Source organism: Pristis pectinata, chromosome 8 (assembly GCF_009764475.1).
Source record: "Pristis pectinata isolate sPriPec2 chromosome 8, sPriPec2.1.pri, whole genome shotgun sequence".
Classification (NCBI taxonomy): Eukaryota; Metazoa; Chordata; class Chondrichthyes; order Rhinopristiformes; family Pristidae; genus Pristis; species Pristis pectinata.
The window spans coordinates 33,761,794-33,833,882 of NC_067412.1; the positions used below are offsets into that span (position 1 = coordinate 33,761,794).

Here is a 72,089-nt window from a genome sequence, read left to right on the forward strand (position 1 = left end):
AAGATGTATCCTAATCATTTCATTATTTATTATTCTGGTATGTCTATCTCAAAATCAAATTCAGTGGCAGTATTCACAATTGAACACAGCAGTGTAAACACTAGCTGGTGTTTCATACAATCCATATTGTTACAATTATGTTATTATATTATCTTTTACTGGCATATACAAGAAATCCTGTGTTTACCCACATTCTCCTGTTCAATCCATTTGTCTCCTTTCAATTTACCTCATGGCAAGAGCACTATTATTTTACCTAGTGTTTAATTTGCAGAGAAGCAAGTTCCTTTGATTTATTTAGGCAAGTCTTGGCCTTTGAGGTTGCTCTTTGATTTTAGCAATCTTCAACACAGGTCAGGTTACTTTAGTTTCCTTTCAATTTGGGTTTCCTTCTCTGATCTCCATAAGACCATCATTTGTTCCCAATTATTCAACTTTTTCTTCTTTTAATTATGTTGCTCTTCACTTTATATTCAGTTCTGATGAAGGGTCTCAGCCCGAAACTTTGACTGTTTATTTCCCTCCATAGATGCTGCCTGACCTGCTGAGTTCCTCCAGCACTTTTTGTGTGTTGCTCCAGATTCCAGCATCTGCAAAATCTCTTGTGCCTTACATCCTTCCTACCCTTCCTTCTTTATGCTGCAATGGACAGCATACAGAATGAGATTTTCCTAACAGCAAAGTGGTACCACACTTCAATTACATCCCACACTCCCCCTTTAGAACAGTTCACAACAGTTTGCAGATCCTCTTCAATTTTAAAGAAACATCTGTATTCAGTCACACCAACTGTCCAGAACAAAACTCAGCATATCTCACTCTGGTGCTGGATCCTCACCCTCCCCATTCCACATCTTACTTTCTTTAATGGGAACTGCAAATCAGATTCTTTATTTACCATACACACGGACTTGAATTTGAAACCTTTCCCCAATCTGTAAACTCAGATATCCAGAGTCACTAAAATCTACAAGCAGCAGGCACATGATAGCAATCAAGTAAGAATTAGAGCAAGAGATGGTTATACTGAATCCTGGGCATTTTTTCCAGCACATAGTTGACCAAAGCTTCAGGAAAATCCCAAGATTTTCAATTTCTAAAACATATTTGTATTTATATTGACAAAACATTCAGTAAAATAAAGAAGGGCTGAAAAAATTAGTCAGTGCAAGCAGGACTAATGGGCATAAAAGATTGAAAATTCAAAATCCAAATAGAATGGAATGAAATAACTTGACATCAGTTGAACAATCTCTTTATTATGAGGATAAACAAAATTAAATTTAAAAAGGTAAACTTCCCTACATACCCACCCCCCCCCCCCCCAAAAATGTGGAAAGAGCAAACGTCTTGTGTTAATCAAAACAAGGAATGCAAATATAGAATGAAAACATTTTACGTTCTTAACACCAGTATTAAATTTTCCAACCAGATATTGTTAGAATGTGAGATAAATTCTTAAAGGGTCCTCTACATTTCAAAAAAACTACCTCAACATTTGCAGAGTGACATTTCTCACACCAGATTCTGAAACCCAAGCATCAAATCATAGTGGAATTCAGTTCATCATCCAAAAGATTTCCAACAGTTTGAATTTAAAGGGAAGTCACAGCCACTGAAAATTTTATTTCTGCATTTGGTACGAGTGATTTAAACAGTCTTAAACACTCTTAAATGGTGACCTAAATTATAACTTAGTATTTACAACTGCTTCAATGAACACTAGTAAAGAAAGGGAAGGTTGCCAGCTTTGTTCAGTGGATCCAGATTATCTGATACAACCTAGCCAGGACTGGAAAAATTAAATCAAGACGACAATAAGAGAGAATTCATCCACTTTAGATATCAGAAGCAAGCCTTTGAAACTAAAGGAACACAGCATTTGGTACCCTGAAATAAAGTATAATGGACTTTGAATTTTGGTGATAACGAGCATTATACTATTCTAGTATAATGAAACGGTCAACAATTACAGACACCACTTCAAACTAGTTGTACAACTTTGTAATATTGAGGACAGAATGGAGATTTAACCATTACCCTTTATTGAAGAGAGCATATTTTCACCATATATTTTAAAAATATACAGAACTATTGTGCTGTTTCATGCAGTTTATAAAAAGCAAGTGGAATGTTCAGTCTTATTTTTATTGATGAGTGTAAATGACAAAAAAAAACTTCTATTTAAACCTCAGTAAATGTAAAAGAATGAACTGAAGTAGATTTTATTGATGGACAAATTCAAACCCCAATTAACAAGAGCAACATCTCAATTCACTTCTAATGGACATCCAAATGTTATCAATTCTATAACTTGTAAAATAGTACACATACTTAGAAAGTTAGTAGCTCAAGTAAGATTTTCTTATACCAAAATCTGCAATGAGTTAAATGAATATTTACGAATTTTGCCAAATCCATCAGTAAAATCTCGGGGAAGGGGATGAATTAAGTTGCTACTTTGTATTAGAATCAGTTAACAAAAATTCTATGGTTGCTGCCTTTGCTCTGAAACAAGCAAACGGAAACCACTTTTAATTAAGGTCTGAACTGAGCAGTAGGAGAAATATAAGTGTGTTGCTTTAAATGAAACCTTCCAGTTTTATATTTTCAAAATAAATCCATTTTAAAATCATGGCATTATCAGGAACGACATACAAAGTTATCTGCCATTTTATTTCTAACACCAGTTGGTAAGTGCAATGGATTATGTGCAGTTAGTAGACCAGAGTTATACTACAACTCGATTTTGCTAGGATCTTTGCAGAGCCATGCTCTCAACCAGCTAGGTAGCTATATATAAAAAAAACTGTAGCTTCTCTCATAATAAAAGGATTCCAAATAAATTCATGAAGTGTCAATGAACTAAAGGGCACTTCAAAAGTATGGCTTTGAAACAAGCTAGAGGACATAAAAATTACAGCTGGTGTGAAGCCCAACTTTCATGGTCTCACAACTTCACTGCACCGAGCGTTTAATTTACATCACTCTTGTAATAATATTTGTAACAAGCAACATTACAGTGATGCAAAATGGCGGTGCAGCATTAAACTCTGATGATAACCACTGATCACAATCAAAATAACATCGATGTGATAGTGTCAAATCAGTTCTTTTACAGGGAGGAGATTTTCTTTAAAGAATTTTTGCATCTAAGAGAAATAGAATTTTCGTAACAATATAGATCTCAAAACAAGTTCACTAATTTCAGCTGGAGTTTCGGTTGGTACATTAATCTGTACAATCATACAAATATATTGCACCTCCAACAAAAATGTTTGAAAAAATTAAGTTTGACAGAAAATTACTTTTCTTAGAGGGAAAATATCCACAGGAATGAAATTTCACAGGCTTTTTGCCCCCTCATCAACTGAATAGCCACCGAAACACTGGAAAAATTAATGGCATTTGATTTTGTGGGTCTTGTAATGAAGTTGCAGCATACAAGCAGAACTCCATCAGTAGTTAACCAGTTATAAAGTTCTTGACTCTCATTAGGCTGACATGAACTTATTTCATTGTAGAGACCAAACTGCTAACTAACTAAACAGGTACTTACTAGAAAGCTTCACGTTGTTGTGTTTCATGCTGGTTCCAAAGATGGTCTGTATTTTTTAAAAAAAAACCTACTTGCTTATTTTTTTTATATAAATAAACTGCATCAGAGGAAAACTTGGAACACCAATGGAAAAAAAATGCATACCTACATCTACGAAATTTTCTCTGCCAAAATGAAGCGCTAAATGGCAGGAATATATAAACAAGGGAAATTCAAAAGGGTTTTGAGAATATTTTCAGTTTTACATTAACTTTTTTGGTTCAGTCAATACTTCAGATTTCACCAGCCTCCCTTTCTTCAGGACTTGTTGCATTTAATTCTGACTTCCCATTTGTACTCTCATGTTTCCTTTCTGACGAACTCTTCTCCTTTCGATCCTTATCTCTTGATTTTTCCCTAGGAGATCGATCCCGTGAAGACCTTGAAAAACAACACTTTTATTTAACACAAACCTCTAGTATTTCAGCTGCCAAATCGGCCCACAGGGCAAACTCTCCAAAAGATGCAGTATGGAGCTACACAGATTGACTCCAATTTCAACCCTGATGCAAACCAGCAGAGAAGATACAATTGTTGGTGAATCTGGAAGAGGAGGTCAAAAGAGTTGCCAAGAGGTTCCTTTTGACCACTGAGGAACCCTTGCCGGAAGTGCACAGGTTTAATGATCTGGTTTGGCTTCCCCATCCATTTTAGCATGATGAACAGTTTGCTAAGGTCGAGGTTTACAATTCAGAACAGTGACCGCAAAAGATATTATGAAATGGATAGAATGAACAAAGTTAGGAGATAAAGCTTGAATGTGAAGTATGGTTGGGAAGAAAGACAGTAGCGAATGTTTCATTTTGTTTTGAAATTAAAGATTTCATTTATATGTGTTTTAACTCAGTACTAGGTATTACTGTAATAAGGCTACTTTTAAAGTGGGGATAATTATCCATCATGGACAAGGTTTGACTTTGTCTTTTTCTTGTTCAGTTCAAGTATTTTTGTTGCTTTTATTAGTGTTCATCCAAATAAAGTATTTCCAATTATTAACACACAACTTCCCTCAAGAGTTGCAAAAAATTTCAGTCTCTCTAATGTTCAACCAAATGAAGACTGGCAATAGTAACAACTGTGGACTAAAGTTTTACCTTAATTATTTCTTTGACAAGATCTTCATCATCATTATGTAATTGTAAGCACCTTTTGTTTCCTCCCCCCACTTTTACTCTTCTCACTCTTTTCACCACTCTCATGCCACTGACCAGTGTATACCACAAATAAGATTGGCCTGTGATGTACAAGAGCATTTTGAAAATCATGTGCGGCAGCAAAATGAATGAAATTGTAAGTTCTGCATTGTTGACATCCATTGTGAGTGCAGAGTTTTATTGATGGAAAAGTACATTAAAAAAATTCCAGGTGTTCTTTGGAGGGCGTTTTTCATTTTTAAATTAGTTAATGCCAAAAAAAAAATTCAAGCCCTAATTATGTATAACATCAATGAGCGGCGAGTCATACATGTACTGCACCAGCACGGTTGTCAATTTAACGTCATCTGGCAAGCTGAAAGCAGTCACCTTACTTCCATTGAAGTTTTTACATTTCCACTGGGTATGAAAAATAAAATCAAAACCTTTGAAACCCAAAGAAAAAAATCTGTCACAAGACTTAGATCTTGTGATCATTGGTAACAGTTTGGTGGGGTGGGGAGTCAGGTCAGTTCTTCTATACTTGATATGGCATTGGAAATACAGATCCTATTAGCAATGCAATTATTGAAGAGACCCCACAGAACAACATTAAAATCTGATCAATTCATAAGTCTGTTCAGGAATAATTATAGCTTTAAAAATCACTTCTCATCCTCCCTCCTTCTCTTTCCCTTGAATTCCTCTCCACACCTTTCCCTATTCACATCCTGCTACCGCTGTACATGCTCCACATTCCTCTCTCCCATCCCTTAGTTGGGCTTTCAGTGCTATACTCATTTCTCCCACATCATTTCTTCTGTCACTTTCTTCTGCACCATTTCCCTTTCTTACTGTGCTCAGTTTTCTTCCCCCATATTCACTATCCTTCCCTTGTTCTCTCCATGTATTCTCTTGCTTCTCTCCTTCAGCCATTTGCCAACCTCTCTGCTTTCTGTCACTACCTTCTGTGTATCGTTCATCAAAATCTTTAATTCTTCCATTTACCTCTTTCCAGGGCACAATGTAAAATCCACCAAAATGGTACATGGAACTTAACATGTTCTAAACACCTTCCTGGAATTAAAACGCAACTTGTAGGATCACTCATAAATTAATCCCTTACAAAGGAAGATGCTCTCAATAAAATGTAAACAGGGAAGCTCATCATTGACTACAATGCAACTCATACAGAAGATTTTGATAACTAAAATCCTAAAGTAAAAAGTTAGGTTAAAATGATTTTAAAATACTTGCCAGTTTTAGATATTTCTTGATTTGTCTAGCCCCTCCTCTTCCCGCACCCCCCCAAAAAACCTACTGCTTACCTAATTGAGATGTTTTCACAGTTTATTGCGCAGGTAATTGGAGAATGCAATTCTGAAAGGGTTAATTCTGAGAAAATAGAGACTCATAAGAAATGTATAACTACTCACAAATAGGTTTCTCAAACACAGCAAAAATAATTTGTGCTTGTTTGTGGTGGTAACTAGTTTAACTTTATCCATATTTCTCAGTTACATTTCTTGAGTAAGAAGGTTAAAAAACACACTCATACGTAATGACAACACATCAAACCCATCACTATAATCTATTCCCTCTCAGGGGAAAGGAAGTTAATTTGAAAGACTGTTTTACAATTCTAAGAGTATGGATAGCTGGGTGGAACAGTTGAACCTTGGCAAGAGCTCCAAATCTCCAACTATTAAATACAACAAATCATACATTAATAATTGGTTAGACTTCAATTACGGCGATCAGGTAAATAATTCTGCCAACATTTTACAGACATAACCTGTGTTCAGGATCACTGTATACAGATTCCTCTTAAAATCCATACCAACAATAGAAATTAATACAAATAAAATTTGTAACTAACTGCGCAGGTCATGTTCAGTCATAAAAAGGTTTATAACCGCTGCAGTCTTAACACAGAATTAATGTCATAATGATTTGGAATGATATTCCAGAAATTTAAAACTTCAATAACTTCACGAGTCTTACTTATGCTTTGAACTCCGGTCCCTGCTTTTGTCCCTTGAGCTGCGACAATGCCCTCTGCTGCGGCTATGTGAACGGGACCTGTGCCTGCGGCGCCTTTCTCGTTCTCTGGATCTGGATCTTGATCTAGATTTACGTCGCTCATGAACAGGAGAACTAGAGCGTTTCCGCCTGTGATCGCGTGACCTTGATCTGTAAATATTTCAATCAATGGTTAACAGTGGTAGGATGGAGGGCCACAATACACATTTCTAGCAACACAAAATAACAAGATAACTGTAATCAGGTTGACCCCTTGTGCACTGCAGTTGCTTTTACCTGTAAGTGTTTGATCATTTGCCAGCCACAGAAATTTAGTAGTGACACAAGAGGCTGCAGATGCCATAATCTGGAACAACATACAAGATGCTGGAAGAACTCAGTGGGTCAGCATCTATTGACATTTCAGCTCAGGACCCTTCACCTGGACTAATGAAGGGCCTCGACCTGAAATATCAACTGTCTATTTCCCTCCATAGATGCTCCCTGACCAGGAGTTCTTCCAGCATCTTGCATGTTGCTGCAAGAAATTTAGTACGTCAGTTTACTGTTGGAAAGGCAGAGCAATCCAAATTTCAGTAAATACTGAAGTAGAATAGTAGTAAATCTGCTTGTTCACATTTATTTCCACATGTCCTGAGATTTTGGCTACAGATGCAAATTTTTTTTTGTGTGTGTATATATATATATATTATATATATATATTGCAAACACAAGCAAATACTGTGTGTAATAAATACCAAATACCAACATTAAGAAAACATGCAAATAGCAACCAGACTATTTCAACAATGCTTCCGACACTGATTAATTGATGTTTAATTTGAAAAACATGCCAGAATGTACCTCCTTGAAATCTCTACTATAAACACTTAAAAGTTTAAGGGGTCAGAAATGAGATCTTTTTATTAGAATTCTACTGGTGGAAGCCTGTTCAGGATACTGAAGGGACTACAAAATCCATAAGAGTGAATATTAAGTGGTGAAGTGAGAAGGTGGTGGCAGCAAACAATAATAGCCTTTTTAAAGATTCTCTAAGCTTTTTCTGACTGCATTTACAACTACAGTAGTTCAGGATCATTTAATGATAAAGAATAGGAAGCTGTTACTTGTGCAATTATCTCTGTGCTGATTCTTTGAAAGACGTAAATGTAGTTCCACAACCTAACACATTCTCCCACTTCCATATTTACTCCCCCCCCATTTTCCTTATGAAAGTTGCTGTCAATTCTGCTCCCTCCAATCTGTCAGGTGGTATATTCCAGAAAATAGAAACTTTTTCTTTAAGTATTCTCTCCTCATTTCCCTTTGGCCACTGACACTTCCTTTCCTTTATTAACAAAGCCCTATAACAATTTTGTATCCTTGACAAATTTCCTTAAACTTTTCTAAGAAAATAACCCTAGTTTCTCTCAGCTTTCAAGTAAATCAATGTTCATCTTAATTTAGAATGTAACTAGCAGATTTTTCTCAGTGAGCCAGAAAATGTAGAAGCATTGGTACACAGCAAATAGCATTACCAGGGACACCTACAATAACAGCACTGGTGGCAACCCTGGGATCTCTGGAACACTGCAGAGTAAAGTTCAAGGAATAATTTGTTGGAACCTGGTACAGGTATCCTGGGATCTATATGCACAAGGGAGAAAGATCTCGGGGCCTGGAACTCCAAATACTGTTTAGAAATTGGAGATTGTATCCAAGATCTTGCAAGACTGAGGAAAAGGCTTTGCAGATTTGGGGATAGAGAAAGAAATTGGCAGTACTGAGAGTTCAATGTTTTTTTAAAAGATGGTTCGCAAATACCAATGTCCATGTGTCAAAGGGACAAGGGTCAAGAAGCATCATGCTGAAAACACTGCCAACCTACCTGGGACCATCAAGTTACCACCCAGTGTTCCCGAATGTCAAGTCTTCACCCACCACTCCATCTGCCTTCAGATGCTTGGTGATATTCCTACCACCACTACCTGTTTTTTTTTAAAAAAGCTAAAAGATGCAACAAAGAGTTGGGGAAAGGAACCCAATTTTCCCCATACACACTTCAAAAAATGTAATAACTCGTGCTTTCAAATTATCGATGGAACTTCAAGATAGATCCAAAGCAATACACTTTGCGTAGTACAGAGTAAAGGATTACCTTGGTTTGTTATTAGTACATTACAAACACATTGCTTGTCTGATATAACCTTGCTGGGACTTAAATCTCCAGTCTTCTCCTAATAACCTTTTAGAAAAAGCATCTCAAATTTTAATGTGAGATTTCTACTCCTGTTGATACATGTAGGGAAATGCTGCAAAATGCACTTAATATCTCCAATCTAAAAATATCTAGTCAGAGGCAGAATTAAAGCAGCTCAAGTATTAAATCAAAGATTAAATAGATATATTAAAGTACAATTTACTGAATGAATATGCCAGTAACAATATTTTTTTTTCAAAACACCAAATGAGATAAATCTTATTTGTTGAAAAGGCAGACAGAAATTTTTGAAAGTGCATTTTGAGTTAAGTGTTTTATAAAATGACATTATGAGAAAACCAGTCCATTAAAAAAAAATCAACCTTTTTCTATAAGCAATCCTGATATCAAAACAGTATCTTTCTTTGCAAGTATACTACATGCAAAACAAAATGTTTGGGGAAAGTCAAAGTGAAGACTGAATATTTGATGAATTTTAAAGCAAAAATTACTTTTCACATGAATTTTTAAAAAAATCAAATTAATGTTATCTTACCATACAATAAACCTACCTCTTATGATCCCTGCTTCGTGATCTGGACCTGCAAAACAGTATTTATTTAATAGATTTGTTATAGAAACACAATAGATAATATAGAACAAGATTTTGTATTTTAGTTGCTTAGAAAATATATTTAAAACCAATTAATAATCAAAATGCACAAATTTGAAACCAGTGCCTTAATTAGAGAACTAAAACTTAGTGGTATTTATTGGTATATATTTAGTGGTACATGTGCAAATGATCTTACTTTCTTTTCATCCTCTCTTCTTTCTCCCTTTCTTCTCTCCTCTTTAATCGTTCTTGATTCCTTCTTTCTTGTTTCTCTGCAACAATTTTCTACAATTCCAAATGGAGGAATAAATGAAACTGCAGGACCATTCATCTTGACTACCAGCTGCTAACTACACAAATTTTAAAAAATAAGTCTTGACAATTTGTAAAAAAAAAATGACCCTTAAGTTTTATCTACAAAAAGTAGCAAATTAAAATGATTTCCAATATTGTGACCAAATATAAATGAAGGAAAATATCTGCTTCGTAGAAACCTTGTACCCCCAACATATACTTCTACATTTTAACTCTTTTACAATATAATTTAAAAAATACCTTCAGATGATCTAACTTCTCCCGTATTTGTATGAATCCCAAGTGCAGTTTGCCCCCAAAATGATCAGCAAGTCGGCGATCATTGTCATGAAGGCCCAGGTATGCAGAACAAATTTCACAGACACGCAGTTTCTGTTGCTGGAAGCTAGAAGCAGGCATTGAATTCCTATATTCATCCTATGAAAAAAACAAAACAAGAAAGAAAGAACCATTTTTAATATTAAAACACTGAAGTTAGCAATTAAAAATTATAAACTTACCAGTGATTAGCTAAGTCATATGGCATTAATACTTACATCTACCCAATTTAATAATAAACTATTTTTTTTCCAGTCAGAATAGCATCTTTCTGCATGATTTCTCCATGTCCATTTCTCCAAAAAAAAGCCTTTATCTTATGTTGAACTTTAAATATATTTCCTCAGATTTCTAAGCATCAGTGTCAAGTTTTCCCTAATTATTTTTTAGTTAAATGTGGCTCATGCTCAGTGTGATATCAATGAGAAATTTCAATATTAAATCTCTGAGCAGGAAATAATGCAATATTTTATCAAAAGGTACTGGTAAGTCATAAATTTCAAGTTGGACATTAAAAATCCTAACAGTTTTCCAAGAAACACACAGTGGTTTCCTGGTATCCATTGTTTAACTATATTGCTCCAATGCTTTTTTAAAAAAGTGATTTTTTTGGTCCTACATCTCAACGTTTGTGAGATTCTGCTTGTCCATGTCCCAGTAATTGACTGTGTGCATAAAAAGACACTACTTTAAGTACCAGCAAAAATGGTAGAAAATTTAATCAATGTGCAGGTACGTGATGGTTGGATTTCAAGCCACCAATACTGGCCATCAAGAAATGCAAATGTGAAAACTCAGATATCCCAAATCAGCTACAGCGTCATAATGTAAAACCAGTGTATTAACAAGTACATTGTTTTAAAAGAAAAAGGCAATATAGCATTTACCTCTGCTTCCCTCTTTTTTGTTCGCACTCTTTCTACTTCCTGCATGACCTTCTGAGATTCTTCAACATTTCCTTCAGCTCCAAGTTGTTCAGCTTTAGCTAAAAGCTTTCCTATTTCTTCATTCAGCTCATGCACTTTTTCTGCCTGTATAAGGAATACATCCATATTTGTTATTGCATTGATGATAAAGAAAGGGTATCATCTGCAGCAGAGCTTAATGCTGCATATTTGTACATACAATTTTCACGGAGTAGCTGGAAATAGAAAAAGCACGACCCTATGTTTATAATTAAAGGCACATTTGGAGCAGACTCAAGAAAACATGCTAAATGTTAACGTTTACAATTAAAAAGATGGTGGCTTTGGCCTAATTCACTCAAATTCCAAAAGTAAAAAATTATCTGCTCTGGTGCAATTTCTTTTATTTTTCCCAAAATCTATGCAAGCCAAGCAACATTGATTTTAAACAAGCTAATTCAGGAGTTTAAATTTGTTCAATACACAGCTAAAAACTTTAGTAAACATTTTAAGGTTTTATATTTTACCTAATTACAAAACGGCATTGTACAAATCTGTGTTTACTGAAACATTCTTCAATATAATGATAGTCATATCACAGATAATGTAAAAAGAAACAAAGTTAGGCTCTATGACTCATTTAATTGAGTAAGAGTCTCACAATTTAGGTATAAAACAATTGTAATTGAAATGCAGGCAAAATTATGGAAAAGCCAAATTTACTTTCATTAATTGTTGTAATCTGCAATTGTCAACAGGCGTATTCAATTTGTCTTCAGAGAGAATACCTTGAACTGCAGGAAATATTTCATATACTTTATTAAAAAAAATTAAATTCACGCCCTTTAACCACGTTTCTGCTGAATTTTATCTTAATAATTCGTTTTTTTGTACATTGCAGTTTATTGCTACAATCCAAGGGACAGGATTGGTTTAATTCACAGAGCACTGACTAATCCAAAACAGTCTATGGTTGAAGAATGGGTAGTTTGGGTAGGTGGCAAACTCTGGGTGTGGCTGACAGGGAAGTCAGATACCTTGAGTAGGTGAAATGAGCCAAGAAGCAGCTGAAAGGAAGGTGCAGCCAAATGTAGAATTTGCCCTCTTGTGGTTGAGGCCTGAATTGCAGAATCTGCTACTTAGTTAAGACCTTACTTGTCTAATCTTAAATATACTCTAAAACTGAGCCTCCAACATTACAATACCTGATAGAGGGAAGGGTTGGCTGAGAACAATCATCGATGGTGTGTGGGGTGATCAGTAAAGATGTAATGTTAAAGATGTCTACCTGGATGGAGTAAGATGGACTCTCCAGCAGTGACCTGTGTAGAGCCCTTTAAATAATGCCAAACCCCCTTGTTCAGACTTACTTCAGTATTCTCAATTACGTCATATTTGAGTAGAACTTTGAGCATGGTGTCAAAAGACAATCCACCCTTTCAACTCCTCCACAATTTTTTTTTTAAATATATGCTTCAATGCAATCACTGCACCCTCTTCTAAACACCAAGGATTATGGTCCATTTTACTGCCAAGAACAAATCTAGTAAACATTAGCTGTGCTACCTTTCATTAACATAATTAAAGATCATTATTTTGAAAGATATTAAGCACAAATTACTTTGTCAAATAGAAAATTGCTGAAGAATATATAAGTAGAAAGGACTGCAACCGTTTAACTAAAAGCACACGAAAAGCATTCTCAACAATACTATAAAATTCCCCAAGTACACATGATCTATGATCATCTTTAACCAAAAGTTAGGCAGGGAAAAAAGAAGTTACATTTTGCATTAAAGTTACTATTTTGGAGAACTAGCAAGCAGGCTGCATTAATGTTTTCTCAGAGACTTGAAAAACTTCATTTTCATGAAAGATTGTAAGGACTTTCATCCTCTTCACCATGGTAGGGAATATGAATGCTTGGAAGCAAAACACTCAAAACAAACTGAGGTAAATATACAATAAATCAGAATTTAATGGATGAAAATTATGAACCACTCTCGAAGTCAAGATTCACATGAATGGAAAACCAAAAGACCGGTGCTCTGGGGAGCCAAGCCAGATAGTTTAAAAAAACTTTACAAAGTTGAAGTTAGGCTCTAAGCAGCCAATAACAATTTGGAAATTTCATGGGACAGAAGGGCTGATCAGTTGGTTTTTGGCCAGAGCAGACTTTGAAATTTGCTACAGTCAGTATTGGAGCCACACTTATGCATTGCCCTTGTCTGTTTCAGACAGATCTATTGATCACATAACTAAATCAGGATGTCTAAATGTGACTAGTAGGCAGCAACTCTTAAAAAAAGAAAAGCAAGCTGACTGCTTCATCTTGCAATATTGAGAAGTCTATTGACAGGAGAAAACTTTCTCCCTTGGCAGTAATCATTCCCAGAGTAAGTCAATCTGGCTGAACATAAAATAGTGTCCTTAATCTGGAAAAAAGCAATGACTGTCCATGCAGCAATTTTCTAGCTGAATAAGTCAGAGTCATAGAGAGATACAGCACAGAAAAAGGCCCTTCAGCTCACCAAGTCCACGCCAACCATCAACCACCCACCAGTGGATTCAGTCTTGTCCAATGAGTACTGGATTAACTCTGCTTCAATTCCTTCCGCAACAAAAAAAGTGAATTTTAAATCGCATTCATTTGGCTGGATTCAGCCCCCCCCCCCCCCCCCAGTGATTGACATAATTAACAAATTTATAATTCAGATGAACAGAACACACGAATGTTCATTCGAGTTGAAGTAAATGGCAAATATACCTTAGCAGCTACTTCAGCACTTATTTCTTCTTGTGTTTCTGCCAAGCGCTTCTTGGCAATATCTGTTCTTCTATCACAATCAACGATAAAACTTTCAAGATGTTCCATAGCCTGGAAAATGATGACGACCATTTTTCACAAGATCATAGTAAAAATATTTAAATTTTAGCCAACCCCATCATACTTTTGAATTCCCCAAGTATTTCCTTGCTTGGAATGCTTTCTTCATTCCTCACTTTAACGCTTGCTGTACATACCGAAGCAAATCGCCCAAGAGTGCGCCACCTGAACGTCACAAACTTATCCAAAACAACTATGCTGCCGCTAAGCTTTTCAAGCCCCAAATTCTATATTCCTAGTCTCTTCAAACTCCAATTCTTTTGCTGTTCCTAGCATAGACTTTAAAATTCTCATCCTTAAATGTAAAATTTTCAACTTCTTAAATGGTCTCTAGTCATCATTCCCCAAATATAATTGCCACTCATCTTATTAACAGGATATTCCAGCATTGCTAGCTACTTACCCGTTTAATTCTCTCCATTTGGCATTCTGCCCCTCCCATTTCAAAAATTTCAATATCAATTAAATAAGGATCTTTAACATATGAAAAGTAACTAATCTTTAAAATGGTACAATCTTACTTCTAAGATTTTCAGTTACAAAGGTGGCCTTGTATATATATCATGTAAAATTGAGAACAGGCAAAGCACCACTACAGAACATTTGTTAAAGAGCTCCCTCCAATGATTCATCAGTAATTGCATCTATAGGAAAGCCTCAACATCGACGATCTTAATTCAGTTCCGTGTTAGCTGTACCAGGGATGTGTATATCTGGTAACTATTCAAATATTTGCAACCCGAGGACTTTCAGATCCAGTGCAAAACATCAAGTACATATGTACCAAATGAAGTCCAATGCTTAAAAAAATATTCACATACATAAACAGATCCAAGGTTTGTGAAGAAATAATCAAAGACCTGACTATTTTCATAAATTATTAGAAACACTGGGTCAAACTTTTAAGAGTTCCCAGTTGTTGATAGTGCAGTATAATTGGCTTCAATACACCAGGAAATGCAAAAGAAATATGAAACAAAAAAAGTTTAGTTTTCTTTTGGCAGAAACAAATCACCACTTTGGAACGCTCGTCTTCATTAGAAATAATGGTCATAGTCTAAAGTTAGTTCCCCATAAAACACAATCTGAATGTGATTGCTGAAAAGATCTGCCATACAAAACTACACAACAGATCTTGATTACTGGAAGAATGCAACCTTAATCTTCTTTCGAACAAGTCCCTAAGCAATCCAGAAGTCATAGAATATTGTATATTATTAATTCTGGTCACATGCTCCTATAGTTATCTCCAGTTTAAGTATTCTATAGATCCAGAGATCAATTTAATTGGTTTTCCTCATAAGTCGAAGATATTATATTTAGCGTTAAGTAACATATTATAAATGATTTACAACAATTAGTAAACAATTTGATTTCAGCCTACATGTATTTGCATAGAAACTGTAAAGCAATGTCCTTGATTATGAATAATTATTTTTCTGTTAACATTATTTCTAAAATGCAGGATACAGAGCAAGGTAGGGTGGAGCTGAAGATGACAGATCAAGGGTTCAGGGATGCAGGGAGCTATACATTACTCAGAACAAGAGTGGTTGAGGTACACATGTATCCAAACTGCAATAGTGATGGGAGTGAATGACTGAAGTGGTAAATGTAATGTCAGCCAAGTGGACAGCCAGTTTCTATCATCCAGGGACCCAAATATTCCTTCCAGGTGAAGCAACAATTCACTTGTACTTCTTCCAATTTAAGATACTCTATTCAGTGCTCACCACGTGGTCTGCTCGGCACTGGAGAAATCAAATACAGATTAGGTGATCACTGCCGAGCACCAGCTTGTAATCCGCAGGAGTGACCTTGAGCTTCCAATCGCCTGCCACTTTAATTCATCTCACTCTCACCTTTCTCTCCGTGACCTGCACTGTTTTAACAAGACCCAAGGAACAACACCTCATCTTTGGTCTGGGCCTGTTGCAGCCTTCTGGATACAATATCAATATCTCCAACTTTAGATAACTCACTCTTACTGCCTGTATCAGAACTGGCCATTTCTGGCAGTCATCATTTTGCCTGTTTTTCTATTCATGTAGTCTGACCTGCTGAACATGTCTCACAGCCTCGCTCTTAACAACACATTACACAGAAAAAGAAGCAGAATGTACTTGTAACTGTTACTCTAATTGCACCCATCGACCCCTTTGATCTCACCCATCAAACACATTTCCTTTGTTCCACACATTACTCCACCACCTTCCCTGCTACTGAAAATTAATTTCTTTTTCTCTCTTTTCCAGTTCTGACAAAGGGTCCTAGACTTCAAACCTTTACTATTTCTCTTGTTACAGATGCTCCCTGACCTGCTGAGTGCTTCCAGCATTTTCAGTTTTCAGTTCAAATTTCCAAAATGTGCATTTTATTTTCAATATTTTAAGTCAGGGTAGCATGCAATGTTTACGGAGATGGCAGTAATCCCACAAGACTGCTGCCTTTGTCTTTCTAGACGATAGAATCCACTATTTGAGGTGCTGTTGGAGTAACAGTGACAAGTTGTTGCCATGTATCTTGTAGTACATGCTGTGCCACATTGCAACAGTGTGATGGGAATGAATGACAGGTAACAAGTATAATGCCAGTCAAGTTTTAAATGCTGTTGAACTCAAAAATATTCCAAATCGTGTAACGTAGGCAGTGGAAAGACAATTGAGTCAGGAAATAAGTTACTCATTGCAGTTTATCCAGTATATCAACTTTTTGTTACCACAACATTTAAGTATCTAATTTAATTAATTTTCCAGACAATGATAATAACTAGGGTGTCACTAGTAATTATTTAACCATGTTAACATCAGGGAATTTCAAAGGCATTTAGACACATTCTCAGAGATGGATGGATAACCAGCTGATTTTTGTCCAAGTCATGCCACCCATGAGCACAGACTGCTACTTGATGCAAGGAGTTGCAAGTTTCTGTTCCATTCAGGTGCCGATGATTGCTAACCGTTCATCATTTGACCTTTCAGGTCATCAGGCCAAAACATTAACTCCACTTCTCTTCCTCCACAGATGCTGCCTCACAGGCTGAGAAGTTCTAGCATTTTCTTCTCTTATTTCAGATATACAGTTTTTGCTTTTGCTTGTATTATCAGAATTTGCTGCTGGGTGGTCAGTCTTAATCTAATTGCCCAATTAATAGTGATTTGATGAAACTTAATTACTAGCCAGATTATTTAAAGCAGTTGATATTTATTAGTCATATGTACATTGAAGCACAGTGAAATACGTCTTTTTGAGTTGCTAAGAATGTGCTGGGGGCAGCCCGCAAGCATCGCCACTTTTCTGGTGCCAACATAGCATGCCCACAGCTCCTAACCTGTACGCCTTTGAAAAGTGGGAGGAAATCAAAGCACCCGGAGGAAACCCACGCAGACACAGGGAGAATGTACGAATTCACGTAATAGGCCAGATTGCGTAAAGGCAGTGGATTTAATATCTAATGGAGTATAAATAAGCCAATTAAGTTTCCCCACAAAAATGCACCTTTAGTGATATCAGCATTATAAAGCCCGGATTAAACATATAAACTTCAGCTGGTTGTGCTGTTAGCAGCAAGTTCTATGCTGATTAGAAAATGATATAAACTTGCTAAATATTTAAGTTTGATATATCTTATATTAGCAGTGAAAACAAAAGTCCAGTAATAGATGAAGAGGGAAGAGCTCTTTCCCCATTATCCATGATCAGAAAAGCATAATCAGTTAATTCACGCTCAAACTTTTGGGTAACTTACATCGAGTTCAAAGAATAAATCTCTTTCTTTTGCAGCGATTTCATAATCAGCTCTCAAAGCGAGGTCATGAATCTTTGTGCATTCTCCCAGGTCCATACGCTAGTAAACAGAACATTTTGAGTGTAACCACAGTAATCAAAATTCAAAGCAATGTATTTTAAGTGCAAAGTGCCGTATTCTCCTACAGCAATGCATGTGCTACAGTTCTGTTATGCGAACTAACCATCAGAATTCCCCAATTAATTTTAGGCTTATTACCTCTTTCAAACAGTAAAATTAAAAGTTCAAAAACAGTTTACCATACTTATAAGATCCAAAATGCTAATTGCATGTTATAAATTATTAAATTCTAAATAAAAAATGAACTTCAATACATTAGTATCCTGAACCCTAGAGCACATTTTGTAAATCTATTCTAGGGAACTCAAAAAATTAAGGCTGATAGTCCAATTGTTTATAAAAACATATCGCAAAAATTTTAGCCTGGTGTATTAAGTAAAGATTATCCTGCCTAAAGAATGCCATATTATGTGACAACAACTTTCATCATAAAATTTCTTTAATATACTAAACAAACTTGGATGCTTCACTGGGTATTCAATCTGATAAACAGCCAAAAATGTTAAAGGAGAGAGAACTAATTTTAGGGAGAATTCCAGAATTTAGGGCCAAGTCTTATGAAGATATAGCCTTAATGATAGGGTGAGGAATTTGGAGAGGCATTAAACTGAACAGAGTTCTCAGAGGATTGTTAAATTAGAGAGGGAGAGATAAGTCATTCAATCCTTCAGGCTTGCTTCATCACCAAGTTTAGGTGATTGATGATCTCTATATTACTTGCTGACTAACTGCTTTAAATTATTATTTCTACTTAACTAAGAAAACTCATTCTCTCAATCAATTTCCCACAGGCTCAACAACTTTTCAGGGGAAAAGTTTATTATTTCCAGACAGCACAAGGCCATAAATAGACCAACAGAAGGATAACAATCTTAAAACGGTGATGGTCGACAAGGAGCCAATTTAGGGCAGGGTGCATAGCAGCAAGTTAGCTAGATTGGTGCAAGGATAAAAGCAACAACATGAACAGGGAAGAGGGTGTTGATATTACTGAAATCTGCCTACTTTTAATTCAAAGAGGAAATAAAAATCTTTGTATTAATATGGGGCTGGAAATTCCATTCAGAGTCAACATGATAGGATAATAGTAAACTATGGGAAAAAAACTACTACAAATTTGAGATAAAGTAAATATAAATTGCTTTACCTATTAAAAATTGCAATTTGGTCTGACTGCAATGCTCTTATTTGGAAGATGAACAGTTATACATGAACAGAATAGCTTAAATAAAGTTAATTGGAGCTTTAATGTAAACTTTTCAGCTTAATTAAACCAAAAAAACTGGCTTACCAAGAAACTCAATAGTGAAGTCTATCACAGACAGCTAATTTATTTTTGCTTAAAAGAAATGGTTATGTTACTTTTTATTTGTAATAGAAATTAAATTCCATGAAGTTTACACTGTTTTGTCCAATAAACCACAGGTACATTTGTAAAACAAGACCCCACACAAAAATGGAAATATACTGCACTCTTAACTGGTTCAAGAGTGTGATAACAATATGGCCTCAAATTGTTTCACTTTAATGTATAGTCAGGGCTACAGACTGAAATCTCAAGATACACTATTACTTTTACATTGATGCTTTTGCATTGATGTGAAAAAGGTCATATATTGGAACTGAAAAATGTTTTACTTGCCCTGCTTACATAGAAGTTGGGTGATTAGAGAGGAATATACTGCAATCAGAGAAATTTGAAGCACAGACCATCCATTCTAAAAGCTGAGAGGAGAAAGAAACCATAAACCAGATTTTGTATGAAAATAGTGTTAATTTTTCTTCTTTACTTCCCAAACTAGTAAAACAAGATTAACAAAACTACATACCGTTCCTGAAAGGATATCATGAGGACAGCAACCAAGAAGATGACTCTTGCAAACTCTATCATCTGAGAATTTCACACGTTGTCGTGTTGCATCTCCTGAAACAAGGCAGTTTAAAGCTGATGAGCTCAAAATTGCTGAAAGAAACTCTACATAAGTGGACATCACCAGGCTGTTTTAGAGCCAAGTTACTGTACTATGCCTTCTTGCATGTAATAATGGGACTAATTCCTCATCTTTACTGCAGAATATGAATGTTCTTTGGATAGAACACACAAAATTCATTGCAACAACCTTGGGAAAATACTCTTCTTAAATCTTGGACCCCTGGAATGTGGTACTTTAATCATATTAAACAGAAAATCCAAAGGCATGCCTTTTTTTTATATAAACATTGCAAATGTCAAAAAGATTACCCAAAGTAGGTTTAAGTACTTTAAGTGAATGATGGGCAGAGTCCACTTTTACTGACACCACATGACAGCGTCCAATACTTTCAGAGACAAAAAACTCAGGTTAGGATTTGAATACACAATGAGCGTCCAAAAGATACCACACAGCATTCTCAACCTTTGCGCCTCATCTGCAAAGAATTTTACTTGCTGTAAAAAAAAAGTTTTTCTGAGCCACACCATGTAGCAAGGTGTTTAAAAGAAAGGTAAAATGTAACTGATGTGATAATTTAATGATATTTTGTGTATATGATAAATGTGTAATATTTAAATAATTTCTCTAGATCTGCAAGCATCCAAATAACATGTAGTGTTCCCACTGTATGCAGTTTATATTTAGTCTAAACTACGTTGTTTATATTAATTACTTTTGAAAAGCAAACACTTTTTTTTGATATTCATAACAGCTTTAAAAATTATTCATGACTCACGGCTCGATGAACATGAGGCTTTTCTGCAACTCCCTTGCAGATTGATGTAGGCAGGCAAAGATACATTGAACCTTTATAAATAAAACAAGGGGCCACAATTGTTCAGTTTGTATGAATAGAGATATGGGAAGCAAATTTCAAATGTAACTAAATAAAACATAACTGAGTTTCCTGTAAGAAATTGAAGTGCAAGCCATTAATTTGCACTAAACTGTTAAAAGTCAAAATCCTACAAAAGGAACATCCAGGTAATACCTAGTGTCTTTCAGTTTAGTATGGGAAACAAATGACAAAAATCAAACATTTGACAATCAGTGAAAGAACAAACTACTTCTAATAACTGCAGTCATTTAACAAGTTAAAAATGGGAAGTGTCATTGTTTGGTTTAATTTCCTTTAAGATTACAGATTTCTCTTGCCCTCTCAATAAAAAAACCTACAAGACCATTTAAAAAAAGTTCTATTTCACCAAACTATTTTGAAAGATACTCCATTAAAAAAAGATACAGAGCCTTAAGGATTCTCTTCAATATAAATTAAGGAATGAAAATTCTTTTTAGAAGTTCTAAACAAAATTAACTGTCCAAATAAAATCAGATATTATGTACATTAATAAAAGTTTTGTATCAAACAATGCATATGTAATGCATGCATGAAAGTAGTGAAAATAAATCAACAGTACCCATGTGTCCCATCACGGCGGAAAAAGTTACTGCTAAAATAATCAAAGAGGACAGAAAGATCATCATAGAAACTTTCTAAAGTAGTTTCCCAATACATATTTGCAGTGCTCACTTTTGACATTAAGGACACTGATATGCCAAGGTCTTAATGTGCATGAATTTATAAAATACAGTTACATTGTGCTTCAGAGTTTCAACAAAATGCAAACTTCGAAAGAAGAGCTGCTATTGTTTTTAAAAATAATGTTATGGGAGTTTTGTCCTAGGCGTATTATTAGAGGGCAACTTCTTCCTATGGGTACAATTGTATGCAAACATGCTGTGGGGTGCCAAAATTGAAGATGGTATTTCTTCAAGTTTCAGAGGTCTTTTTATGTTTGCTTTACTGGAGTAACAGGTACAAGTGTAGCAGAAAGAGAGGAAAGGTTTACCTTACTTCACTCAGGAGGATTTATTTTGCTGGATACCAAACTTATTTGGGATTCCTGGCATCATAGCTACAACTCAGGAAAAAAGATCTTTTAAAGTTTTTAAACAAATTTTGCTTTCAATTTAATTGTAAATACCTAATACATACACTGTGGTATTGAACCAATAGCATTTATTATGAACAGTTTTCAGAAAATTTTTTTACCCCTTCAAAATATTTCAGTGTTGTCTAGAGATTTACATTATTGTACAGCACTTTTTGTTTACACACACATTTTATAGATTAAATATTAAAATAGGAAACACTCTGCAGACCTGTTCAACAGATTCTAAACCCATAAATATTCAATACAAGTTGATGGCAAGGCATTTCCATCTTATTTACAAACTGGATTGTTTGTGTTCAAAACATGAGATTTTTGCATCTGATATTGTAAGAATATAGGAAATCATAACGAGAAGTGGGCCTTTTGGCCCCTTCTACTTGCGCTGCCATTCAATCAGATAATGGTTGATCTTTTACCTCAGTGCACTTTTCCTGAACTAACACTATATCCTTCGATTCTCCAAATATTCAAACAGCTATTGATCTTTGTCTTGAATATGCTGAGCCTACATAGCCTCCAGGGTAGAAAATACCAAAGGTTCACTACCAGCCAAATGAAGAAATTTCTGACCTCAGTCCTGAATGATCTTTTATGTTGAAACTGACCCTTCGTGGACATCATGGCCAGGAGAAACACGATCTCTGTATCTATCATCAAACCCTATAAACGTTTTTTTTCTATATCGTCCCGCATTCTTCTAAACTAAAGAGCACTAACCCAGGCTGCTTAAAAAAGTTTCTATTTTTCCCTAGTAAAATTTTCTTTTTTTCTATCTGCCATTGCCTTGCCCATTCAGTTGGCCTGTCCACATCCTCCCCACAGCCCACACTGCTATCCAATTTCATCTCATCATTAAGCTTGGATACATGATACTTGTTCCTCTCATCCAAATCCTGTATTGTCAACAAATGGGCCATTAACACAAATCCCTGAAACAATCCACTAGTCATAGCCTGACAATCCATTGATGACATGTTTATTTCTATTCATTAACCAATTCATAATTCTTACTAGAACATTATTCCCAATCTCATGTACTTGTTTAACAACTCTTTGTGTGACACCCAATTGAAGGCTTTTTGAATGTCCAAGTAATAACTCATCTATTGACTCCTCCTGATCCATTCTGATACTAACAATCTCAAAAGTTTTCTGAAGCATCAATATTTTGGCAAATATACCATTTATCAATTATTATTGTATATTGCACAACAGAGTCCTAAATGCTTGCCATAGATAAGAGACATGAATTCTCTTGAACATGAAAAGGTTAGCACAGCAACAAAATTCCGATTTAATAAAGCAAAAAAATAGAAATGCTGGAAATCTGAAATAAAAACAGAAAAAATGTTCAGCATAAAACAGAAAATACTCAGGTCAAGCAGTAATTGGTGGAAAGAGAGAGAAATAAAGATAATATTTAAGATTTTAGTGAAAAGGTCTCTGTTTTTCTCTCTCCAGACACAACTTGACTTGAACATTTTAATATTTTCTGCTTTTATTTCAAAATTCAGATCTTCATTAGGTTGAATATTTATTTGCATTTCTCTTTGAAAGATTCTTAGTTAGCTGTTTACAATAACAATTTCACCCCCTGGGCCTTTTCGCAATCAATTTTTCAAATGATATTAAAATAGCAAAAAAAGCTACAGATGCTGGAAATCCAAAATAAGTACAGAACATCCTGGTAATACTTCAGTAAATCAATCAGCATCAGTGTTAAGAGAAACAGAGATATCAATCCAGGTGGATGATCTTTCACCAGAACCAGGAAAAGTTAGAATAAGTGTTTTCTGAAACATTAACTCCGGTTTCTCTCTTCTCAGATGCTGCCTGGTCTACTGGATATTTACAGCATTCTTTTTATATTTCTAAAATAGGTGTTGAGCGAGTTAACCCTGCCTCCTCATTTCCGCCTCTTTTTAAACACTTTCTTCGGAACCAGTTACTCTGAACCCTATGTGTACTTAGTAATTAATTCTAACCATCTGGTGAGCCTGAACTTGATGGCTAAAATCGTACACAGCCACGATTTCAACACCAAACTAAAGAGAGGGTGTACCATTTGTGGCCTACGAGGCGCACACCATTCCATGTGGCCTCCGTCCGCACACTTGTACAGGTCAGCTACAAGTTAGCCCAGACCAGACGGCCTTCCGTTTCGAGTGAAGAACACCTTGGGTACTGTTGCATATTTTCCTCTTCATTAGCGACGAACTTGACCGGCTTTATTTATTTTTATAGCGAATTAATTGATTTTCGAGAGAAAACTGAATCCGAAAAAAAACAGGGAACGACAGGATAGAAAATAAAAATCACACGTAGATGTTCATACTTACCATCCCTGGATGTGCCCATTAACTGGTCCAGCATCGCTCTCATTTGAGCTTGAGCAGACATTTTATTGTTTCAAGATTAGTTTGCAAATTGTAAAACAATATATTACGTGCATAAATGTCGGAAGAACTGCGCCGTGAGTCCGAGGCCTAGTCGGCACTCTCCCTCGGTAACGTACCAACCTTCCGGCACTCGCACAACGACCAGAACGTGAGGGCTGTCGGGAGTTGTAGTACGAGTCGGGGACTTGTTTCGCAGCGTGTGCAGGATTGGACTACAATACCCTGAGAGCATCGTGAACCAAGCACGCATGCGCAGTGCTCGACCTCTGGGTGGTGAGGTGGATGTGACGATAGGTGGAGGCGTTGGGTGGAGGATTGGCGTTGGTGGCTGCTGGTGGAGTTTTCCTTGGTTTGTAGTTGTAGTAAGGAATTGTTGGACTAATATTTAAATATTATGTACTGGAACGGTTGTTGTTCGTGCTATTACTTTAAAAAAAACTTCCTTTTTGTGTAATCTGTTTGGATTGATAGAAAAACGGTTTAATTTTGCTGCCATTTTATAACTGTTTATCTCTGAGGCTGTCATGGAATGAATTCTGTGGACCTCGTGATAGGACGTTTCCCAATTAAAGACGTGCATTGAAATCAGTTGAGCATGATTCATATTATGAAACTGGTTTCAAGTAGCAATACATTCACGATTTTCGGAATCTACGTGAAGTAGAAGATATGCTTCATAAAGATGAACCTCGTTGAGACCTTATTTAAATTTATAATGTTAGTTTCAATTTTTCAGCATGGAAAAATGCAGGAGAACAGACTTGAAGAATATAACATGATATTCTTCATGTTGCAAATTTCTTCTGTTGTTGTTTTTGTTGGGTCAATGTCTTTTTGAATCATTCATGTTTAGAAAAAAACTTAAGCACAACTAATCTATATAAAAACAGAAAATGTAGGAAAATCTCAACAGATCACTCAGCATCAGCACCGAGAAAGGGAGAAAATGAGTTAGTTTAGGTAGCAGAGAAGGAGAGGAACAAAGAAAATCTTAACAATGAGTGAAATAACGTAGCTGTTAAGGACGGTTAACCTCTTTGACTGTGTAAAATATTACTGGTGTTGTGAAGTTCAGGACATACCAGCAGGCCAGAATGTACAAATGAAAGCAAAAGGAAGAGAGAGATGGCAGGCAAAAATGTAGACTCCTCTACTCTGGAGAAATTGGGTGACACAAGAAACTGCAGCTGCTGGAATCTGGAGCAACAAACAATCTGCTGGAAGAACTCAGCAGTCCTGATGCAGGGTTTCAACCCGAAACATCGACAGTTCCTTTCCTCCCACAGATGCTGCTCAACTCGCTGAGTTCTTCCAATGGATTGTTTGCTGCTGCAGATTGGGTGATCCAGATACAAGACACTGCAGATGCTGTAATCTAGACCAAAGAAAAAATTGCTGGTGGAGATCAGCGGGTCAGAGTCCTGGTGCAGGGTCTTGACCTGAATGTCAACCATCCCTTTGCCCCTACAAATACTGCTTGACCTGCGGAGTTCGTCCAGCAATTTATTTTTTGCTACAGAATGGGCCATCGCTTTGTGAATCACCTGCACTGAGTCCGCAAGAGTGACCCATGAAGCTTCGGGTTGCCCTGCCACTTAAACTCTTCATATCATTCCCAATTGGACCTCTGTCTGTGGCCTCTTGCACTTTGATAACGAGGCCCAATGCAAGCTCGAAGAGCAATGCATCTTTCTTTTGGTCAAGTTGCAGCATATAGGACTTAATATTGAATTCGCTAAATTTAGTTAACTTGCTCTTTTTTCCTGTTTGCGTCAGGCCTGGTCATTTTTGCTTGCTATCTTTCTCTTCCTTTTTCTTTCATTTGTATATTCTAGCTTGCTGGGCATGCCCTAGGCTTTGTAACATCAGCAATATGTTACACAGACAAAGTAGTTTAACTGCCCCTTAACAGCTACATTATTTCACTCTTGTACAGAAATTTTCTTTGTTCCACCCATTGCCCTCCCCCACCTTTTCTGGCAGCAAGAATAATTTGTTTTCTCTCTTTCACAGTTCTGACAAAGGGTTTTCGACCTGCTTCTCTTTCCATTGACACTGCCAAAGTTTTTCCAGGATTTCCTGTTTTTTATTTCAACTGTCCAGTGTAAGTGCATTTTTTGATCTTTTAGTCTATAAACCTTGGCAAGAAAGTATCTAACTATGAATAATCAAGCTATTTTATTTTGCATGCTGGTGGTAAATGGGTAGAATTCTACCCATTTACCACCAGCATGCAAAATAAAATAGCTTGATTATTCATAGTTAGATACTTTCTTGCCAAGGTTTATGCTCAGTTCTTTGTCCATTTAAATATGGGATTTTGGTTTCACAGTAAACCTTAAAGGAGGTTGAAAATTTGAGGTGTGGGTGTTACTGGCCCCAAATCCATCAATGGTTTGCTGGAAAGTCCAGCTAAATGAGTGAAATATTGCTTGCTGGAATCTTGTTTTTAATTTCTTCTCTCATTCATTCTTTTCATACTGTTCTCATACAGTTACGTTGCTGAGTGAGTTCAGATCTGCATTACTATCTCTTCCAGTCAGAAAGAGTTATAAACATCCATACGAATTAGGTGCAAGAGTAGCCCATGAGGACCCTCAAGACTGCTTTGCCATTTGATAAGATCATGCCTGACCTGATTGCAACCTCAACTCAGCTTTCCCATCCGTCCATGTTAATCTTTCTATCTATAGAACCATAGAACACTACAGCACAGAAACAGGCCAATTTGGCCCTTCTAGTCTGTGCCAAAAACTTTATCCCGCTATCTCTGCCTTAAAAATATTCAAGTACTCTGCTTCCACCACCTTCTTGAGAAAGGGAGTTCCAAAGACTCTCAACCCTTTGAGAGAAAAAAAAATCATTTTACGTGAGTTAAATGGATGATCCTTTATCATGTTCCACAGCATGAATAATCCTCTCCACATTTGCCCTATAATAAACCCTTCAGAGTCTTATGTTTCAAGTGTTTTGAAGTGTCTTGCTCTTTTTAACTCCAGTGAGTGCATTTAGCTTGTCCATCCAGTCTTCATAAAACAATCTGCCTGTTCCAGGTATTAGTCCTAGAAAACTCCGAATTGATTCACATAAATGCCCTATATATCTGAAGCAAACACTCGTAATTTGCATTCTATTCCTCTAGCAATTAACAGTACAATCTGTTAGCTTTCCCAATTACTTTTTCTGCATACTGGTCTTTTGCATAATCATGCACTAGGTCAGCCAGATCCACTGTATTTCAGAGCTCTGTAATCTCTTACTGTTAGATACAATGCTTTTTTAATTTTTCCTGCCAAAATGGACAGTTTCACACACCACCATGTTGTATTCCATTTGCCAGATGTTTGCCCATGTCCTTCTCACAACTTGCCTTGCATCAGCAACAAAATCAGCATCCGTACCTTTGGTGCCTTCATTCAAGTCATTTGTATTGTAGAAAGATGAAGCTACCATGATAATGTGGTTTTGATGCATGGGGTTTGTGTTTTTTTTTCTCCAACTGGGGATGCTGCAATACTTTACCTTCAAAACAGCTTCTGGGTTAGCTTACAGTGGAAAAAATAGTATTGAATTAGGGTGATATTTGCCGCATATACATGTCTGAATAGGTGCACAAGCTATTGTATGATGCCTATAGCTTGAGTTCATTTGAAGGTTTAGAAATGGAGAAGGGTATAGAGATGAGAGTGATTTAATAAAGAGGAAACAAAAAGGAGACACAGTGAGTAGACAATTGACAGATGTGAGTTAATGTGAGGCAACAGAGTAAAAGGCAGAGTAATGAAGGAGATGGGACGTGATTTCCTCTTTGTTTCCTCTTTATTAAATCACTCTCATCTCTATACCCTTCTCCATTTCTAAACCTTCAAATGAACTCAAGCTATATGCATCATACAATAGTTTGTGCACCTATTCAGACATGTATATGTGGCAATTATCACTCTAATTCAATACTAAACATAGTAGCATGTTTAAGAGAGCAAGGAAGGTGGGGTATAAGAGACTAAAACAAAAGAATGGGAGCAGGAAGTGACAGTTAATTTCTTTCAACCTGTGCTACAATTCACAAAGGTAGGGTCTGATCTACATCAACTTCACTTCCTGTGATTTTTGTTTTCCATACCTCTCATTGCCCTGAATTCCAAACAAAACTATTGATTTTGGTTCGAATAAGTGTTCAACATTTGAGCATTCTCAGCCTTGTGGAGTTGGGAATAAAGACCCACAACACTCTCAGTGGGGGGAAAAAAAAATTCATCACTTCAGTCCTAAATATCTGGTATCTTATTTTGAGACTGTGACTACTGGTTGTAAAATCTTCATCTAGGCAAAACATCTACCCTGTCAAGCTCCTAAATAATTTTAAATGTTCTTCTAAATTCTAAGGAATATAAACTTAATCTATGTGATCTCTCCATAGAGAGCAAACCTCCTTATCTCAGTAATCAGACAAAATAACATTTGTTACATTCAATCCAAGAATGTTTTTCTTGGATAAGTAAGCTGAAACCGTACACGGTATTCTAAATGAAGAAATCAAAAACTGCAGATGTTGGAAATTCAACTTTAGATAACTCTCTCTTTCTTTCTGTTTGTATGAGACTTGGCCATCTTGTCTGCCTTTTGTATCATCTGGTCAGCTGAGCATGTCCCAGCAGGGCAGACTATACAAAATTACATACACTCTACAACATTGACAGCACTTTACACAAAGAAAGAAGCTTAATCTGATTTTAACTCCCACTTTATTTCACCTTATGTGACCAAATTGCTTTTGTTCACCCATGCCTCTCTTTCACCTTCTCTGCTGCCTAGACTACCTTCTCATTTCTGCTGAAGGGTCCCAGACCTAAAACATTAATTGTTTCTCTTCCATAGGTGCCAACTTGGCCTGCTGAGCATTTCCAGCATTTGCTTTTTTAATCCAGATATGGTCTCCTCTGAGATCCCTTTTTGATTGGATGCAGACCTTTTTGCCCATGCATTATCTGCTTGTAAAGAAGACTTATCTACCATTTGGAACATAGAACAGTAGAGCACAGGAACAGGCTCTTTGGTCCACGATGTCTATACCGCCCGTGCTGCCAATCCAAACTAATCTTACCTGCCTGCACATGGTCTATATTCCTCCATTCCCAGAATGTCATGTTTTTGTCTGAATGCCTCTTAAAAGTTGCTATTGTATCTGCTTCCACCATTTCCTATTTACTTTCCTAATTGCTTACAATAGCTGAATGTTAATTTTCATTGATTCATTTACAAGGATCCCCAGATGTCTCTGAATGCCATCATTTCAAACCTTTTTAAAGACTCCTCTATTCATATCAAAATAAATAACTTTATATACTTTTGCTCACTCAATCTTTTCATATCTCTCTGATACCCTTCTGCCCCCTTCTCAGAGCTGAGTCTGTGTTATCAACAAACTTGGATTTTAACACTTGATCCTCTTTTCTAAATCATTGATGTAGATTGTAAAAGAAAAGGATAATTCCCAAGCACTACATCTAATTACAGGTGCCAACCCAAAAATGGCCTTTTTTGGTTCTACTTCCTTTAATTCTCAATCCATGCTAATCTTATGAATCTCCTATGGCAGGTAATGAAATAAAATTTGACAATCTAAATACACTATATCCATTACTATCTCTTGAAGGCATTCCACCCACTGCCCTCCCCCCCCCCCCTTCCATCTGCCCTTCCCCTCTCCCCTAATGGTTTCTATTATCACCTTCCTTACTATTGGATTCTAGCACTGGTAGTCTTTGTTTTCCTGCTTATCACCCTCCTAGCTGTCTCCATCTTCACCCTCCCCTCCCCCCGTATGGCTCCATCTGCCCTTTTCTTGTCTGCCTCTGTCTCCCAACTCCATCCCGCCCCCTCCCCTATCTGGCTCGATTTGCTTGTCATCCTTCACCCCTCCTCAGAATACTGATCATCTACAGGCCCCTGTCTCACCACTCCCCCTCTCCTTGTGCTTACTATCTTCCCTCTCCACCCTTGATCCTGATGCAGAGTTTTAACCTGAAACGTTGACATTTCTTCTCCCTGCTTGGAGTCCCTCAAGCAGATTGTTTGTTGTTTTCCATAGTGTCCTGTTACTACATTGCAATAAAAGTAGAGCATGGCATTTTTTTTGTATTTCTCATGTCAGACTGACTGGACTGTTGTGTATTCTTTTCTCCCTCTTTGTACAATGAGGTTACATTTTACTATTATCCATCCATGGGAGCTATTATAAAGATGGTCATTGTGTTTTTTTTCAGATTTAAAGACTAATTTTCCCAAACTCACTATGAAATGCCATCATGTTATAGTCTGAGTTCTCCAAAGGCTAATTTACTACAAGATTATTATCCATCTTAAATCATTGCACAGAGCGAGACCTAAGATACACTGATCCTGGTTGGCATCTTGATATTACTGATCTAGAAAATGTACTCCATGAAACCTTGTGTGCCCAGTCAATATGAACAAATCCCCTGTAATTTCTGTATTACATCACAGTTACACACACTTCTAATTTCGTGATTTATTCTCTGTCTAACACAATTACTTTTATGGGTTCATAAAGTACCCCCACCTGTGTCTTCTGATTTTTTTTTTTGTCTTATCCCCATCCAAACAGATTTTTCAAGTTTTTTTTGAGCTAAGATTCTTTCTCCCCATTGTCTTTATCCAATTCTTTTTATTATCATAGCTGATCACCCTCCACCCCCTCAGTGCCAATCTTTTTTAAAATTTTGCCCACCTCATGTGCAGGTCAAGGATCCTGGAGTACTTGGTTCTTAACTTTGAGCTGGGGAAGAAAAGCCCTACAGATCAACAGAGGAAAAAAAACTTCTTCCTTAGGACAGGTTTAGGCTGAAAAGCGGGTTAGTCGGAAATATAAAAAAATAGACAGGCACCTAATTCATGTTTCCAAAAGTAATACTTGGATATCCTGCACTCTGTATGTTTCTGTAATAAAACTTGTTTCTAATGTCATTTAGTACACTTCTCTGTTGCAGCAGTGACATAAATGTGCTGATTACGTTTTCTGCAGTGTTGTGTAACTTCCCTTTCTGTCTTCTGCTGCCGAGTCTATTAAACTGTGGTTGTTTGGGGTTGGAAATTATATCCTCTGGAAGGTCTTTGTTACAAGCAAAGTAATGATGAACAAATAGAAGAGATTAGTTTCTGCTGTCTGGATATTCTTTTAATTGATGTTTACAGTAACAAAAGGGTTTATGTTATGTATGATTTTTAAATTCCATTTTTAACCTTTACAGGAAGCATATTGGCAAGTTGAGAAGAGTTGCTCAAAGAGAGGGAAGAAAAACTGGGTCTGACTAAGAAACCCAGCTATTCCTATTGTGATGTAGACTAGGAAAATGACAGAAAACAAAGATTTAGAGGCAGAGATACATCCTCTGAAAAATGAAGAAGTCAGAACTCAAGACTCAAATGAAGCTCCTGACAAGCCCAAAGAAACCAAGTCCAAGAAGCTTACAAAATTTGGTCAGCTTTCCCAGTGGAGAACTGCTGCCTTTTTCTTGGTGTTATTTTTATGCCTGATTGTGGTATTTGCATTTTCCTTCATAATTCCTTGCCCAGTGCGGCCTTCATCACAAAGGGCATGGATCAGAACATTTGAAAATGCAGGTAACGTTAAATGTGTTCCTTATCATGCCAGGGTCTTGGATAATTATGTTAACATGCAAAATAATAAGAACAATATACATTTATGTGTTTATCATTTTAAAGAAATATTTTTTGTATGTTACATTTTAAATTTTCTTTGTTAGTTTTATAGACAAGTCATTATCCCCCTTTCAAGTGTTCTAAAATCAGTTTGGTCATAATTTACTTGACTTCTTGATATTTGAGAAGATGTAAAAAAAAAGTTGAATTCATTAAACAGAAATAAGATCTTGAAACCTGAAAATATTTTTGTCATTTATCTTATTTCAGTAACTTACCCTTTTCTCACACTGTGGGATGCGAACAAAGACAAAGTTGCAGATGTGATGTTTGTATTCAAGGATTCCAACAACACTAACAATGGATCATGTGTATATGAGGGTAAGGGACTACTGTAATTGTGTGTGACATTTTTGTTTTGCTTCTTTATTATGTTGGTGCTCAGAATTCTGGATCACTGAAGTTTGCTGTTAACTTGATCCTTCACCGTAATTATTTAGATTGCTACTCCACAAGGCTTTTCATATTTAAATTAAACTGGCTGTTTATGTATTGAAGTTCATAATCAGGAATCTTTTGGTATGTTATTGATAGTGAACCTAACAATATCCTCTTCCTTTGGTGTCATCACCAACTGGCTTTCTACTTTTCTGTTCATTCAAATATAATTTGAAGGCAGCATAACTAAAATTTGAAGTTTTCTAATTTGGACTATTCTGCATGAAGGGAGAAAGAAAATATAACTTTTTTTTCTGAAAAATATATATTGGCATATTATGAAAACTTGCAGTTAATTTCTGTATATCACAACCTCAGACAAACAATTTACATTTTTCTGTTGCAAACTTTTCCTTGTAAATTCTCCCTTATTTAGCGATGGGCTAAAACTCATGACACATAAACTCATGACAGTAAACAATCTAACCCACTTTTAGCTAGAGAATTAAAAACAAAAGTACTTCTACTTCTGGAGATTATTTTATTATATTAGCATATCTAAACGATGAAAATACAAAGTAGGTGTGCTTGTAAACCGGTTGGGTTACAATATTACTGAGTATTTCCTACTTTGAAATTTTTCATCTTCTTTCTTCATAATCTTACTAAACTTGAACCGCAAAGGAGAAGTAACATGTTTATAGTGCTTTTTAATTTCCATGTCTGCATGTAAATGCTCAAAGGTATAATAGTTATTTCCCAGTTGAATTTTATTCTGTATCTTGCTTTTTCAGAGGGCCTTTCTATTCCTTGTGCACACTTAACTCTTCTCTCTGGAACAAATGGGAGTCTCCTCTGGAAGAGAGCTATAGCAGAGGATATTCAACACGTTCAATGTGGGGTACAAAATCTCAGTGGTACAAAGTCTTCAGGGTGCCTAGTTATTGGAATCCCTCATTATCTTACTGCAATCAGTTCTTCTGGTATATATTTAAAATAGATTTAACTTCATAATATTGTTCTCTGAAGGACTCTATCTGAAACACTCTGAATAGCTATAGAAATGAAATCATGGAGCAATTATTTAAATAAATTAATTAAACTAAAATTTCTGTAAATAGGAAAAGGTGCATAATTTATTAATAAAAACTGGAGAATGGGGAGATTTTTATTCAAGGTATTAAGATGCCAATGCATAGGGATGATGGGAGAGTTTAGAGGAGTAGGAGAGGGATAAGAGATGGGGTGCATGCAGAACTGTGAAGAAACCGAGATTGGAGAGAAGGTAAGAATGTGGAGAGAAATAGTGGGGGATGGCAAATTTTCAACTGGATAAGGACTGGACTGTGATATGTCCTTCCTTAGGCTTGGAGATATTCTTCTGATAATGGTGGCCAGAGAATATTTGAGGAACCACCCTGCTCTCCCCAGCTTCTGACTTTTTATGGTTAGGAATGAGGAGGCTGGTAGTGACATCCTTCCATATGTGAACTATTTCTCTGCTCACTGAGGAGAGGATATCTTCTATTCATTGAGAGAGGTGAGGTGTAACGTTCTATGGACTTTTGATTTTGTGCCATAGAAATACTTGGCATTGTATATGTTAAAATGCTACCACAAATAATTATACAGAATTCCAGAGATGGAAAATAATGCTTATGATTAAATAAAAGTATTTGATACAAAATGTGTAGGAACATTCAGAATCGTGGATTAAGGGGACATTATTCTAGAATCAAGACATTTATAACTGAAATCAGTAGGCATTTTGCATGCACAATGTAGTAGAAATATTGGAACATGTTTCCCAACAACAACTATTTCCCACCCATCTCCAAGCCAAAAAGCAATAAAATTGCAGACACTGGAAATCTGAAATAAAACAGGAAAGGATAAAAATACTTTGCAGGTCAGGCAATGTCCGTGGAGAGAGAAAAACGGTTACCTCTTAAGATCAGTGACCTTTCTCATGACTAGTAACTGAATTTGAGTTTCAGGATAGCTATGACTTGAAGGGTGGCACAACACACTTGGAGCAGCCTGTTGTCTTCTATCCTAGTTTTAATTGAACGACTTTGCACCAATCCATTAAATTCATTGGCTATACTTCATTGTAGTTCAACATAGTTTAAAGTTATGACTGATTCTGAAACATTCCTGTATGTAGGACCCCTGCAGATCTTAGCTCGAATCAGTCTTAAATTTCATGTCAATTACTTAAAGGGAAAGTATGATCACAAAACATGTATATTATTTTATAACCATAAATTATGCAAATAGATTAGCATTCAGAAGTGTGAAAGTGGATGTTACAGAAGATAATATTGACAAACAAAATCAAGTAATACCTGATATGCTTTATAAAAGGAAATAGATTTAAGAGACAAATAGGGCCATTTTGAAACAAAAAGGTAATATGAGTATGGAGAATGATATGGGTTTTGAAGTTATACAACCAGTGTGAAGTGACAGATATGAACATAGCAAGGAAATATTAAGGGGTTCTTTAAAAGTGAGTAAATCATTAGAGTTTGAAATAACATACCCCAATTGGCCAGATATTTGGCTGCTTCTATGCAGTAGATTTCTGTGATTCTATAAGATGTGATGCCCTTCTGGAAGTTTCCAAGTGCTGTGTATAATAGACCATGTTAACCTGGGCTTTGCTTCCACTTCCTGTGGAATGCTCATGATCATAGCTGCCTTTTGGAATCGCATAACTCCCAATATATCGGAGACCTCACTGCTGTGGCAAGGTGGAGCCTGTCGGGCCGTGCAAACCGAGCCCATAGAGTCATACAGCATGGAAACAAGCCCTTTGGCCCAACTCGTGCATCCCGACTGTTAGCAGCGAGCAAGGCCCATCTACCCATGTTTGGCCTATAGCCCTCTAAATACCTCCTATCTATGTAGTTATCTATATGTTTTTTAAATTTTGCTAATGTGCCTGTCTCAACCACTATTTCTGGCAGCTCATTCCAAATATACACCACCCTTTGCATGAAGGAGCCACCCCTGATGTCCCTTTTAAATCTCTCACCTCTGATCTTAAGCCTATGCCCTCTTGTTTTAACACCCTCGCCCTGGAGAAAAAGACTATGTGCTTTCACCCTGTCTATGCCCCTCATTATATTGTAAATCTCTATCAGGTCATCCCTCACTCTCCTACATTCCAGGGAATAAAGTCCTATTCAACGCAACCTCTCCTTGTAACTCAGGCCCCCAAGTCCAGGCAACATACTGGTAAGTCTTTTCTGCACTCTTTCTAGTTTAATAAGATCTTTCCTATAATAGGGCAACCAAAACTACATAATACTCCAAGTACGGCCTCACCAAAGTCTTAAATAACTGCAACATAACTTCCCAACTCCTATACTCAATGCCCTGATTGAAGGCCAGTGTGCCATTCGTCGTCCTCACCACCCTATCTACCTGTGACGCTGCTTTCAGCGAACTATGCACCTACACTCCTAGGTCCCTCTGTTCCATAACACTCCCCAGGGCCCTACCATTCACTATACAAGTCCTACTCTGATTTGATCTCCCAAAATGCAATACATCACATTTATGTGGATTGAAAGCCATTTACCAGTCCTCAGCCCACATACCTAGCTGATCTAGATGTCCCTGTAATTTTTCATTAGCTTCTACACTATCTACAACACCACCTATTTTAGTATCATCCACAGACTTACTAACCATGCCTTGTATATTCACACCCAAATCATTTATATAAATTACAAACAACAAAGGTCCCAACAATAACCCATCTGGCACACCACTAAACACAGGCATCCAGTCTGAGAAACAACCCTCGATCATCACCCTCTGCTTCCTACCACTGCACCATTTATGAATCCAATCCGCTATCTCCTCTGGATCCCATGTGATCTAATCTTCCAGACCAACCTGCCATGAGGGACCTTGTCAAAGGCTATGCTCCCAAACTGCACTGATGGCCTTCTGTTAAAATAAATGTAAGTAACTAAGTTTGGTTAAAATTAAAACATTATTTTAAAATATGTCTTTAATTACCTTTTTTTTAAAGGGCTGAAAACAAACCAGTTAGCTTTACTTACTTTTATAGTGAACCTAGGGGTGTTTCACAAGCTCGGATGTGCTGCACTGCACAGGCATGAAGCCCAGAATTGAATGACGTATGGTGAGCTAACTAGTGGTTCCCTATGATCTGGCCTATTATATTTTAAATAATTTTTTTTAGATTTTATCACAAGTTACACAACATTCATTTCAGGTACCTTATTTTTGTACTATTTCCGCCTTAATGCCATATCAGAAAATGTAAAAGTTAAGATTTTGATGGCTTAATTATGTGAGAAGTGGATAATCCAATGTGTTGAATACTAGTCAATTTCTAAAACTAACCTAAACCTATACTTGGCATTTGATTTTTGTGAATACTTAAAATTTTGTCTTGTGTGTTGTATTTAAGGAGAAACATTGTGGAGACTCAATACCAGCCTTGCTGCTGACCTTTCTGTGATTGGTCCTGCACTGGTACTTCCAGATCTGGATGGTGATGAAATTGGAGATCTTTTGCTGTTTTTTGTACCTGATGATCAGGTATGGGAATTAATTACTTCTGACTGTTATGAGGTGAACATCTGTGGTTGAAACTGTAATAATTAGTTTTGCCTTTCTTTAAGTTATGATTTGTAGAAGCCCTCAAAAGTCATTATGGCACAGGAGATAGCCACATGGCCATTCGTGCCATGCTAGAATTTTGTAGAACAATCCTGTTTTCATTCTCCTGCTCTGGCTCCATAGCCCTGCAGATTTATTTCCCTCATGCTTAACTACTTTTCTTCTGAAATCATTGATGGTGTCTGCTTCTGTGACTCGTATAGGCTAAGAATACCAGTTTGATACCACTTGCTGTGAAAAGAAAATAAGAGTTCTTCCTTGCATTCCCCCATATTTTTTGCCCAAAACCTTAAATCTGTGTCCACTAATCCTTGTATTATCAGCTCATGAGAACAGCTTTTGCATTGGCTACCTTGTCTAGACCTGTTGTAATGTCATACACATCTATTAAATCTCTTCTCAACTTCCTGTGCTCCAAGGAAAACCCATTCTCCAACTAAACCTTATTGCTAAAATCTCTTATTTACATCATCTCAAATACCTGAGGACCCTTCCTGAAGTGTAGTGCTCAGGACCAAATGAGATTTTCCAGTAGCTTAACCAGGACTTTCTAAAGGTCTTTTCTAACTTCCTGGTCTTTTTATTCAGTGTGTCTATTTATGAAATGCAAGATGCCATGTGTTTTGCTGACTACTGTCTCATTATGTTCTGCCACCTTCAAAGATCAATGCACTTAACCCCCAGTCCCTCTGTTCTTGCACAACTCTTTAGAACTGTGACATATGGTCTGGTCTGTGTTGCCTCTCACCATCCCTTCTGCTAGTACATCACCTCATTTCTGTGTTAAATTCCATCTGCCACTTGCCTGCACATTCTTCTGGCCTATCTGCCTCTTGCAGCTGTTGATTGATAAACCTCTAAGCTTGGTATCATTGGACTGCCATGTAAATGTCAATATTTTTCAATGTCATTTATTAAAAGAAAAACACTGGTTCTGGCATTGACTCTTGGGGAACACTACACTCTATCATCCTCTAGTCTAAAAATAAACACAATAATTCATGGTCTTTCTTTTTATTCAAGCTGATACTGACCCTTGTATTCCATGAGCTTCAATTTTGTTATCTAGCCTCCTGAGGTACTTTGTCAAATGCTTTCTTAAAATCCATGTGCATAACATCCAATGCATTCCCTTCATCAAGTTTTTCTTTTACTTCAAATGTGACTAGCCTTTTACAAATCTAAGCTGGCTGTCCTTATTTAATTCAAACCTTTCCAAAGCTCTGTAAATTTTTTGCTGATTATAATTTCTAAAACCTTACCCACCACTAAATATTAAAGTAACAGGCTTGTTACTAGGAATGTCCTGGCACTCCTTGTTGAAAAAGATGCCACAATTGTTACCTCTCAGCTCGCTCTTGCTGTCAGTGCACACCTTTCCTCCTCCTAAGTTTTCATGTTATGGCTTTGGAAAGATCCTATTATTTTCCAAACTAATTTTCTCTGTTTCAGTAGATATTTCATCTGTGAATACAAACAGCAGCAACCACTGAAGCAGAATACAGTGCAGGAATGATATCTTAGCTCTTTGAACTGGTAGAAGTGATAAATACCCTTCCTGACTGACCAGAATGTATCAGGGACCAGTCTTTCCAGTCCATCAAGAACTTTGAACCTCTTGAAGGTGAAGTTGGCCTTGCACGTCAAGGAATTGTCAGGATGGGGCTGCGTGAAAGGAATTTGCATTTGGACATCACTATACTTAGTTAACAGTAACCTTGACGCACTGTTTAAAGAAGGGTCACACACCTTAATCTTCTGCTTGGTCAGAACAGGAACATTTCTACCAGTGGTCATAATGTAGATGCCATTAGCTAAATATAATTAGTGGGATAAGAAAAGAAAATGTTTGAGATACTCGCCACACGCTCCAGCATCTGTGGAGAGAGAAACAGAGTTGACATTTCAGATGTGCCTGTTTTTATTTCCGATTGAGCATTTGCAGTTTTTTGCTTATTAAATAGAAACTTGTCTCTACTTTTTTTCTGAAGCTGATGCAGGCCCAAGAATTCAAATTGAATTAATTTGATGCTGAACATTCTTGTGTATTGAGGCTCAATCTTCATAGCCCTCCAGATGAAGGCAATACCATGGGATCATTTATATAAAGAACTATCAATGTACTTGCTAATTTTCCATTACTACATTAGCTACAAGCACTTACATTTTTTTGATTCTATGTAGATGGCTGCATTGAATATAAATTGCAGATAACATATGCATTTGGAGTGAGTTTTCTGTTATCTTCCAGGGTACCTCTGTTAATAAGTTGATCTTCTTGTTAATATCTGGAAAGAGCGGAGATCCCATTGGTCAAAAAGTGTATCACAATATTACCAAAGGTTTAATGCCTTCCAGTCCGTTGATTCATATTACCAATACTGGAGCCTACTATATTCTCTTTATTCAAGGTAACTGACAAAATAACATATTTCTATTTGTTAATTTTCATTTTTAATTTCTTGAAAAGCTATGCTTCATTCTCGGATACATTGATAAGGCTCTTGAATACTTTACCTAATTCCTCATTCTTCAGGTGGGCCCAAACACCAATTGTTGGATTATTTGACAAAGAGGCAGCTGTGGTAAAACTTGCCTCCATGTATGGTTGGTAGTATTGGCAGAGATCATTGTAGGCCTTTGTTGGAGTCCAGTGGCTGTCCTTCTAGGCCTATTTCACTTATACTTCACTGGAGTACAATGTTAAGCTATTAGAGATGCATCTGTTTTGTTGAGATGTTAAACTTCTGCCCTATCTGCCTATTTTTGTGAAAAATGTTTGAGAAATTCTCTTAAGAGCTTAGCCAACATTCATTTTCAACAGACACAATCAAAATAAATTATCAAACTATTTATCTCATTGTTTGATGCTGTCTTCATTCAGAAAATATGTGTAATTGAACTTCAAAATTTATTAATTGGTTTTACAATGCTTGGTCATGTTTTGGGGATGTAAAGGTTTTCCAGAAATTCTTAAATCCAACACCTTCCTGACGGATTGTGATTAATGTGCTGTGAACATTAGGGTTAAGGTTAGTTGCAACTAATTGTAGATTTACAATTTTACCCTGATTTCAGTTGTAAATCTTTAATTTTCCTGGACTTAATCAATCAATCAATCAATTCAACACAACATTGAATTACAGCTACCTTGTGATGCTGCAACACAGACAGGTGCATGCTAAATACCAAAAGCAGTATATTGTAGTCAGAGGAAAATGATCCTACAAATCAGAGAAAAAATATCCTACCATCAGCTCTGGTACAGCCTACCAAGCACATGCTGGGAACTAGCTTGAAGTATTTTAAGCAACTTTACTCAAAAATCCCATATAGATGGCTGCTATTCATGATCTCTACAATCATACATTCAAATATCCAGCCAGGTTGGTTCACCAGAAAGTATATAGATATTATGAAGTTTTTGGTTCTGATAAAATCTCATTTCTGTTACTGAAGATTTACATACGAGCTTCCACCTGCCTAAACCAAGTGAGATTATGACAATATCCTTTGTTTGCCAACATGGAAAATTGCCTAAGTTTGCACTACCTTCAAACTTTGTCAAGGTCCACCCAATCAATCTCTTTCCAACTCACCCAGAACCTGCTCTGTTCAGGTTCCAGCAGAAGTCCTGAACTAATGATGGTGTCAAAGCCTTATTTTGGAAAAGGACGTTTGCATCAATTTCTGAGGAGAGTTGGATGGGGTTGGCATTAAGGTAACGTTTGATCAAATCTAGTACTGGGGAGCTCCATAAATATTGAAGTTGAATGGAGTTCCTTCAAAAAGTCACCTATTAGTTGGTATTATATCTAATAAAGCAGAAATATAATCACTAAGACCCTACCTAAATTGCAGGTTGAATGTCTAAAAAAAAGTCTGAGTTACAGACAGTAAGAAGGCAGCTTAAATTATATAAACCTTCTCTACATCTGTAAATCAAAAAGTCTTTTATACTTGCTAACAACAGTGATGTCATGTGGCTCTACATTGATCATAAGCTTTCAGTGATCCATGCACTGTAAAATTATATTGGATAAGAAGATGTAAATAGTGCGAGACTGGTAGGGCTATCACTGAAGTAGATTGGGTTGAGAGGAGATCCAATAAAGGTTTTTTAACATTTATTATTTCTTCCCTCCATCTTTCTCCCTTCCAGCATTTGATAGTTTTTCCTTATTCATCCTATCTGTGGTTGTAAACTGGGTGATGACTGTTACTGCAAGAGTGAGGACAAGTACTGCATTTTCTTTAAAGAAGCAGAATACTGATCTATTTGTTCAGGAAATTGTGATAGTAAAGCACCATTTAGCCAATCCTAAGTAAACTTCTTTAGTTCCTGTAAGTAGCCTAAACCTGCTTGTGCAAAGCAACTCCCAGCAATGTGATAATGACCAGGCAATCAATTATTAGTGATGTTAACTGAAGTATAAATATTGGACAAGATTCCAGGGGTAACACTCCTATTTCATAGCAAGGTGATTGGTAAATATGTCTGGAATGTTGCCACCTACTTATCTTTATATGCAGATCACAGACCATCTAGTGCATGGAGATAAAATAGCAAATTAATTTTCTAAATTTCCAGGAAATGTGCAAGGAGTGGCACTAAAAGATATTTATGCTCAAGCAACTGGACTACCACTTTTAACATCAAAACTAAATCCAATATTAAAGAAATCAGATCCCGAGTGGGAGAAAAAGACCGATACCATGTCTGGAATGGTAGAAGTATACCGGTGAGTTTCTGTTTGTGCATAGCCAATGTTAGGTTATTATTACCATCAGATATTGAAACTGTAAATTAAATCAGCAGGTTGGTTATTTTTAAAACAAAACTTAGAATATTTTTAAGGAAAATACCTTTTGGTGTTTTTTTTTTAAAGACATAATGCCTTTTTATAAGACAGGACATTTAACAATTGTTGGTCAGCAGTATAATTAAATTTAACTAATAAAATCAATAGTAATTTGGAAGAATGTCTAAATTGTTAATTTTTTAACGTTTATTATTTCTTCCTTTCATCTTTCTCCCTTCCAGCTCTAAGACAACTAAATATCTTCAGCAGGTGCAGGTCCCAGGAAAGAAAGCTGGCAAACTGCTCATCAGCACAAATGATGCAGTTGAGCTTTTGGATGGACAGAGCTTGCAGACCTATTGGTACCATAATCTGTCTCAGATTCAAGGGTAAATTTTTATTTAATTTCCAACTAAAGCAGTAGATTTGGGGGGGAAATGCAGATATTAATGAGAATGTTAGAAGTTTAGGACCTTGCCATCTCAAATTCATTATTATTCTGTAAGTGGTCCCATGCACCAATGGAATGTGTAGATTTGCATTAACCAATTTGTACTTGTAGTGTTGTATAAAGCAGAGATGTAACATGTAATTGTCAGCTGTGAGTCAGTAAGTGGGTGTGTTAGAAAGTAATGTTTTATCCTGCTCCAGAGACTGGATGTTCACAGAAAGAGGACTCTCAGGATAAATAGTCAAGTGGGATTATGAAGTTATAACAATAACAAAGTCATGGCTTGGGGGATAAAATGGCAGGATTGGGGGTTTAGGTGCCAAATATTCCTAGAACATGGTTTATGGGGAAGATAGAGCAGGGGAAAGGGTGGGTGGCTTTCAGGGCAGTGTTGATTAAGAACAATACTGCAACTCTGGAGAGGGAGTTTGCCCAGGAGTGTGAAGCACAATCTAATTGGTCAGAGCTGAGAAACTGTAAAGATACCATTTCATCAATGGGTGTATCCTATATATTGCCAACCAGTAGGAAGGAAAAGGAGTAGTAAATTGGGAAGTTGCAGAAATGTCCAAAGTAAGAGATTATTGATGTTATGGGGGATTTAAATCGTTCATATCGACAGGGATAGTAATAAGAGGAGCAAAAAGGGGAGGAAATAATGGTATGTTCAGGAGGCTATCTAACCCAACAGGAAGGAAGGCTTGCTTCTGCATAATAATGTGGAACATGTATCTGTGGCGGTAGATTTAGGGAACAGCAATTGTTATATTGTAAGTTTAGAATAGTTGTGAAAAATTATATGGACCACTTTATGGTAAAAGTAGTTGGTCAATTGGAGAAGAGCCAATTGTAAGAATCAATCTGATTTGGGCAAATTGAAATCAAAGGGCAAAAAAACCTGCAGAGGTTGGAAATCTGACATAGAAATGAAATTGGTAGAAATAGCAGAGGTGTCAGGAAAGGCAATATCTGTGGAGAGAGAAACATAGTTTCAGGCTGATAATATTTCATCAGATCTAGACTGATTCAGTTGTTCATTGCTGAGTCCAGAAGGATATTTTGGTTAGGTGCATTACCATCTACTGGGCTTAACATTCAGTTTAGCATCTTCAAGTAACAATTTTAGATTTGCTGCCTCCTGCTTGCATCTCCTCCAGACTTGCCCTCTGTTATTCACTGGCCTTTACCATCAACCTCTTTCATCTGGCATCTCCACTGCTTTAGTAGTGCAATCTTTGCTGGTCTCTTCTATCATTCATCTTCCCTTCTGTTCTCTCACCTACTTCTTTCTCTGCAATTTAAAACTATTCTTATCTCTGACCTTTTCCTGTTCTGATCAAAGGTCGCAGACTGAAGCATTAACAGGCAACATGTAATCTGCTGAGTATATCCAACACTTTTTGTTTGAATTGGAGTTAAAGGTCGGCAGGCAAAACTAATTTAACAATGGGAGACCTTTGGGAAGGAGATGGTTCGGTTACAGTTTGGGTACATTCCCATGAGGAGGAAAGGAAAGGCAATTAGACCCAGAGCTCCTTACACAAAGGGAAAGTCAGAGTCAAATAAAGCAGGAAAAAAAATCAATTTATGATTAGACAGGTTAATAACAACAGAACAACTAGGCTTGCAGAGCTTTTTTATACAGGGCCTTGGTAAGACCAAACTTAGAGTATTGTGTGCAGTCTTGGTCTCCTTACCTAAGAAAGAATATAGTTGCCATAGAGGAGTGCAGTTAAGGTTCACCAGACTGATTCCTGGAATGACAAGACTGCTGTATGAGGAGGTATTAAGCTGATTAAGTTTGTATCCACTAAAGAATGGAAGAATGAGAGAGAATCTAATTCAAAATTTATAAAAGATGCTTCTTGGCTTTTTTTTTTATGAAGTGAGTCATTAGAATCTGGATTGCACTGATGGAGAAATAATGGCAATAGATTCAATCGTGGTATTCAAAAAGGAATTGGATAGGTACTTAAAAGGAAAATAAAATGTTTCAGGATTGTGGGGAGAGGGCAGGGAGTGAGATGAGCTGGATTGTTCTTATTTAGAGCCAGCACAGACTCTGGGACAAATAGCCTTATTTTATGCTGATTTTTTGGGATTCTTTGCCAACAAATGTAAGCATTTTCTAAAAGCTTGTTTTGTAGAAAAGTGATGGACAGCCTTTCAAGATGTGTTGAGGATATTGTAAAAATGCAGCTTCTATCATGTATTAATTCCTTATGCATTATTTTTAAGTTGAAGGAAATGATTATTTTTGCCAGGAAGAACTTTACACAGCATTTATTATAAACAGTATATGAGAAAAAACTTTTGAAATGATGCAAGATTTTTATTTCCAGGGTGCCGTTACCTGGTTATTTTAACATGGATGGTGTATTTGATTTTCTAATTGAAGATTTAATTGAAAAGGACAAAAAGAAGGTTTGATATAATGAATACTTTTATATAATGCCACTTGGAACATTTCTATGAATTGACAAAAGATAGGTTATAATGATTGTTAAAATATCATTATAATTGTTTAATCACTCTCTCTCCCATTCATAGGGCTTGTTTATTATTTAGTCAGGCTGTTATGTGATCTTCATACCCAAAATATAGGTACCCCTCCCAAAATCAGCATTTATTGCAAATCTATATAGTGCTGTTTGATGTGACTGAGTGGTAATAAATTAAGAGTCAACAATATTTGTATTGGGCTGAAGTCATATAAAAGCCAGACTCTGTAGAAACCACTGTTTTCCTCCCCTAAAGGATACTAGGGAACCTACTGGGTTTTTACAAAATTCAGCAAGCAAATATTCATTTTTACTTAACTTGGCTTCTATTTCCAATTTTTTTTCAATTAAATTCAATTTATCAAACTTTTTAATTGGTAGGAATAAAGTGTGGTTATTATTTTAACATATTAAGTTCTGGATAGAGCAACAACCAATCATATTCATTAAGCAGTATGGCCTGCATGCCATTTTAAATAATTAAAGTGTTTGCGATTGTATTAATTGTACTGAATTCTGAATTAAGTAGAATTACCTATACCTGGGTGCTCTAATAGATTGGATGTGAATCAGTTCCTGTAGCTTTCTAAATTATGATCTCCCTGATAAGTAGAGCCTAAGAGTTTTAACTGAAAATCAGAAAATGGCAGATGCTGGAAATCTAAACTAAAATAGAAAATTCTGGAAACGGGTCGGGTAGCTTCAGTGGAAAGAGAAAAAGAATATTTCAAGTCCGAAACCCTTGGTCAGAACTGGGAAAGAGAAAACAAGTTGGTTTTCAGTTGCAGAGAAGATGTGGGAGTGGGATGGGTAGAACAAAGAAAATATTAATGATAGGGTGAGACCAAATGAGTTAATGTGTCATTTAGAAGCAGATTATGTTTCTTTGCCTGTGTTATGTTTACACAGGTCAGGCTGTACAAATGGAGAGAGAAAAACTGAGCCAAAATCTTAGATGGATGTCTGGCAGAAGTTGCCAGCTCTGATGCAGACAGAAACAATGAGTTACATAAAATTGGTGAATTCATTATTGAGTCCAAAAGACTGTATTGTGCCTAGATGGAAGATGAGGTGTTGTTCTTCCAGTTTGCGATAGGCCTTTTAACAGTGCAGGAGACCATAGACAGTTAACTCAGAATGGGTTGCAAATTTAATGTGGCAGGCAACTGGACACTAAGGATCACACCCACAGACTAAATGCAGGTACTCTTCAAAGTGATTACCCAGTCTGTGTTTGGTTTCTCTATTGTAGAGGAGACACTGAATGCAGTACACTCGATTGGAAGAAATGCATGCCAATTGCTGCTTCTCTTTGGAAGACAATTTGGGTCCCTGGATACTTAAAGGGAAGTGGTGGAAAAAAACAGGAATTGTATCTCCTTCGGTTGCATGGGAAGTGCCATAAGAAGGGGAGTAGTTGGTGGGGGCAGAAGAGCTGATAAGAGTTGGAAAGAGTGATCCCTTCAAAATACTGAAAGGGAGGGCAATTTGTGTCTAACGGAAGAACATAAAGCAGCTACTCAGCTTTTGAAGTGGATTAAATGAATAATTGGTTCAATGTTAATTTAAAAAGTAGGGTTTAATTAAGACTTGATTTATATTTTTGCTGGGAAATACCTGAATATTGATTTGTTCTCTAGGTTACTATCGTGGATGGTAAAAGTGGCAAAATACTATGGGAGGAAGAATTAATATACAGGGAGAACTGTCCAAAACCGTCTTCCGTCAATACTATATCCCGGTCAATTTTTCTTTTCTGGGGTGAACTTCCAACACAAAGCAACGTTTCTGTAAGTCTTACAAGAAAAATAACTTACTACTCTGTAAAATTAATTATTAAAACAGATTATTTTTGCGTATTGCGTAAAAAAAACTACATTTAACTGCCCAGATTGTTTTATTTTTTTATTCAACCTTTTAAATAGATTTGCACTAGTAAAAGGTTGCAACTAGAATGCTCCACTATAATCTAATATTCTGATAGTGCAGAAATGCATATTTATACCTTTGGAAATGGATCTTATGCCATATGCATTTATCACTAATAATGTTTTACTTTCTTAGAAACATTACTTGATGACTATATTCAAAAATACCGTACTTTCTAATGGTAAAGAAGTGAAAGCAAAAACAATCTTCTTGGTTTACCCTTGAAAATATGTAATTTTAGACTGTGTTTGTTCCTCTGTTGATCCTCATTTAGTAGCTGTTCAAAATTAGGTATTTTGACTACTGATCCATGATCATTTTGCACAATGTAGGCAGTATTACGATTAGCCCTAAACTTCCATGACTGTGAAATTGCACCTTTTGATCCTAGCAAATGGGCAACAGAGATGTGCCACAGTGCCTCTGGTTAAAAGGCTGGTTTGATTTCCTTCCATTTATTACTGCCCATTGGAAATGCATTTGTAGGGTCATCAGATGAGAATAAGAATAGGATTAATCGTGATGCCTTTATCTATCTTGCACGCTGAATGAGTGATAGTATTGTTGGTTTAGATACAGCAAAAATATCAATTTGGTAAGGGTGAGAACCATAGATGTCAGTTAAATCAGACCCTTGGCCTCAATGTTCTAATGCATATGCATGATAGGGTATATGGAGGATTGATGGTTTCCCAGGGTGAATCATGTAAATGAGACCCCTACTCGTATACTTCCAAGTCTAATGCCAATGAATACTTTGTATGCAGCAGTCACTTTTCTACTCTGTATCCAGTATACTATTTTGAAGTACTTTGCCTCTTAAATATTTGACATTATTTTCATAAATTTTCTTATCTCTTTAAAAATTACCAATATTTCTGATATTTATAGAATCATAAAGTAAGAGAAATTTGATTCTTCAGTTTTGTCCTAGTGATTTTGTTTCTAAGGAGCCATCTTATCTAACCTTAGTTGCCATATACCTTTCTATTGTTCCTCTTCTAAAATAATTTGTGGATGATTTTGTTTTTAATTTTCTCAGTTGCTGGAAAGTTTCTCTGAGAAAAGTCATAACCTCTATATGGTTCATCCATCACACCCAAACGTTATTCTGGAGTTAAAAAATAGTACTGAAAATGTGGTTGCATCCACCAGTAAGTCTTCCTACCATTATAGTTGATAAAATTAGTTCCTTTTGCCAGTTACTGGTAGTTAATTTAAAAGACCACATTTTGTGTTGTGTGATAACTTGTAGAAAATGGATTGTTTGTGATCCTACAACCTTTGTAATCTGTATGTTAATATGATGTCTATCCTCAAATGTATTTTGATCTGACAGGCTGAATTTGTTAAGAATAAAACTAAATCTGGAATGGCTCCTGCAGATTGGAGGGCAGTTAATGTGACCTCACTTTTAAGAATGGAAGAGGGGAAAAAACAGGGAACTACTGATCTATTAGCCTGGCATTGGTAGTAGAGAAAATGCTGGAATCTGTTACTAAGGATTTGATTTCAAGACACTTAGAAAATAATCTGACTGAGCAGACTTAACATAGATTTATGAAACGAAAATCATGTTTGACTAACCTATTGGAGTCCATTGAGGATGTATCTAATAGAATAGATGAATGGGACCAGAGTCATAGGGTAATACAGCATAGAAATGGGCCCTTTGGCCCAACTAATCATGCTGACCAAGGGTCCCACCTAAGCTAGTCACATTTGCTTGCATTTGGCCCATATCCCTCTAAAATTTTCCTATCCATGTACTTATCCAAATGTCTTTTAGATGTCATTATTTTTTCTGCCTCAACTACCTTGTCTGACAGCTTATTCCATCCATGCACCACCGTCTTGAAGAAGTTGCCCCTCAGGTCCCTTTTTAAATCTTTCCCCTCTCTCACCTTAAACCTATGCCTTCTCTGTTATCATCTGGAGTTTCAGGAGGCTTTTGATAAGGTTGTTCTTGAGGCTAGAACATGTGGAATTGGGGGTAATACACTAGCATGGACGAAGTAAGAATAAATGGATCCTTGCTAAGTTAGCAGGCGGTGACTAGTGGGTACCATTGGGATTGGCATGTGGGTCCAACTATTTGCAATCTACATCAATGGTTTGGCTGATGGGACCAAATATAATATCTCAAAGTTTGCTGATGAGATGCAGCAAAGTGGGAACATGAGTAGTGCTAAGAATGCAAAGAGGCTTCAAAGGGATTAAGACAGGCTGAGTGAGTGGGCAACAGTATGGAAGACAGAGTCCAAAGTGGAAGAATGTGAGGTTATCTACTTCAGTTAAATAAACACAAAGCTGAGTATTTTCACTGGTGAGAAATAGGATAATGTTGATATTCAAAGGAACCTGGATATACTTTTACACAAGTCACTGAAAACTAACATGTAGGTGCAACAGGGAGATGGGAAGGCAAGTGGTATGTTGTCCTTCATTGCATGAGGATTTAAATACAAGAGTAAATATTTATCACAATTATACAAGACCTTGGTGAGACCACACCTGATGTACTTGTGCAGGTTTGGTCTCCTTGCCTAAAAAAAAGTATATACTTGCTATAGGTGTGTATTGAAGACTCGCTACACAGGTTTCTGGAATGAAAGGTCTGTCAAATGAAGAGAGATTGAGCAGACAAGACCTATGTTCTTTAGAGTTTAGAAAAATGAGAGGTAACCTCACTGAAAATTCTTGATGTAGTGGATGTGGGTTGGACGTTTCTCCTGGCTAAGGTGTCTAGAATTAGGGTTCACAGTCTTAGAACAAGGGATAGGCCATTGAGGACTGAGATATGAAGAAATTCCTTCACTCGGAGGGAAGTGTGTCTTTGAAATTCTCTAACCTGGAAGACTGGGAAGTTCTGTCATTTACAAAACAAGATTGATAGATTCTTGTATATCAAAGGAATCAAGGGAAATCGGGATAAGACAGGAAAATATTACTGAGGTGAATCTTGTTGAATGATTAAGGCTTGATGGGCAAATGGCCTCTTGCTCTTGTTCCTCTCCCTTGTATGAACCAAAAAGTCGAGGGCCCACTACAGTTAGTTAATTCGCTTAGTAAATTTAGCCAAAATAGCATCAGTCTTAATTGATTAAAAAGATTAAAACTACTAATGACAGTAGCACCTTGGACAAGAGAGAAGAAAATCTATTTCCTGTTCCCAATTGCATTCTATAGCATTCTCTGGGAAATCTGCACATAAATGCCCTCTTTTTTTTCCTTCAAAGATATTAATTTTGTCAAACTGTTCCTGCCAAATTGGTGGGGATAGAAAGGCCCTGATACCTTAAAGATTGTTATTAATGCTGGTCACATTGAAACATCCTGGTTTAGATTGAAAGAGTGTGAGGTCTGATGAACATCAACAGTCTAAAACAGGGGAAGAAGTGATGGAGAATTTTATTCACTTAACATACTTGTAATTATAATATAGCTGATGGTAATTTACTGTTTTTACCTGAATATTCTTGTGATGGTAAAAAAAATTATTAATGTTCTTAAGAAAACAAATTACCAATATCCCTCTGTTTTATTGCAGCTGCCTTATTTGAACAAAGCAGACATGCTGGGAGTGTACTGTTGTTGGGGCAACCTTTGGGGAGCAAACCAGGACTTTTGAAGATCATCAAACAAAAACTGAAAGACCTCATTTATTTGAGCAGGGTTAGACGTCTAAAGAAAGGACATGACGACTTTGGTGATGATGAACTTAGAGAATATTTCCACAGAATGAGATACAGCAGCTAATGGTAAATTGAAAAGTCAATGAAGATTTATTTACTGCAAGTTCTTTTTCCCTCTCTTCCTAACCAAAACCTTTGAAGTTTGACCTGATATTTGGTTCCTAAAATGTGAATTTCAAAATTGTTCCGATTGTAAAAGTTATAATAATTGTAATAATTGAGGTTCTTCTCCCTCACTCATGATACATAAGAGAATTAGTGCAGTGAGTTTTATTGCATAGTTGTTGCATATTGCATTAAGCAAACTTGCTATCATCTATTAATTAAATACAAAGATTTTAAAGTACATAATAAGGACTTGTTTTGATTTAGAGAACAAAACACTGCTAATATGCAGAAAAAAATAATGCCTCCAAATCAGAAGGCCTTTAACTCTCCTGGAGTTGTATGTAATTTTATCCAACAATAAATGCAAATAAAATAACATGCTGCTCTATCAGAGCAGTGTACACAATCCCAAGTAATTGTCTGGCAGCTCTGGAATCTTTTCAATATCTTAATATTTAAGTTATATTTTAAATAATTGCTCCTTGTGTGTGAATGCTAATAGAATTTGCATAACATGATCTCTGGGAATTAGGGGTCTCAAATATCACTACTTCTGATTTTTAGTTAAACCTCAACCTGAATACAGATTTCTTGTAGATACACAATTTTACCAAAAGAAATTATAATTTATGCACAGTTAAGTAAATCCTATACCTGAATGGAATATATGGTGGATAAATCAGGTTTTTAGGTGTTTTTTGTATACATTGGGATCTGCCAATGATAAGTCTGCACTTTTAATAAGGATTTTAAAATATATCTCAGTGTATTTCCAGGAGTACATTAGAGAAGAAACCCAGTGCATCAGCTCAAAATTGACACCCATCATACTAAAGGAAAGTAAAATTGTACATACTCATTCAAATCTGATGTCTTATTTACTAATAGAAAGTCATTATGGGGTTATGTCAAAATCCCGACAGCCAATACTTGAAACCAAAATTAATTTCAAAGAGGTTTCAAACAGTTCCTTAAGTTTTAAAATGAGAGGACTTCACGCATTTCTTCTTTTGAACATTTAGTTTGGACATTGGTACAATTTGTAAACATTGTGGCAATAACATGGATTCCACTACTGCCCTTTAGTTTACAATTAAAACCACACACAACTATTGTAGTTCAAATAAGCTCACTTTCCAGCCCTCACTCTCTGCCCCCCCTCTTTCATCATCTCACCCTCTCCTGACCACCCCCCTCCCCGCTTTCCACCCTAAGGGGTGGAAAGTAATGAATAGAAAGCAAGGGTAAAAAAGGACTGTAGAAAGTGGGGGGTAGAAAGCGAGTTATGAAATATGAGGGGTGGAAAGTGAGGAGTAGAACATAAGGGTTGGAAAATGAGGGGTAAAATATAAGGGACAGAAAGTTGGGTGTGGAAAGTGAGGGGTAGAAAAAGGGGTGGAAAGTGTGAGGAGTAAATAGAGTAGTAGAAAGTGAGAGGTAGAATGTGGGGGCTTGTAAATGAGTAAAATGCAAGGGGTCAAGAGTAAGGGGTGGAGTGTGAGGGGCAGTTAGTGCTTGGGGATAGGTAGGTGATGAAGAATAGTGGGGAATTGCGTTTTCCTTTGTATGACTCTGGGGGAATGTAAGATAAGGATGGACTTGGAACAATTATACTTCTTCCATGTATTGTTGCACTCCAATTTTGGACGACCTCAATAAAATAATTTAGGAAGACATAAAATGTGGTAATGTGTTATGTAATTTTGTACTCAAATCAAATATAGATGCATGGTCTACTGTAGGTGGTAATTGACCTTAATTTTTCAAACCAATAAATCTGATCATCCCAAATCTGAAAAAGGTGAAAGAAAATGCATGTTGATGGTTATGCTATGTATTTTCAGGATTTATTTTTATTTCTGTTTAGACATTCTGAGATTTATTTTATATTTTTTATTAAATTGCATGATTTTTAATATTTAAATGTTAAGGGTTCTTTATAAAGATATCACAGGGTCTGATTTTTAAATTTTCAAAATGAGGTTGCTATTAGGAGGTAGATGATGGATACTGTGTCCTTTGTCTGTATTAAATATTGTATATGATGTATTGTTTAAAATTATGCTAACTAAACAAAGTTGCATTTTTTAAAAATTACATTTAAACACCTACTTGTTCCTCCTAGATTTTTATTAATGAAGAAACCTGTCTGAACAATGAAGCTTCAATGCATCTTTGAAGAGAATTTTGGAGAAAAAAGTTTCCATTTTTAAACAGGTCAATTGATTTATAAAGGGAAAGAATGATTGAGAAATCAAGGAGCCCTAATTTGTGATTATATTGTGGCAATGTGCCATCTTTACCAATGAAATATTTCTGCAGCTGTTGCTGAAAATATGCCAAATTACCTTAAGTGATTGATTGACAGTATTGAGCATGTTTCAGATGAATATTTTAACATGTGGGAAAAGATCTCTAATACAATTTATCATTCTTTAATGGGCAAACTATTATTCAGCATACAAACTACAACAAGTTAAACTAATGGCTGAAATTGCAGAAACAATGCATAGTAATTTTTCTGCCTTGGTTGGCTGCAATATTTTTGTCAGAGTCATAAAGTTATAGTTTTTAAGGCTCATTCCAGAGCTATGAACAGATCATTCATGTTGGCATGTTCAATCAACTCTGGTGACTGTTGTGCCATTTTTTTGGATGAAATGTTGAATCTGCTTTCTTAGATGAATTAAAATATCCCATGGCATTACTGGAAAGCAGAGCAGTTCACTCCAATGTACTTGCCAATGTTTATTCTTCAACAAATAAAAGATAATTTGGATATTTTTAAGTTATTTATTTCATTGTTGTTTCTGAGAGCTTGCTGTATAAATTGGCTGCCTTATTTCCTGTATTACATCTGTGGGCACACTTCAGAAATACTTCATTGGTTATAAGCACTGTATAATTTCCTGAAATCATGAAAGATGCTGCTTAATTGTTTTTCTTCCTTGATGAGAAACAGGAATGTTGGTGAAAACAACAGAAAAAAGATTGTTTTAAGGTCACAAAGAAATGAATTGTTGCTGTCTGCATGAACTTTCTGCTTAAGGTTTTAAGTTAATAAATTCAATATTTTAATTAAGGTTTAATTGCCTCCAAAGAATAGTAGTTGATGACTTTATATATTTACAACATGGTTGATATATCTGTATGATTAATTTAGTGATGTGTATTCTCACCACTTACACTAAATTTCTGTCTAAAATTTTTATCTGTATTGGACAATAACAGAAATTGATTACACAACTGCCAAACTTTTGGGCATTCAAACATTGATTAAAAACTCTTGTTAAACATGCCAAAAGCAGATTGCCAATTAAATCCAGCCTGCCTGTGGTGCAGATGAAGTGTATTGATACAAAGATTGGAAAGTTAATTTTGGATGGAAACAAAAGTTGACATTACTAGAGTACTGGAATTTCAAAACTGTATTTCTTCATTGGTAACTTTACTGTATATATGCAGAGTACCAGTTACCTTGGGAATGTGACAATAATATTAGGTTGTGCTGTGTGTTTTTCTTTGTATGTATTCCAAAATGCTACACAGATTTTAAGTGAAAAGTTACTTTACCATGTGTACATTAATAGTTTAATGTATTTTGAAATTAACAGCTTATGGTTTGATTACCCTTTAGCATTTTCATGTAATGGCAGATTACACTCATTTTCAGATTTTACAATAGTGTTTTTGTATTGTATCAAAGATGGAAAGTACTGTAAGTGAGAGAAATGCGGTTAATAAAGATTTAGATGATGTGGTAAACTGAATCAGCAAATTTGCGGATAACACCAAGATTGGGGGTGTACTGGACAGCGAGGAAGGCTATCAAAGCTTGCAGCATGATATTGAGCAGCTAGGAAAAGTGGCTGAAAAATGGCAGCTGGAATTTAATGCAGATAAGTGTGAGGTGTTGCACTTTAGGAGGACAAACCAGGGTAAGACTTGCACAGTGAATGGTAGAGCTCTGAGGTGTGTGGTAGAACAAAGGGACCTGGGAACACAGATCCATAATTCCTTGAAAGTGGCATCACAGGTAGATAGGGTTGTAAAGAGAGCTTTTGGCACATTGGCCTTCCTAAATCAGGGCATCGAGTACAAGAGTTGGGATGTTATGTTGAAGTTGTACAAGACATTGGTGAGGCTGAATTTGGAGTATTTTGTGCAGTTCTGGTCACCTACCTACAGGAAAGATATCAATAAGCTTAAAAGAGGGCAGAGAAAATTTACAAGGATGTTGCCAGGACTTCAGGACCTGAGTTATAGGGAAAGGTTGAACAAGTAGGGACTTTATTCCCTGCAGCGCAGGAGAATGAGGGGAGATCTCAGAGGTGTAGTTAATGACTCGTAACCCTGCATCAGGCGAATGGAATTATGGGGTGAATACTTCAGGCTTTTTCCCCTCAGGTTGGGTGAGACTAGAACTAGAGGTCATAGGTTTAGGGTGAAAGGTTAAATAATTAAGGGGAATCTGAGGGGAAATTTCTTCACTCAGAGGGTGGTGCAAGTGTGGAATGAGCTGTCAGCGGAAGTGGTAGATGCGGGTTCAATTTAAGAGAAGTTGGATAGATACATGGATGGGAGGAGTTTGGAGGGATATGGTCAGGGTGCAGGTAGATGGTACTAGGCAGAAGATCAGGTCGGCATGGGCCAGAGGGCATGTTTCTATGCTGTAGTACTCTGACTATAATACATTCCTCAGTTTTACTCAGTTGAACAATTTATTCTCTTGTAACCATAAATTGATTAAATGTGTTTTTTTTAATGTGTTGTGATCTTGTGGATTTGTGTTTATGAATCACAGCCAATGAGCAAGTGTGTCTCCATTACAGGTAGAACCTGTAAAATGAAAGTATATAGGAAAGAAGTGAACCTCCGGAACTCTGCCCCAGAAAGTTTTGGATACCAGCTCATAAGAAGTATTAAAATTGGAGGAAATATATTTTTGAAAGATCAGGACATTGAGGGTTATGTGGATCTGACACAGAGGCCTGGGGTAGATCAGCAATGGTTAATGATGGGGCAGGCTTGAGGAGTTAAGTGGTCTAATTCTGCCTCTATTGTGTGTGAACCAGTGAGACAAGGAAGAAACAGACCCTTTGGAATGTTCGGAAGAAAAGGGGAAGATGTATTTTGTTATAGTATCTCATTGAACGTGGTAGAAATTACAGATGGTGCATTGAATGTGGAGGCGGGTGGGGTAGATAGGGCTACCCTATCCTTGCTTTGGGTAGGAGATGGAGTAAGAATAAAGTGTGGGAAAAGGAACACAAACGGTTGAGAGGAGATACGAGACTGCAGATGCTAGAATCTGGAGCAACAGTCTGCTGCAGGAACTTAGCGGATCGAGCAGCATCTGAAGGAGGGAGGGGGGGAGGAACTGTCTGTTTCAGGTCGAAACCCTGCATCAGGGCTCGGTTGAAAGTCCTGTCAACTGCAGTGCGGGGAAGGGTAAAGTTGAGGGAAAAGACTTCTCAGCAGAACTACTGTGAAAAGTCTCATGGCCAGAACACACATAATGGAACTGGGAGACTGATTTGGAACCCTTCCGGATCAGGGTGGGAGGAGGAGGACGACATAGCCATGGAAGCCTGTGAGCTTGAAGGGGATATGGTCCATTGGTTAATTTCCTGAGATGCAGAAATCGAGAGACGTGGTCCGTGTCGATGTGGTAGCAGGGTGGGAATTGGTAGCAAAGATCCTTAATTTGCAACGGTGCCCATAGGGTTTTGGGTGTGGGAGGGAAATGGTGATGGGGGTTGGCATTTTCAGCTGTGCTCATCGAACGCCAGGCACAAACTTCCACCGTGTTGGAGGGAACCACGGGGCCCGGGCGGCAAGTCTCCGGTCTGGGGGCTGGGGGCGGGGGACGGCGAGTTCGAGGCCCCGCCGACGTACCGGGGCCTCGAGCGGCCGACCGTTAACCGCGTGCGGGGCTCCTTGAAACCCGTCGACTGTTCGAAGTTCCTTCCACCGCCTCGCCGGTGTGAAGGTGGCGGGCGGCTCCGCCCTGCTCGGCGGGAAACGGCCGGCACGTGGCGCCTGCCGCCATATCGGGTCCACGCTGGTGACCGTCGCGCCTTTTCCGGTTTGCGCTTCAGGTTAATAATAGCGCAGCCAGGGGGCGGTGAGCTGACGTCGTGCGGGTTCAGGCGAGGTATACGTGCCGTCCTCAGGCATTGTGTTAGATCCAGGCTGGCAGGTGGGTGAGTTGGTGCTTGCCGAGCTTGTCCTCCCACCCCCGACCCTCCCCTGTACTCACCCCTCCACTCACTATCCTCAATCACCTCCCCCCCCCACCTTCCCTGCACCCTCCATGCCCCCCTCCCCACCATCCGCTCCCCTGCGCCCTCCATCCTCATTCCTCCATCCTCATCCCTCTACCACCCTCCTCCTCCCCCCTCCCTGTGCTGTTGCCCTGCCCACCAAGCTCCGCCATGCCGCATTGCCGACGGCGCACGGCGCTGTTTGTCGGTCAGCAGCGGTGAGGAAGTGAAGGCGCACCGTTGTACTTGAGCCGGCCGTGAGTCCTGCGGGTCGCGGCGTTGCTCCCGGTTAAGGGTGGGGTGGGAGCGGAGCGCACTGAGCGCTACAGGTGGGGGGTGGGATGGTGAGATGGGGAGATGGGGAGATCCTCTCGTCACACAGTGAAGATGCGGGCGATGGCGCCGTGTGTGTGTGTGTGTGACATTGGATCGCGGCTGAGCAACGACCTTGGGAACTTCGGACTCTCGACCCAACAGCGAGGGGACGTGTCCCTCCCCGGCTGGTAACGGGGCAGCTTCAAGGACCACCGCCCAGAATTACCCAGCCCGTACTTTATAAACCAGTGTTCCCGGGATTTTAGTTTGCCCTTGTCCGCCGTAGAAGCGTACAACAGTGCTAGGATGAATCGGCAGTTTTGCTGATAAGAGTTAAAGGAGGGGTTCAAGCTAGATGAAGATTTTAAACATGAAATATAATTTTGCGGGTTAATATTCACTCTTCTTGTAGTTATTTCCGAAACATAAATTCACTTAGTGTTTCGGCTTTTAAAAAAAAGGCGGAGTGGAATGACTTGCTCTGCACACCTGCCACAGAAAGGGTTTCTTCGGACATTTGATTTCACAGTTTAAGTGGTAAATAATTAAGAAATAGATCGTGGATCTTGTTCCTTGTTGGGAAATGACCTTATGTGGACACAGAGTGGGTCTATATGACACAGATGGTGGCGCCAGAGGTTCCAGTCATTGGGTGTTAAAACTGATGTGAGAATAGTGAACAGTAAGCAGGAACTGTACACAATGAACGGTGCATAAGAAATTGACGATTGATTTAAACACTTGGAGAAAGATGAAGGCTAGGCTTTTATGCCCAAGTTTTCTCAGCCTCGGAATCCAGTTAAATGAAACTGTTTTGAGCTATTATGTAATAAAATTTACCCAAAAGGACTTCCTTTATTTAAAATGAGGAAGAACATCACTGAGTCGCTGGTGCAAGTGTTCTCACAGAGCAAACTCTCCTAAAGGGTTGATATCACTGCACTTCAGTGGGTGCACAGCAGAGCAGTAGCTATATAACTTGTGAGGTGCAGTTAGCTCTGTAATCAATTGTGTCTTTAACTAAGTACCGTAAAAATAATATAAAATTAGAACTTGGAATCTATATTTTTCTTTCAAATCCCTTTAAAATTAAAAAAAACTTTCTTTGCTAATATGTATGTTTGAAAGGTCAAGCCTTGATTGCATTTACATCACCCAGATTTCTTATTTTGGAACACGTTTTGAACTTAAGGTATTTAAATCCTAGTAAGAGTATCTTGCAAAAATATTTAAGTAATAAGCTGATTTATTTTGCTGTCATTTTTTATGATACATTAAGCTTTCAAACAGTTAAGATCTGGTTGGAGGAAGTCTTGTTTTTGTCATTTCATTAGTATCAGCTGTGGTAAATTGTCATATTGGCTTTACTCATATATTCAAAATTGACTAACAACAATCTCTGGAACCAGCTGAGCCTATGACTGTCTTTGTGTCACGCATATGTTGGTGGTTATATGCTGCTGCTTTGGCTGTGACCTAGACTTCCTGCCCAGGTTCACTCAAAGGGAGAAAAACAGGTGGGTGGGGAAGAGTGAGAGGCTTAGCAGCAGGCCACCCATTTTGACATGTGTAAAGGCACTTGTAGCAGCCTTGTTCAATGAAAATGCAGAGTTTTTTTTGACCTCCTGTTCTCCAAATAGCATTTTGTGTTTATTCTTCTGTGGATAAAAACAAATTTCATAAGTTCTACAAAAATATTTTTCAAATCTTTTGCCAGGCACCATGGCAGAGACCATCCAGGACAAGCTGAAGAAGTATAAGACTGCTCCTTTTGATGCTAGGTTTCCTAATCAAAACCAAACCAGGAACTGCTTCCAAAATTACCTAGGTGAGAAAATGTTGTGATGAGACTTGAGCATAGAAATTATCTGGCATCAGGAAAGGTGTGTTAAATGAACAATGTGTGTGTGGGGTGGGGGCAACAGAATTTTTATTTGAGGCTGTTCCTGTAAAGTTCTGTTATGCTTGAGCCCCATGGCATCATGTGCCATTGACATGGTAATGTCCCACTCGTTTTTAAGCTAAGTCACAGGAGTGTGTTGGTTGGGACACACAAGTAAGAGATGCCTGGCATGATTTGGAGATGGTGAGAGTTTTACTCTAGTGCAGGCTGGTTATTTAGATAAGCTACTCTGAGTTGAGGTTATGATTGCTGAGGATTTAGAGATTTTAATGGTGAGTGTGTTGGGATCTGAGAGAAAACTGCTGTGAGCTACTAGTTCTTTCCTACCTGAAGCTGGTGTCCAGTGGCATACTCCCATAACTGGAAGCACTCTTTAATCTGCACTGAAGTAGGCTTTTCAATAAGGACATACAACTTTCATGATTCAGATTGGTGTACCAAGCATACGTTGGACCTCATTATACATGTCTGGGTTCCATACAATAGTGGATCTGTCATGACACAGATCCAGAAGAGAAAATGATAGATTGTGTACTGTATGGCAGGTTTCTAATTGTGCTACTTGATCAGCTTTCCCAAGAAATTTAATTGCATTTCATATGCAGCCATTGCATCATGCTATAAAATTTCTTGGTTTCAGTGTCTAATGTGGGAGCTGAAAATGCAAGTCACTGGTATCTGTTTTAATCTGAGCTTCAAAAATGCAGACAAACTTGCATCCTTTTGCTCATTCACTGCTTGTCTCTAGTTGACAGATTCACTTTTTCCTCAAATTTTCTAGTTTTGCTGCATAAACAAGCAGATTTAAAGTGTTCTAAAATATCAGAGTAAAAATGTAAATTAAAGGAGAACTGACCTTAAGACAACTGGTAAATGTACAGTTAGTAATTATATAAAACCAAGAATACCTAGCAAAAAACAGGTACAAAGGGGCACTTCAATCCCGTCAAATGGGAGTCCTGTAGTGTGGCAACTCCAGGACTCTTACGTCCTGGAGAACCACATTTTCAGGAAGTGTTGCTGGCTGGAGTATCTCCAGCTTCTGGCTTTGAATTTTCAGCAGCAGTTAATACAACTGCAATCCATTCACTGGGTTGGGCATTAGGTAGAGAGGATTTTTTAGGAAGTAGTCGCCTCCCACTTGAAGAGCATGCAGGCAGATGGAGAGTGGGTGTCTGCCAGGCAAACAAGGAGTCCCATGACTACACTTTGCTCAGAGCAAGTGCAAAATCCATGCCGGTGTGGGTGGATTAGGTGTACAGTCAGCAAGGAGGAAGATCAAGAAAGCAAAAGTGATTCAGTAATTAGGGGAGCAGGTGTTTTGGGGCTGCAAATGTGATTCCAGGATGATTTGTATTGGGGATAGGGATCTTACAGTGGCTACAAAACATTCTCTGCAGGTGGGAGTTTGTAGGGAGTGGACGGTTACATTTGGGCAGGGAGCAAGTTGGAGCTAAAGTTAATGGTCCATTGAGATAGGTGGAATGAATGAGGTCCTCCAGGCAGATTTTAGGGAGCTCACAAAATTTAAAATGTGCATCAAAAGAAGATTTGAAGCCCGGCAGCTAGAATAAAGAAGCATCCATGGGAGAAGATTTTGGTGGTAGAGTTCATAATTTAGATATGGAAAGAACAAAATAGGCTAGGATTTAAAGTTCACTGTTTGGAAACGGACTACATTATTAAAGCTACAAAATAATTTACCAAAGTGGTCAGGAAACAACTACTTGAAGGAAAAACAATTTCAAAGCTGTGTTATAATCATGTTATTCTTGCTGCCTTGCAATGCTGAGTATAGAAATAGGATAGTACATATAACTACACAACCAGAAAGATGCTGCAGGAGGGGCTTTCTTGGGCATTGGAAGTGGTTCTGGGGGAGCTAGGACCTATAGAAGTTGGATAGGTCACCCCCTCAATGGTATCATCTTGGGAAATTTACTACTGATGTTAGGAAGTATTTTAACTAATTTGAAAGATAGATAGAAAACATCTATAATGTCATACCATCTAAAAACATTTTACGTATTTATCACAGTTGAGCAATAAACAGTCGGGCTTCTGTTCGTAATGGGGATTGGAACATACATTATAAGTTCCCAATCTTAAATCTTTAATTTGATTCACTGTTTTTGTTAATTTGAAATTATTGGGAGAAAAATTGGACCTGATATTGTTTGGTTCATGAGTAGGGTTATGATTATGTCAACATTCTTTTTTAGAATTGAATACACTAGTCCTCAAGATCCTTTCTAATGTGAAGCATGTCTGAAAATGTAAAGCAGGGAATGTAAGCAAGTTTGGGAAGAAAATAAACAACAAAAGTGTTTGTATTATTCAATGTTCTATAGTACAACGCAGGGATTAAGAAATAAGGCAAATGAGCTGAGAATACATTTGAGAAAGTACTATGCACAGAAATATAGCTTAAACAAAGGTAGGAAAAACAACAACTTTCCTCGGTTTTCAATTTAGTGAGAGACTGGGGGGGGGGGAGGGTTGGTGGGTGCGTTATTTAAATAGTGACCATTAGGGATCATGCATCAAGGCCAAATGAGTTGAAATGAGGAAATAGTAAAGACACTTGCACCATGCTATACACACCCTCCAAAAACAAAATGGTAGGAGAGAGAAGAGGAAATATGTAGGCAGATTTCAAACATGTAGTACAGTACTAATTGGGCAGGAACAAAAGGCATTTGCAGCCATCTCAATTAACTGGGATAAAATTGGTGTAATAACACAAGATTCTTGCATTCAGAACTTAGTCTGTGTAGAGCGTTCAATTAAAGAGGAGGCAGTTCTGGACAATTTTAAGGAATGAAACCAGGCAGCAAGAAAAAAAGCAGCAAGAAAAAAAGCATCAATAAGAGACCATTTTCACAAAAAAGTTCATTATATGGGTAGATTGACCATTGTTATTGGAAAGAACAAAGTAGATTCAGGTTTAAAGTTCAGTCTGGAAAAGGCCTTCTTTACTCAGTTACAATATAATTTACCAAAGTATGGGAAAACAGCTACTTGAAGTTAAAACACTTTCACAGCAGCAAGATGCATTTGAGGCAGAGATAGCAAGTGATTAGAGCAAATAGGACTCTGATTAAGACTGGCACTCCCAAATCCAAAGTCCGCTGGATATGAAAGCATTTGGAGTAGAATAGTGCAGGAAAGAAATTTGACAAATACCAATGATTAGATATTGCAGAAAGTTTAAAGTTTAGAAAATGCATGGGTAAAATTTCAGAAGAGTATTGTATGTTTGTGGGCAGGCACGGTAGTGTAGCAGTTAGTGTAACGCTTTACAGTGCCAGCGGCCCGGGTTCAAATCCAGCTACTGTCTGTAAGGAGTTCGTACGTTCTCCCCGTGTCTGCGTGGGTTTCCTCCGGGTGCTCCGGTTTCCTCCCACATTCCAAAGACATACAAGTTAGGAAGTAGTGGGCATGCTATCATAGAATCATTGAACAGTACAGCACAATACAGGCCCTTCGGCCCACAATGTTGTGCTGACCTTTAAACCTCGCCTAAGACTATCTAACCTCTACCTCCCCCATTTCCCTCTATTTTAAATTCTTCCATATGCTTATCTAGCAATCTCTTGAATTTGACCAATATACCTACCTCCACCACCAGCCCAGGCAGCACATTCCATGCCCCAACCACTCTCTGGGTAAAAAAACGTCCCTCTGATATCTCCCTTGAACTTCCGACCCATTACTTTAAAGCCATGCCCTCTTGTATTGAGCATTGGTGCCCTGGAAAAGAGGCACTGGCTGTCTATCTATTCCTCTTAATATTTTGTACACCTCTATCAAGTCTCCCCTCATCCTCCTCCTCTCCAAAGAGTAAAGCCCTAGCTCCCTTAGTCTCTCCTCATAATGCACACTTTCCAAACCAGGCAGCATCCTGGTAAATCTCCTGTGCACTCTTTCCAATGCTTCTACATCCTCCTTATAACGAGGTGACCAGAACCGGACACAGTACTCCAAGTGTGGTCTAACCAGTGTTTTGTAGAGCTGCATCATTACCTCGCGGCTCCTAAACTTGATCCCACGACTTATGAATGCTAACATCCTGTAAGCTTTCTTAACTACCCTATCCACCTGTGAGGCAACTTTCAGTGATCTGTGGATATGAACTCCCAGATCCCTCTGCTCCTCCACGCTACCCAGAATCCTGCCATTAACCTTGTACTCTGCCTTGGAGTTTGTCCTTCCAAAGTGTACCACCTCACACTTCTCTGGATTGAACTCCATCTGCCACTTCTCAGCCCAGCTCTGCATCCTATCGATGTCCTTCTGCAGTCTTCGACAATCCTCCACACTATCCACAACACCACCAACCTTTGTGTTGTCTGCAAACTTGCCAACCCACCCTTCTACCCCCTCATCCAAGACATTAATAAATATCACAAAAAGTAGAAGTCCCAGAACTGATCCTTGTGGGACACCCCTAGTCACAGCCCTCCAATCCGAATGCACTCCCTCCACCACAACCCTCTGCTTTCTACAGGCAAGCCAATTCTGAATCCACACAGCCAAGCTTCCCTGGATCCCATGCCCTCTGACCTTCTGAAGAAGCCTACCATGTGGAACTTTGTCAAACACCTTACTAAAATCCATGTAGACTACACCTACTGCACTACCCTCATCAATCTGCCTGGTCACCTCAAAGAACCCTATCAGGCTTGTGATACATGATCTGCCCTTCACAAAGCCATGCTGGCTGTCCCTGATCAGACCATGATTCTCTAAATGCCCATAGATCCTATCTCTAAGAATCCTTTCCAACAGCTTGCCCACCACAGGCGTAAGGCTCACTGGTCTATAATTCCCTGGACTGTCCCTAGTACCTTTTTTGAATAAGGGGACAACATTTGCCACCCTCCAATCCTCTGGTACCATTCCTCTGGACAATGAGTAGTCAAATGTCCTAGCTAACGGTTCAGCAATCTCCTCCCTTGCCTCGCAGAGCAGCCTGGGGAATATTCCATCAGGCCCCGGGGACTTATCTGTCCTAATATTTTCTAACAGCTCCATCACATCATCTCTCTTGATATCAACATGCTCTAGAACATTAACCTTACCAACACTGTCCTTAGTGTCATCAAGGCCCCTCTCCTTGATGAATACTGAAGACAAGTATTCATTGAAGACCTCACCCATTTCCACAGCTTCCAGGCACATCTTCCCACCTTTGTCTCTAATTGGTCCTACCCTTACTCTCATCATCCTTCTGCTCTTCACATAAATGAAAAATGCCTTGGGATTTTCCTTAACCCTACTCGCCAAGGTCTTTTCACGTCCCCCTCTTGCTCTCCTCAGCCCCTTCTTAAGTTCCTTCCTTGCTACCCTATATTCCTCAAGAGCCCTATCTGATCCTTGCTGTCTACACCTTATTTATGCTGCCTTCTTCCTCCTAACCAAATGTTCCACCTCTCTTGTCACCCATGGTTCCTTCACCTTGCCATTCCTTCTCTGGCTCACCGGAACTATTTTATCCCTAACACCCTGCAGGAGATCCCTGAATAACGACCACATCTTCATAGTACATTTCCCTTCAAAAATGTCATCCCAGTTTACACTCGCAAGTTCTAGCCTTATAGCCTCATAATTTGCCCTTCCCCAATTAAATATCTTCCTGTCCTCTTTGCTCCTATCCTTGTCCATGACAGTGCGAAAGGTTATGGAGCGGTGGTCACTGTCCCCCAAATGCTCACCCACTGAGAGAGCTGTCACCTGACCCGGTTCATTACCTAATACTAGATCTAATATGGCATTCCCTCTAGTCGGCCTGTCAACATACTGTGACAGAAATCCGTCCTGGACACATTTAACAAACTCTGCCCCATCTAAACCTTTGATACTAAGCAGGTGCCAATCAATATTTGGGAAGTTGAAGTCTCCCATGATAACAACCCTGTTATTCTTGCACCTTTCCAAAATCTGCCTCCCAATCTGCTCCTCAGTATCCTTGCTGCTACGAGGGGGCCTATAAAAAACTCCCAGTAGAGTAACTGCTCCTTCCTTGTTCCTAACTTCCACCCATACTGACTCTGGAGAGGATCCTTCTACATTATCCACCCTTTCTGCAGCTGTAATAGTATCCCTGACCAGTAACGCCACTCCTCCTCCTCTTCTGTCTCCCCCCCTGCCCCCATCCCTTTTAAAACACTGAAATCCAGGAATATTCAGCATCCATTCCTGCCCTGGTGACAGCCAAGTCTCTGCAAGAGCCACAATATCATAGTTCCATGTATTTATCCAAGCTCTCAATTCATCACCCTTATTCCTGATACTTCATGCATTTAAGTAAATGCACTTTAGCCCATCCACCTTTCTACTTTTATATCCTATACTCTGCTTCTCCTTCCTCAAAGCCTCTATATGTTAGATCTGATTATCATGCACTTCTTCCACTGACCCTCTGGTTCCCACCCCCCTTGCAAACTAGTTTAAACCCTCCCAAACCACACTAGCAAACCTGCCTGCAAGGATATTGGTCCCCCTTGAGTTCAGGTGTAACCCATCTACTATGTCCAGGTCCAACCTTCCCCAGAAGAGATCCCAGTGATCCAAAAATCTAAATCTTTGCCCCCCGCACCAACTCCTCAGCCACGCATTCAACTGCCATCTCATCCTATTCTTACCTTCACTATCATGTGGCCCTGGCAGCAATCCTGAGATTGCTACCCTTGAGGTCCTGCTCTTCAGCCTTCTGCCTAGCTCCCTATGTTGGCGCTGGAACCGTGGCGACACTTGCGGGCTGCCCCCAGAACACTCTACACAAAAGATGCATTTCACTGTGTGTTTTGATGTACATGTGACTAATAAAGATATCTCCAGATAAATCAAGTCCACATCAAAGCTTGTTAAGAGAAGAAATGGAGGCTCTGTGCTTCAATTTCCAATCCTCTGGTATGGTGTGAGGGATTGGATGACTAAAATCACAGAATATTTATTTTGAAAAGAAAGAGGTTGACTTATTAATTACAAGTCAGCTTGATATTGCTGGAGGACAAATTGCTGAAAAAACTACTCTGGGGGATAGTATTAACTGGACCATTAACAATGAATCTACATTTTCCTATGTGAATTACTCGAGGACTGTCAGGTACGACCTCTGGAAGGCCATCGTGAAAGCAAAAAGGCAATTCCATGTGAAGTTAGAGACACAATTGGATGCACAACAGCTGTGGCAGGGTTTACATGCCATTACTTTGTATAAGGTGAAACCCAACAGCATAAATAGCAGTGATGCTTCACTCCCTGATGAGCTCACCTTTTATGCAGGCTTTGAAAGGGAGAATAACATTACACCTGTGTGAATCCCCACAGCATCTGACAACCCTGTGATTTCTGTCTTGGAAGCCGACATAAGAACATCCTTGAAGAGGGTGAACCCTCGCAAGGCGTCAGGCCCCAACAGTGTACCTGGCAGGGTACTGAAAATCTGTGCCGACCAACTGGCTGGAGTGTTCAAGGACATATTCAACCTCTCACTGTTGCAGTTGGAGGTTCCTACCTGCTTCAAAAGGGCATCAATCATACCGGTACCCAAGGAGAGCAGGGTGAGCTGCCTCAACAACTATTGCCTGATAGCACTCACATCTACTGTAATGAAATGCTTTGAGAGGTTGGTCATGGCTAGAATTAACTCCTACCTGAGCAAGGAGCTAGACCTGCTGCAGTTTGCCTACCGCCACAACAGGTATACAGTGGATGCAATTTCACTGGCTCTCCACTCGACTTGGGAACACCTAGACAACAACAAAACATACATCATGCTGCTGTTTATCGATTGCAGCTCGGCGTTCAACACCATCATCCCCTCAGTGCTAATCAACAAGTTTCAAAACCTGGTCCTCTGTACCTCCCTCTGCAGCTGGATCCTTGACTTCCTTATTGGGAGACCACAGTCAGTGCAGATCAGTAGTAACATCTCCTTGCTGACAATCAATACTGGCACACTTCAAGGATGGGAACTTAGCCCACTGCTCTACTCTCTCTACACTCATGACTGTGTGGCTAGGCATCTATAAATTCACTGATGACACCACTGTTGTTGGCAGAATCTCAGATGGCAATGAGGAGGCGTACAGGAGTGAGATAGATCAGCTGGTTGAGTGGTGTCGCAACAACAACCTCGCACTCAGTGTCAGCAGGACCAAGGAATTGATTGTGGACTTCAGGAAGGGGAAGTTGGGAGAGCACACACCAGTCTTCATTGAGGGGTCAGCGATGGAAAGGGTGAGCAGCTTCAAGTTCTTGAGTGTCAACATTTCTGAAGATCTATCTTGGGCCCAACACATTGATGCAATCACGAAGAAGGCACGCCAGCAGCTCTACTTCATTAGGACTTTGAGGATATTTGGTATGTCATCAAAGACTCTTGTGATTTTCTACAGATGTACAGTGGAGAGCATTCTGACTGGTTGCATCACTGCCTGGTATGGAGGCTCCAATGTGCAGGATCGAAAGAGGCTGCAGACGGTTGTAGACTCATCCAGCTCCATCACTGGCACCACCCTCCCCACCATCAAGGACATCTTCAAGAGGCAGTTCCTCAAGAAGGCAGCATCCATCAGTAAGGACACTCACCACCAGAGACATGCTCTCTTCACATTAGTACCATCGGAGAGGAAGTATGGGAGCCTGAAGACCCACACTCAATGTTTCAGGAAGAGCTTCTTCCCCTCTGCCATCAGATTTCTGAACGGTCCATAAACACTACCTCGTTATTCCTCTTTTGCACTATTTATTTACTTTTGTAACTTAAAGTAATTTTTATGTCTTTATGTCTTGCACTGTACTGCTGCTGCAAAACAAATTTCACAACATATGTCAGTGATAATAAACCTGATTCTGTTTCCGACTGTCAGCATGGATTTGTTAAGGGAATTTGTTGTTGAAGATGAATCATGTAAGATTGGGCAGTTGATATAGCCTATATGGATCTCAGCAAGGCTTTTGACAAGGTGCCATATGATAGACCGGTTTAAAAAACAGTCTATAGAATTGTGGGAAGTCCATTTCAAAATTGAGGCAGGGCAGGAAGCAGAGAGTAGATATCAAAGGCTGATTTAGAGACTACCAGTAAGAACTTGGAAATGATACAAAAATGGGCTAGGTGACTGATAGTAAAGAAGGAAGCTATAGATTGTAGGAAGATATCAAAAAATGAGAAAAGTGGTGGGTAGCAGTCAATGCACTGTAGTTGGAGAGGCCTAGCAAGGCAAGGGAATACACAGTAAGAGGTAAGATATTGAGAAATGCAGAGGAACAAAGAAATCTTTTGAATGCATGTCTACACATTGCTGAAGTATCAGGACAAACATAAGTTATTAAAAAGGTATATAGGATCCTTTACTGATTGAGGCACAAACTATAAAAGCAGCAAGGTCATTCTAGCCAGCAATGCGCAATTGATGTGAATCAACAGCTTGTTTTAGATTGCAGTTTTTCTTCTTCGAGGATATAATTGCTCAAATTTGATGAATATAATTTATTCACACAAGATATGATCAGATAATTGTGGCCAGACTATATTTGTGATTGTTTTACAGATTTCCATCGTTGTACCAAAACACTGACTGCAAAAGGTGTTGATGTTTCTCCCTGTGAATGGTACCAGAGGGTATTCAAGTCAATCTGCCCAATTTCATGGGTAAGTGATGGAATAACCCGCATGTAAAAATTTACACTATTGTTAATTTTAAAGTTAAAAATCAAGCTGGCTATTTAATTTGTAAACCTTCAATTGAAATCAATAGTTTTTTGTTATCTTTAAATTACTTTACCCTTGACACATCTAGCATTTCATTTTACAATACTAAAGGAAACAGATAACTGGTCAGTTTAAAATTTGAAATTTTACTCAGTCATTGCACTATTTACAGTGAAATAACCATGATATTTTGCACCTTTAGATAAAGAAATGGAATGATCAGTTGGAACAAGGCACGTTTCCCGGAAAAATCTAAGCAATTATTGCAGCCAGGTTAAAATCTTGCAATGTTTGCAAAACTTGCATCTTACACCAAATAAATTCCTGAAAGTTGAACTTACTCACTTTTCTTCTCTCTGCTTATTTTTGTGTATATAATTACATAGCTGTGGAATTAGAGCAGTACATATTGTAGATTTGAAAAGTTTGTGTTTCTATCATAGTTTCCTCAGGAAATTAACATTTTCATTATGCATTAAGTGTTTGCAAGGAAGTATTGTATCATCTTGACAGTGAGTCTTGACATTGTAAAAGAGGTCAATATTAAAGACCAGCTATTAACCACAAACAATTTTCATCAAATGATTAGAAGAATATAAGACACATTTGTTTTACCTTTTAACAAGATTGTATCATGTTATCATTCTCTGCTGATTAACTTGTAATGATACAATCATTTGTAAGAGTCATCGTTACAGGAGGTTTGGAGTGGGACCTTTGAAAAGAGGTGAGTCTCTGCGTGTGCTTTTGAGTTTCACCTTGCAAGAGTCTAAACGAGGCGTATTTGCAAATTGTAACCAGTTGATTAGCTTATTAACAGCAGCAAATAAAGGGAAGGCAGGTATAAGCAGAGCGGCCATTGTTGGAGTGGACCAGTGTTAGAGTGGGGGGTATTGAGGCTTTGGCTCAAGAGGTGAAGGTAAGTCTCTGGTAAGTTCCTTCCTTTCTTGCTTTGGTGTTTCCTTTAGTGCCAGGCAAAGTAGTGACAACAGCTCCACAGTCAGTGGTGTGTTCAGTTTGTGAGATGTGGGAGTTCTGGGAGATATCCAGGCAGGTAGTGCAGAGTACTCCTGTGGCCATTCCCCTCAATAACAGGTATACTGCTTTGGATACCGTTGAGGGACGACCTACCAGGGGAAATCCGCAGTGACCAGGTCTCTGGCACTGAGCCTGGTCGTATGGTACACAAGGGGGGGGGGGGGGGGGAGAAGAGGAGGGCGGTAGTGATAGGGGATTCCATAGTAAGGGGGACAGACAGGAGATTCTGTGGACGTGAAAGAGACTTCCGACTGGTACAGGGCCGTCTCGGATTGGGTTCCACAGCATTCTGATAGTGGCAGGGTGAACAGCTAGATGGTTGTGATACATATTGGTAGTAATCTCTGGATTGCTGCTTGCGCCACATGCCAGTGAGGGTAAGGATAGGCTGATTTGGCAGATGAATGCATGGCTTAGGAATTGGTGCAGGGGGTAGGGTTTCAGATTTGTTGATCATTGGGATCTCTTCTGGGGAAGGTACGACCTGTACAAAAGGGATGGGTTACATCTGAACTGGAGGGGGACCAATATTCTCGCGGGCAGGTTTGCTAGAACTGTTGGGGAGGGTTTAAACTAGTTTGGCAGGGGGATGGGAATCAAAGTGATAGGTTAGAGGTTGGTACATTTAGTGTACAAGTAGATGCAGAGTGTAGGAAGACTGTGAGGAAGGACAGGCATTTGAAAGGTCAAAACTGCAGTCAGTTGGATGGGCTGAAGTGTGTCTAATGCGAGAAGTATCAGGAACAAGGGTGATGAACTTAGAGCATGGTTAAGTACGTGGAACTGTGACATGGTGGCCATTACAGAGACTTGGCTATCGCAAGGGCAGGAATGGCTGCTGGATATTCCAGGGGTTTAGATGTTTCAAAAGGGACAGGGACAGAGGTAAAAGAGGTGGGAGAGTGGCTTTGCTGATAAGGGACAGTGGCACAGCTGCAGAAATGGGGGATGTGCTGGAGGAATTGTCTACTGAGTCAGTGTGGGTGGAAGTCAGAAACAGGAAGGGAGCGATCACTCTATTGGGAGTATCCTACAGACCCTACAATAGCAGCAGAGACACTGAGGAACAGATCGGGAGGCAGATTTTGGAGAGGTGCAAAAATAACAGGGTTGTTGTCATGGGTGATTTCAAGTTCCGTAATATTGATTGGCACCTCCTTAGTGTAAAGGGGATAGATGGGGTGGAGTTTGTTAGGTGTATCCAGGAAGGATTCCTGACACAGTATGTGGACAGGCTGACTAGAGGAGGGGCCATTCTGGACCTGGTACTAGGCAATGAGCCTGATCAGGTTTCAGATCTCTCGGTGGGAGAGCATTTTGGAGATAGTGACTCCTTGACCTTTACCATAGCCTTGGAGAGGGACGGGAGCAGACGATATGAGAAAGTATTTAACTGGGGGAGGGGGAATTATAATGCAATTAGGAACTCGCAAGCATAAATTGGGAACAGATGTTCTTGGGGAAGTGCACAACGGAAATGTGGAGGTTGTTTAGGGAGTATTTGCATGGGGTTCTGGATAGGTTTGTCCCATTGAGGCAGGGTAAGGATGGTAGAGTGAAGGAACCGTGGTTGACAAGAGATGTAGAATATCTTGTCAGAGGAAGAAGAAGCTTGCCTAAGGTTTTGGAAAGCAAGGATCAGACAGGGCTCTGGAGAGTTACAAGGTAGCCAGGAGGGAGCTTAAGAATGGACTTAGGAGAGCTAGAAGGGGGTATGAGAGGTCCTTGGTGAGTAGGATCAAGGAAAACCCCAAGGCGTTCTACATGTATGTGAAGAATAGGAGGATGACTAGAGTGAGGGTAGGACCAATCAGGGATAAAAGAGGAAATGTGTGCCTGGAGCTGGAAGAGGTAGAGGAAGTCCTTGATAAATGCTTTGCTTCAATATTCACCGGTGAGAGAGACCTTGACAATTGTGAAGATGGCATACAACAGGCTGATACGCTAGGGCATGTCAACATGAGGAAAGAGGATGGACTGGAACTTTTGAAAAGCATTAGGATAGATAAGTCAATGGGGCCAGATGGGATATATCCAAGGTTATTACTGGAAGCTAGGGAAGAGACTGCTGCACCTTTGGCGATGATCTTTGCATCCTCACTGGCCACAGCAGCACGTAAAACATAGAGTACAGCACAGAACAGGCCCTTCGGCTCACCGTGTTGTGCCGACATAGCTAATCCCTCCTACCTACAGAATGCCCATATCCCTCTATTTTCCTCTCATTCATGTGCCCATCCAAGCCCCTCTTAAAAGCCCCGAATGAATTTGCCTCCACCACTCTATCAGGCAATGTATTCCAGGCATTCACTATTCTCTGAGTAAAAAAACGTATCCCTCATGTCTGTTCTGAGTAGTGCCAGATGATTGAAAGATGGCAAA

General features: G+C 38.3%; 3 protein-coding genes across 7 annotated transcripts; 2 read left to right on the top strand and 1 right to left on the bottom strand.

Moving 5' to 3' along the window:
- Nucleotides 1-1,309: 1,309 nt before the first annotated feature.
- Nucleotides 1,310-24,334, bottom strand: luc7l (LUC7-like (S. cerevisiae)). Its single transcript, XM_052021792.1, has 10 exons — nt 24,130-24,334; nt 19,692-19,786; nt 17,743-17,841; nt 13,875-13,985; nt 11,090-11,233; nt 10,125-10,301; nt 9,766-9,854; nt 9,526-9,555; nt 6,736-6,924; nt 1,310-3,979 (listed from the first exon to the last, which is right to left on the bottom strand). Exons 1-10 carry the CDS (start codon nt 24,188-24,190, stop codon nt 3,832-3,834), a joined length of 1,143 nt encoding a protein of 380 aa, XP_051877752.1. The 5' UTR covers nt 24,191-24,334; the 3' UTR covers nt 1,310-3,831.
- A 130-nt stretch (nt 24,335-24,464) lies between these two features.
- fam234a (family with sequence similarity 234 member A) lies at nt 24,465-53,550 on the top strand. 4 transcript variants are annotated; one of them, XM_052022229.1, is made up of 14 exons: nt 24,474-24,538; nt 26,203-26,293; nt 31,461-31,833; nt 32,143-32,253; nt 33,105-33,293; nt 36,764-36,894; nt 39,227-39,386; nt 41,567-41,717; nt 42,020-42,166; nt 44,571-44,652; nt 46,370-46,519; nt 47,701-47,812; nt 50,209-50,419; nt 52,587-53,550. In XM_052022229.1, the coding sequence occupies exons 3-13, from the start codon at nt 31,563-31,565 to the stop codon at nt 50,415-50,417; spliced, it is 1,713 nt and encodes a 570-aa protein (XP_051878189.1). In that variant the 5' UTR covers nt 24,474-24,538; nt 26,203-26,293; nt 31,461-31,562; the 3' UTR covers nt 50,418-50,419; nt 52,587-53,550. The 4 variants fall into 4 exon arrangements, with proteins under 4 accessions (XP_051878187.1, XP_051878189.1, XP_051878186.1 ...); XM_052022226.1 differs by having other exon boundaries at nt 24,494-24,551; XM_052022227.1 differs by lacking the exon at nt 26,203-26,293 and having other exon boundaries at nt 24,465-24,538.
- Nucleotides 53,551-56,500: 2,950 nt separating this feature from the next.
- On the top strand, nt 56,501-69,009 carry LOC127573311 (cytochrome c oxidase subunit 6B1-like). 2 transcript variants are annotated; one of them, XM_052021376.1, is made up of 4 exons: nt 56,501-56,663; nt 58,760-58,870; nt 68,509-68,609; nt 68,872-69,009. In XM_052021376.1, the coding sequence occupies exons 2-4, from the start codon at nt 58,765-58,767 to the stop codon at nt 68,923-68,925; spliced, it is 261 nt and encodes an 86-aa protein (XP_051877336.1). In that variant the 5' UTR covers nt 56,501-56,663; nt 58,760-58,764; the 3' UTR covers nt 68,926-69,009. The 2 variants fall into 2 exon arrangements, with proteins under 2 accessions (XP_051877336.1, XP_051877335.1); XM_052021375.1 differs by lacking the exon at nt 56,501-56,663 and adding an exon at nt 56,819-56,984.
- Nucleotides 69,010-72,089: the final 3,080 nt, after the last annotated feature.

What these genes read in the sequence shown, in the direction of transcription:
- luc7l (XM_052021792.1), bottom strand. Translation starts at nt 24,190, where the DNA reads ATGTCTGCTCAAGCTCAAATGAGAGCGATGCTGGACCAGTTAATGGGC. An exon ending in CAAAAAAGAGGGAAGCAGAG is followed by an intron (nt 10,302 to 11,089) that starts GTAAATGCTATA and finishes TTTTTTTCATAG; the next exon opens with GATGAATATAGGAATTCAAT. An exon ending in GAAGAGAGGATGAAAAGAAA is followed by an intron (nt 9,556 to 9,765) that starts GTAAGATCATTT and finishes ACTGTTTTGCAG; the next exon opens with GTCCAGATCACGAAGCAGGG.
- fam234a (XM_052022227.1), top strand. Translation starts at nt 31,563, where the DNA reads ATGACAGAAAACAAAGATTTAGAGGCAGAGATACATCCTCTGAAAAAT. An exon ending in GGAATGGTAGAAGTATACCG is followed by an intron (nt 41,718 to 42,019) that starts GTGAGTTTCTGT and finishes TCTCCCTTCCAG; the next exon opens with CTCTAAGACAACTAAATATC. An exon ending in AATCTGTCTCAGATTCAAGG is followed by an intron (nt 42,167 to 44,570) that starts GTAAATTTTTAT and finishes TTTTATTTCCAG; the next exon opens with GGTGCCGTTACCTGGTTATT.
- LOC127573311 (XM_052021376.1), top strand. Translation starts at nt 58,765, where the DNA reads ATGGCAGAGACCATCCAGGACAAGCTGAAGAAGTATAAGACTGCTCCT. An exon ending in CTGCTTCCAAAATTACCTAG is followed by an intron (nt 58,871 to 68,508) that starts GTGAGAAAATGT and finishes ATTGTTTTACAG; the next exon opens with ATTTCCATCGTTGTACCAAA. An exon ending in CAATCTGCCCAATTTCATGG is followed by an intron (nt 68,610 to 68,871) that starts GTAAGTGATGGA and finishes TTGCACCTTTAG; the next exon opens with ATAAAGAAATGGAATGATCA.